This window comes from Helianthus annuus, chromosome 13 (genome assembly GCF_002127325.2).
Source record: "Helianthus annuus cultivar XRQ/B chromosome 13, HanXRQr2.0-SUNRISE, whole genome shotgun sequence".
In the NCBI taxonomy this organism is placed as follows: domain Eukaryota; kingdom Viridiplantae; phylum Streptophyta; class Magnoliopsida; order Asterales; family Asteraceae; genus Helianthus; species Helianthus annuus.
Genome location: NC_035445.2, coordinates 147,612,544 through 147,684,632, shown reverse-complemented (window position 1 = coordinate 147,684,632; position 72,089 = coordinate 147,612,544). Strand labels below are relative to the sequence as shown.

The 72,089-nt window shown below is 38.6% G+C and overlaps 3 protein-coding genes and 1 long non-coding RNA gene across 4 annotated transcripts; 1 reads left to right on the top strand and 3 right to left on the bottom strand.

The window, feature by feature from the left end:
• Window positions 1-26,117: 26,117 nt before the first annotated feature.
• LOC118485481 lies at window positions 26,118-26,440 on the bottom strand. The gene is made up of 3 exons (XR_004876267.1): window positions 26,427-26,440; window positions 26,265-26,326; window positions 26,118-26,175 (listed from the first exon to the last, which is right to left on the bottom strand). It is a non-coding gene; the product is annotated as an uncharacterized LOC118485481 (long non-coding RNA).
• Window positions 26,441-37,060: 10,620 nt separating this feature from the next.
• On the bottom strand, window positions 37,061-38,723 carry LOC110899653 (probable aquaporin TIP-type RB7-5A). Its single transcript, XM_022146543.2, has 3 exons — window positions 38,555-38,723; window positions 37,813-38,063; window positions 37,061-37,655 (listed from the first exon to the last, which is right to left on the bottom strand). The coding sequence occupies exons 1-3, from the start codon at window positions 38,679-38,681 to the stop codon at window positions 37,281-37,283; spliced, it is 753 nt and encodes a 250-aa protein (XP_022002235.1). The 5' UTR covers window positions 38,682-38,723; the 3' UTR covers window positions 37,061-37,280.
• A 13,465-nt stretch (window positions 38,724-52,188) lies between these two features.
• Window positions 52,189-53,722, bottom strand: LOC110899654 (probable aquaporin TIP-type RB7-5A). Its single transcript, XM_022146544.2, has 3 exons — window positions 53,561-53,722; window positions 52,926-53,176; window positions 52,189-52,819 (listed from the first exon to the last, which is right to left on the bottom strand). The coding sequence occupies exons 1-3, from the start codon at window positions 53,685-53,687 to the stop codon at window positions 52,445-52,447; spliced, it is 753 nt and encodes a 250-aa protein (XP_022002236.1). The 5' UTR covers window positions 53,688-53,722; the 3' UTR covers window positions 52,189-52,444.
• Window positions 53,723-63,791: 10,069 nt separating this feature from the next.
• LOC110901912 lies at window positions 63,792-64,415 on the top strand. Its single transcript, XM_022148669.1, has one exon. It carries the CDS (start codon window positions 63,792-63,794, stop codon window positions 64,413-64,415), a length of 624 nt encoding a protein of 207 aa, XP_022004361.1.
• The last annotated feature ends 7,674 nt before the right edge of the window (window positions 64,416-72,089 follow it).

Genomic DNA, 72,089 nt, shown 5'->3' with positions numbered 1-72,089 from the left:
ACACCTCGTACCATAGAGGTAGTGTCTCCAGATTTTTAGAGCAAAAACTACAGCTCCCAACTCAAGATCATGAGTTGTGTAGTTCTTCTCGTGAACCTTCAATTGTCTAGACGCATATGCTATAACTTTGCCTCGTTACATTAGAACACAACCAAGGCCTAAGTTGGATGCGTCGCAGTAGACAACGAAATCATTGTTTCCCTCGGGCAGAGATAGAACAGGAACATCACATAGCTTCTGTTTCAGTGTTTGGAATGCTTCTTCTTGCTTGGGTCCCCACTCAAAAGGCTTATTCTTCTGAGTCAAAGCAGTGAGTGGAACCGCAATCTTTGAGAAGTTCGAAATAAACTGACGATAATAACCAGCAAGACCAAGAAAAGATCGAATCTCTGTGGGTGTCGTCGGTGTGTCCCACTCCTTAATAGCTGCTATTTAGCAAGGATCCACATGGATGCCCTGCTCGTTGACTATATGTCCCAAAAACTGAACTTTTTTAAGCCAAAATTCACACTTGAAGAATTTAGCAAAAAGTTGTTCCTTCTTTAGGAGTTCCAGAGTCAAACGAAGATGTTGCTCGTGATCGGCTCGAGACTTCGAATAAATGAGAATATCGTCGATGAACACGATGATGAACTTGTCTAAATAAGGTTTACAGACCCTATTCATTAAGTCCATAAAGATAGCTAAAGCATTTGTCAAACCAAAAGGCATGACAATGAACTCATAGTGCCCATATCTCGTGCGGAAAGCAGTTTTGGGAATATCTTCTTCGAATACACGAAGTTGATGATACCCAGAACGTAGGTCGATCTTAGAAAAACATGTAGAACCTTGCAGCTGATCAAAGAGATCATCAATTCGAGGTAGGGGATATCGATTCTTGATGGTAAGCTTATTAAGCTCACGATAATCGATAAACATTCGAAAAGATCCATCTTTCTTTTTCACAAAGAGGACAGGAGCTCCCCAAGGTGAATAGCTCGGATGGATGAATCCTTTATCAGATAACTCTTGAAGGTATTTCGATAACTCTTGCATCTCAGAAGGTGCAAGTCGATAAGGTGCTTTCGCAATCGCGTTAGCATTGGGTACAAGATCAATATGAAACTCGACTTGACGAACTGGAGGTAATCCAGGAAGTTCATTAGGAAACACCTCTGGATAATCCCGAACAATCGGAATACCCTGAATACTCTTGCTCTTGCCTTTCTCCTCGGATACGTGTGTTAGAAAAGCAACATATCCTTTTCGTAAATAGCTTTGGGCTTTCGTACATGACATGAGTTTCAATCCACCAGATGGTTTCTCGCCACAAACCTCTCCATCACCAGATGAAAGAGGAATACGAATGATCTTATCGAAACAAACCACCTCAGCATGGTGTTTGGTTAACCAATCCATTCACACGATAATGTCGAAACTCCCAAGTTGCATCTGCGTGAGGTCGATAGGAAAAAGATGGTTATCGAGGTTCAATTGACAATCACGAAGAACAGAATCGAGTACGAGAGGTTTACCAGTAGCAACTTTGACAGATAAGGGTTTCCTCAGTTTAGTTCTAGGTATTGCAAGCAAAGGCTCAAAAGATAAGGAAACAAAACTCCTATCGGCACCAGAATAAAAAAGAACAGATGCAAGTTGATTGTTAACAAGGAACGTACCGTTAACAAGAAAGGTACTAATGACAACGAGGTTGTCAGCTCGAGCCTTGTTTGCATCCAGATTGAATGCTCGTCCACGAGCGGGATCGACAATTGGAAAAACACAAGAGGTATCGAAAACATCGACAAAACACAAGGGATGCGATCATTCGTTTGTTACCTCGAACAAACAAACGACACGCAGTGACTAATCAAAGTAAATGGGACATAATAATGTATCACTGCCGACATGCTCGCCTATAAGTGAACACTCACCCCAAGAGTTCCCAGGTAAGAGTGACCGGTCCGATACTGCGGATTTGTACGAACACTCTAGCCTTAGACAGAAAACTCAGGGTACAGGCATTCACTCTTCCAGTTTGCACGTGTTCACATTATTTAGACCCAAACTTTGACGAGATTTTGAAAAACTAAGAGGGTTCAAAACCTTATAACAAAGGGTTTAAAACCTAATAATCAATCATCCAAGAATAGATGATTAATTTTCGAAGCGGATTCGAAAATTGTGTTCTCGTTGTGGTTATCACCTAAGGATAGGTGATGGTATTGTTTTAAAATCTAAACACAAGTAAACTTGCGTTAGGGTCCTAGAAAGTTATAGTCTAGGTCAAAGCATTACTAATAACCTAATTCCCTATAACCATTGGCTCTGATACCAACTCTTCTGTCACACCCCAACCGCATTAAAACAACGAAACCGCGGCGGAAACGTCGGGGAGTGTTGTAACAGAATCATCGTTTCACAACCATGGATACAAATGTTTCGGTTTATTGAATTATTATGTAATGTACATTGTCTTTAAACCTAAACAAATAAACTACACATTGTTTATAACCGTTTTAAGTCACTAAGGCCTCGTCCAGGTCCTATGTGACACAAGCTTCCTAGCAAGCAACATCAAGCAATACCACCTCAAACCTATGTAAAAATAAAGTCAGCAAAGAAATGCTGGCGAGTACATAGGTTTTATGGGAGTATCGGAACCATGGCTCGTTTATATGTTGCAGTACCTCGTTAGACTACAAGAGTCAAAAGCACAAACCTCGTTTTGAAAAGTGTATTGCAACATAATTTCACCAACTCAAATCAAGATGGTTATAGAATATAAAATCTCATAGCCATGATCCTTAACCGAAAAACATTTCGTAAACATCTCGTAAAAACTCGTTAATAAAACTCGTATGGTTTATATCGTTTCGAAAACCTCGTTGTGTGACATCGTTTCAAAATCGTTTCCCCAGTGAACTAAATAATAACCCGCAATGTAATATGATAGATGCACTTATATATAAGATGTACCAGCGGCATATCTACCATGCCTTTATCATGCTACACCCGTCCCATTATCTAATCACTACCCAAAACCAATCGTTTAACCAAATCGTTCATCTCGTTTAAATCGTCTCAAATCGTTTAACTCGTCTCGAAATCGTATTCGTTTAAAATTGTGAAACTACTTATGGTCGTCTTGCTAATAACATTCAACCCTTCGTGACTCGTCTAACTCGTTTCTCGTATTAACAAACCACCAAAGGGTAAGTTAACAATCATCAGATTTGGTCGTTACCTACATAACCCCCACACATAACCATGGGTGTAGTCTGATAACGGGATTTGTCAGATCCTAGGGTACCATAACCTAATACTGGTCGGTTCGGCCAAAATTAATGAATGTCATTCGTTACGTAACTACAACCAACAAGTTCGTTCACATTATCGAAATCGTTATTAGTTTAATATAAACCATCTTAATCGTTTTTGAAATCATCGTTTAAATATCGAAATCGTTTTATTACATATGAATCACCCCAAAACAATTGAAAACAGTAAAATAGGGGAACTATGTACTCACATTGTGTAGGTCCCTCGGAGGTTGAGGTTAAACCTTATCCTTGTTATGTGTAACACACTAGCAAGTGCGGAATCCAAGCTAGAATGCAAACCGGTAGTTTATATGAGAACACAAGCTACAAAGAGAAAGGTAGACACACGAGATATCAAAGTTTTCTCTTGTATTTCAGTGGACACGGTTACAGCCCTTGACCAAACTGAAAATGCTCTCTACAAGACCAAGTTCACTCACATAATGAAGTGAACACATTACATATATACCCATAACAGATCGTCTGGTCGAAGGATCAGATTGTCTGATCGAAAGATCATCTATCGATCAGAAACCTACCGAAGGATCCACATATACCTCGAAGGATGATATATCCTTCGAGGTCCATCTACATCCATCGAAGGTTATCCTTCGAGCTCATCGAAGGATATAAACAATCCTTCGATGACTCATCCTTCGACACAAAACATGTTACAAACATATTCTAACTGTTTGACCAAGTCAAACCAGGAGGATGGTTGACTTGGTCAAACTTACATCAAAACACACATACAAACCAACAAAAGACGTAAACAAGACTAACAAAAGACATCGTTTTATACCATTACTAAATACAGACAAAGTACAGACACAAGTGCACCAACAAACTCCCCCTTGGCTGTAGCTTTGTCTCGATCTTCGTGTCTTCACGTCTCTGACGTCCTTTCAACCGTTAAGTGATGCGTTGACCATGCACTTCCCGCTTTCACAAGTAGATTGAAACAATACAAAGCCATCTTCTGAAACTTCATTGCTTATTCCCGATCCCTAACCAAGTAGTTGATCTCGTGATCCTTAAGAACAATAATATCCGACCTGGACATGTTAGTAATCCACATCGGATCTATCATTCGAAAGTTCTCCTGACTGTCTTGGAATAAGATCACCGCTTCTCCAGTATCTGCATCATAAACCCAGCAACGAAAGTTACCCAGAAAATCTGTCCTCATTTTCAACAACGGTATTTTCTTCATCAACTTCGGAGGATCATAAACCAATCGATAACGAGCAGTATTTGTATCTGGATCAAGCGTAAACCTGATCTGCTCGTATCGAGGAAACTGCGGCTTGTATAGCGGATCCTTCCAACCTCTTCTTCGTTCCAACCTGATCTTCTTGGCGAACAGATTCACCATCTTGTCTTCGACTCGATTAATAACCCTCAGCTGAGCCAAAACTGCAACATCATAATAAGGAAGTGAAAGAATGCTGAGAAGAGACCTGAAGTACTGAAGGCCGCATTCTCGCTTCACAACCATGCAGTGAAGCTCCTTGATGAACATCCAGCTGATAATACGACCCCGAGCCGGATTCTTTTCCAGATTCATGTAGTTGACCTGATCCAACGGAGGGAGCGGAGGAGGATTCCTAGCTAGGAAATCCGCTCGCCATTCGTTCACGGTCTTCTCACGGTTTTCTTGAGCTGTAGGAGAATCTGAAGAAGGATTAGCAAATTCTGCTGTCTTTGCTGCCACAAACTCATCATCAAGTGCATTAAACTCCGCATTATCTTGACCAACATAAACAGGACGTTCCGGATCCGAACCGATGAAGATTTCTTCAATCGTAGAGAAATCGGTTTCGTCCGGAACTAACGGAGTAGCATCGATCGACTTCAAGTCAACTTCATCCAATTCCTTCAGAGCTAATACACGTTCATCAGACATCTCTGTAACGTGTTCTCCCTCTTCTAATAGTTCACCCGTGACTGGATGATACTGTTGAACAATTGAGGATTCAGGGAGATCGGTAAACGCTTCCGGTTCAAGACTAACATGTTCAAACCCTGCCGAAGCTTCCAACGTTTTAGTCTGTTCAGACGGACCAGTAGTAGCTGTTGGAGGAGCAGTAGGAGCATCTTGAGACGTACCAGACCCACCTGCAGCACCGGATGCAGTTGCACCGGAACCTGAGGCAGCTAGTTGATCAGGATTTGTTGCATCATCGTCTTTGTCATCGCCATGCTTTGAGGGAACGATGCCTAATGCGTTGCACCTTTCATACCAAAGCGTACCTACTTTGTAATCAATTTTCTTGAAGTTTGCGTGGACAGGCTTGAAGGCTTCTATTAATCGATCATCACGATTTTTATAGCGATCCGACAGCTCTTCATGCTTCTGCTTTAACACTTTTGCCTCATGCTCTAACACAGTGCTATGCCCTTTCATTATCTCAACTTCCCTATCACGAGCCCTGTTTGCTTCTTTCAGTCTTTCAATCTCTAGAGCTTGTTCTTTTATCTTAAGATTCTGTGCACTAACAATTGAGACTAGCTTGTTGTGTGCCTCCACATCCTGTGTTCGCTGTACACGATACTCTTCAATCTTTCTAGTATGCCGAATGACTAAGTTACCCAATTCACTGATTTGTTCGATCAGGAAGTGAATTTTCTCAGCTTCAGACAAACCAGACAATGTTTCTGCTAGAGTCGGCCGTGAAGGCTCAGGTCCTGAGAAGCCAGACTGACCAGATGGACCGGAAGTACCTGTTGGACCAGTAATAACAAGAGGAGGACGTGTGTGTGTACCTGAGACAGGAGTTGCAGGCGGCTGTTGATCAACAGTCACCGTGCGTGTCCCAGAAGACGTCTGCGGAGAAGAGACCAGCTCCAGCATCTCTGATGTAGTTAATTGATCACTGACAGGTGGTAGCTGATGCTCTGGAGGCGTTGAATGCTGGATCGAAACAGGTATAGGGGCATCACCAGCAGTTTCACCCATTGACCCTGATCCGTCCTTTGATTTATTTGAAGTACGAGTACCCTGTTTTCTTGCTTTCCTCTTCTTTCTAACGAAACCAGGAGCAGCAGGAATATAGTCATCATCTTTGTCAGATTCTGCGGTACTAACCGGTTTCTCTATACGTTCAAAGCCACGAAAATTCCCGCGCTGATCATAAGCCTTTCGCATCCCTGGTGGAGGAGGATTATCATCCTCAGAAGACGAATCATCATCACCAGAACCTCCTTCATCATCAGAAGACGAACTGCTTTCATCCACCAACTTCCTCGGCTCGTCCACCTTACCTTTACCTTTGTCGGTCGTATCATCGCCTGACCGACTTGCAGGACCACCATCTCCACCTGCACTACCCCGAACATCAGGATCGACAAACACTCCTTGAACTTCTTCCGCAACAACATTCACATCAATTTCAGCATGTGTTGCAGCACTGGAACTGCCAGCAGACTTCTTGCTCGATGCTTTAATTCCGTGCTTAGCCTCGAGTTGAGTGTTAGCCAACGCAATTAACCTGGGCTCTTCATCATCAGAATCACTTGCATCTCGACGCCACTTGTTGTTCTGTGGTGCCTCGTAGGTCGGAACATCGAGGTGACCAATAAGTTTTCTGACTGGATCGGATTCCTTATACTTAGACATAGACTTGAAGATCAGCAATGTACGCTCGTTCATCGGATTCACTGGTAGAACATCTGCTTCAACTTTGGGAAGATCCGGAATCTGATATAACCAAAACTTGGTTGACGACCGTTGATTTGCTGACGAAAGTGGCCTGCGGGCATTCTCTTTCAGATTGTCAAAGATGTAACGTGATATGTTGAACGGCTTGTTCAGAATTAAAGCCGTAAACAATCCCGTCAATTCAATAGGCGACAAATCATATCCAGACCATTTGTTGCTCAGACAGTGAATAAGAATATGCAATAAAAACTTGTATCGTAGCGGCATGAACCCTTTGTTTATTTGATTTGCTAGCACATTCTCGGAGTAACCTAGCCTCATCAATAAACCACGCTGACATTGTAAATCAATAGAAGTCGAATCTTCTGGTTGATCTCCCAATTGCAAACGCGCTCTGATGGTGTTCTCGGTGATCACCACGGGTTTCTCAGTAACGAATCCTCTAATCACTTCTTGGTTATTCACTGTTTCAACCACAGCAGAATTCCAGAATTCCTTGATCTGAGACTGGTAAGCGGTGTGTTGTGTAGTAATTGCATAGTTGATTCGTGCTCGATGAAGATACTCCATTATCCCCTTGTATTCCGGACTAACTTTGTCTTCCGGTTGCAGATACGCGGCCATGTTGTGTCTTGGCTCGGACATAGATTCAACTTCGGACTTTTCTTTCTTAGTTGGTTTTGCCCGTTCCTTCTTCCCTTTCGGTGCCATTTCTGTTCATGAAAAACAAGAACACGTAATGAGAAAACAGTCAAACAGTCAACAAGGATTTCACACTTAGAAAGATTTCAGTTTCTTGAAAAATTTCTAAGTGTTGTTTCCTCGAAGGATTCCATTTAGACATCGAAGGATTTACACTTGGCTCGAACGATGACAATTTGATCGAAAGATGTTATTTTCCTCGAAAGATGAAAGACCTTATCGAAGGATCAACTTTCGAAAGATCATAAATTTTGAAAGATATTTTGGTCAATCGAAAGATCTGACCAATCGAAGGATGATCCTTCGAAAAGTTTAGTATCCTTCGAGTCTCACTTCGAAGGATAATTTGCAGTCCATCTATCGAGGTTAAGAACATCATCTTTCAAGATCGGCGTGTTTTCCGGTGACACTGTTCATCGGCGTGTTTTCCGGTGGTTGTTTTTAAGTGTGTTTTAAACCACGTAAAAACATTAACATCAAACCATTTAAGAACATCAACATTAAAATCAATCCCGGACACTAATCCTAACTCGGATACTAACACAGACACAGTTACCGATTATCCACAAGAACACACTATGGTTAACCCAAACCCAAAACCCTTGACATCAAGAACTACCATCCCATCATTTTCATAAGTATGATCAGATGAGATGTTCATGTTGATGTTTGTTAAAGTATTGGGTTATCCTACCGTGATTGTTGTTGTAATCCTGATACTCTAACTTTTGTTTCGATTTTGGCAGAGTTTTGGTAGGATCAGAGGATTTTTGTGTGATGAAATTTGACTGTTATGTTGAAATGAAGAAGATGACCCACTTTTATACTCTGACCTCGAAACTCGAACCGCCTCGAAGGATCAATGACCTTTCGAAAGATGAAAGGTGTTTCGAAAGATGAGACTTTGGGTCGAAGGATCCAGATTTGGATCGAAGGATACCAGATATTTGTGGATCTGGATCGAAAGATACCAGATATTTGTGGGGACCCTCGAAGGATATCTTTCGACCTGATCCATCTTTCGAAAAGTCTGATCAGCTCGAAGGATCCAATTGGTCAAATCCTTCGACCAATTCATCTTTCGAGCATCAAGATTGACTTTCATTGACTTTCATTGACCATCTGATCTTTCGAGGGCCATTGCTTCCTCGAAGGATCAGATTTTCACCAACACTTTGGATTTTGGGAATTTGCAATTCAAACCCTTCAAATTCTTAAAAATTTTCAGAAACGACCGTTTTGAAAAATTGCCCGTTATGAAGTTCTGCAAAGGTCAGTTTTATGAAGTATTTCGGCTTGCCAGGTATCGAATCGAGCACCAACATCAGTTAATCAAAAATAAGATTAAATTGAAAATCTTTTTGGATTTTGATAAAATAAAAGACAACAATTTTAATATCCTTTGAATGTTATCAAACGACATCACCGCTAATGTCGTGTTGATATGCACCAAACGACAAAACTGTTTAAAATAAGACAATAAAAGTTAAGCAGTAAAGAAATATGTACAAGCACAACAATATTTTTGCGAGTTTCTGGTGAAGAGAATCATATCAGCTAGCGGTCTTTTGTCAAAACATATTTCCTTTTAAAATTCTTTTACAGAAGTGGATAAGTATTCTACCACAATTACCGATATTGTTATCCACTTAAACTCAGTGATCAAGTGTAATCATAATACATTGAGATACATTTAAGGTATGATTTATACTTACCGACCGGTGTTCATCCACTCACGACACATTCCCGTATCAAGGTATGCACGAGAGTTCATCTTACTGGCGAGTATACCGTTTATCATCCGTTTTTAACGTATATAAAATGTGAACAAGTCACTTATTTGAGTTTGAAAACCAAGCCCTATGTGATGAAATCACTTATTGATGAGAAACTTGATTTTCAAATGCATGAGGGCACAGGAGCAAGTCCGTGAACAGGTCAGTACTTCCGTACAGCAGAGAGACGAACTTGACTCCCGGATAAATGTGATATTTTATCACTTATTTGTTTGGACATGTGATTGTTTATCACTTATTGAGGTCGTATGCAGTATGTACACGTATGTATGGTATCATGGAAGAACTAGACTTTGTCTTTTATAGAAACAACCATGATACCCAGATGATAAACAGCATAAACCCCGAATATCTCAGAACCTCGGCAATCTATCAAACGAAATTTCGGTACCAAGACCATATGCCAATGAGCGGTTCCCACGCGGTTTTCAGTTCGTTATGTTTATATCTCCTGCATACTTTAAACTGATCGTGAGTCTACCGGTACATCATTAGTAGAGCTACTTATCATTTTCTTTTCTTTTGATTTCTAGAAACATGTTTCGACCGACCTCTGATGTAATATCATTTTCTCTTATATTACCAAGAAACTCATTTTTGTTTTTCTATTGTTTTTGTGTTTTTCTGAATTTTCTCCCCCTTAAATGCAGAAAGTAAATAAAGTAAAGACATATTTTTGTATTTTTGTGGTTTTTCAATGTTTTTTGTATTTTTCTTGAAGCTTTCTCCCCCTAAAATTCAAAAATAAAATAAAGTAAAAACATATTTTTGGATTTTTGATTTTAGAAAAATATTTACAAAAACGATTTCCCGATGTCGGTTACTCTTGCTTCACCTTTATGCCGTTTACCAAAAGTAAATAATCGAATCTTGATTTATCAAATGCTTTGGTAAAAAGGTCGGCACGTTGGTGATCGGTATGAATGTGAACCACATCGATAAGTCTCTTTTCAAAGCAATCACGTATGAAGTGATATTTAATATCGATGTGTTTCGTTTTTGAGTGCTGTACAGGATTTCTAGTGATCTGTAAAGCAGCTTCATTATCAACATAAATAGGAGTAGTTAGGAATTCAAAACCGTAGTCCCGCATCTGTTGTTGGATCCATAGAACCTGGGAGCAGCAACTAGACGCAGCAATGTATTCCGCTTCACATGTAGACGTAGCCACACATGTCTGCTTCTTGCACTGCCAAGTGACTAGGCGGTTGCCTAAGAACTGACATCCTGCTGTAGTTGATTTTCTATCTTTCTTGCAGCCGCCGAAATCAGAATCACTGTAAGCCTTGAGATCGAAGTTATCATCCTTAGGGTACCATAACCCGGTGTCAGGGCAACCCTTCAGATAACGAAAAATCCTTTTGACAGCAGCATAGTGAGAGACCTTCGGATTTGCTTGGTATCTGGCGAGAAGGCACGTTGGATACATAATGTCGGGTCTTGATGCGGTGAGATACATTAAAGATCCAATCATAGCACGATAAAGTGAAGAGTCCACAGCTTCTCCTTTTTCATCCGGAGTAATCCCGTGATTCTGCGGAAGAGGAGTAGAAATTGGCTTCGAATCGGACATCTGGAACCGGCTCAAGATGTCTCCGACGTACTTGGTTTGATGGATAAAAATTCCAGATTCGGACTGATTAACTTGCAAACCCAAGAAGAACGTCATTTCACCCATCGCACTCATCTCGAATCGATCTTGCATCACCTTCTCAAATTCCTTGCATAACTTATCATCGGTAGAACCAAAGATAATGTCATCGACGTATACCTGTACCAACAGAAGATCTTCACCTTTTTCCTTGATGAAGAGGGTACAATCGATCAAACCCCGTCTAAACCCGTTGTTCAGCAGATAGGTAGACAGTGTCTCATACCAGGCTCGAGGTGCTTGATGAAGACCATATAACGCCTTGTTAAGTAGTAAAACCCTGTCAGGATGTAATGGATCTTCAAACCCTGGTGGTTGCTCGACGTATACTTCCTCTTCGACAACTCCGTGAAGAAAAGCACTTTTAACATCCATCTGGTACACCTTGAATTTCTTGAAGGATGCGTAGGCTAGAAAGATTCTAATAGCCTCCAGACGTGCAACAGGTGCATACACTTCATTGTAGTCAATACCTTCTATCTGACTGAAGCCTTGAACAACTAACCTTGCTTTGTTTCGGACAACAATCCCACGGTCGTCCTTCTTGCACTTAAACACCCAACGAGTTCCGATCTTCTTGTAGTGGTCGGGCCTATCAACCAATTTCCATACGCCCAACTTCTCGAACTGCTGAAGTTCTTCTTGCATGGCTTCCACCCAGGAATCATCTTTCAATGCCTCCTTCCAAGATCTAGGCTCTTCTTGGCTAACATAGCAGGCGAAAGACCAATCATTTTGTTGTCCCGATTCTCGTATCTCAGCATACAAACCAGCATTTTCGTTATTTCTGATTTGATTCCTTGTCCTTACACCACTGAGAACATCACCTATAATATTCTGCTGAGGATAAATGTTATGAATTCGAGTTTCAGGAACTAGAGGAATTTCAACATTGGTCCTCAAGTTATTGATATTTAAATTCCCGATATCATTCTGAAGCTGTTGAGTTGTGGAAGATGATGCATTTTCTTCTTGGACAATTGGCGCAGACACTGGATCCATTGCTTCTGAAGTACCTTGAACCGGACCCCGTGCTTCACCATCATTTGCATCAACATACTCCTCATCTTCCAATGACAAATTGTAGTCAACAGCATCATTAAACACCTCATTTGAAACGAGATTGTTGACAGAAGAAGCTGCTTGAGAGTCAACAATGATTGGGCGAACTAACTGAGAGCCAGTCGCATTCTCGCTTTCAGACAACATTTGAGCAATTGCATTGTCATCATCAAATGTCGGCAGATTAAATGAGTCGAAAAGACCATCATAATCGAACATCCATGGATCTCCAGAAGGCTTCGGTGGATTAGAATATCTTTGAACTTTTACTTCACCCCATTCTTCAATCTTCTTGGTAGTCAGGTTCCATACTCGCAGATTAGGAGTAGCATACCCAAGGAAGTAACCTTCGATAGCTTTGGCACCAAACTTCCCGTCAGGCTCAATCATGGTACATGGTGCACCAAAAGGTTCTAGATATTCCAAGTCAGGAGTCTTCTTGTGTAGGAGTTCGAAGCACGTTTTGCCATGTCTTTTCACTGTGAGAACCCTGTTTAACGTGTAGCAAGCCGAGGCAACAGCTTCAGTCCAGAATCGAACTGGAAGCTGAGACTCAACCAACATGGTTCTTGCAGTCTCAATTAAGGTTCTGTTCTTTCTTTCAGCGACTCCGTTTTGTTGTGTCGTGTACCGAGAGCTGTATTCATGAAGGATTGCTTTTGCAGTGCAAAATTCATCCATAACCCTGTTTTTGAACTCGGTTCCGTTGTCGCTTCGAATTCGCCTCACCTTTAGATTATAAAGATTTTCCAACAAGGTGATCATATTCTTTAGAATTTCTGGAGTCTCGCTCTTGTGGACCATGAAAGCAACCCATGAAAATCTTGAATAGTCATCAGTGACTACCAAGCAGAAAACTTCCCCGTGCACACTCTTGTGTTTGACTGGGCCGAAAAGGTCCATATGCAGACGTTCGAGTGGCATGTTTACAGTGTTAACCTTCTTCAATGGATGTGATTTCTTGATCTGCTTCCCTTTTTGACACGGCACACAGACATCTTGAAGTTGAAAGTTCTTCACATTGACACCTCTCACCAGATTGTTTTTGACAAGGTGATTCATTTTTCTGAGGTGAATATGACCCATCCGTCTGTGCCAAGAGATCGTCTCCTTTTCAGTGGCTTGAAATAAAGCAAGTAACTTGTTTGGACTTAGTTATTGCTTGGCTCATATCGAGGACATACAAATCATTAACTCTTGGTGCTGATAAGAGAATCCATTCTGCGGGAATCTTGAATCCTGGCTTCAGCACATAACAACCGGCATCATCAAAATGCACGGTGAACTTCTTGTCGCATATCTGAGAAACACTCAGGAGATTGTGATCCAACTGTTGCACATAATTGATTTTGTTGAAACTCACAACTCCATTTGAGATCATTCCCTCACCGGTGATATACCCTCCTTTGTCTCCAGCAAACGCAACATATCCTCCTCTTATACTTCGCACATCAAAAAGAAGACGATAGTCGCCCGTCATGTGCCTGGAAGCCCCATTATCAACAATCCAATGACTATTAATAGTTCCTCCTGGAGCCGCCTGCACATGCAACTAACTTATCAGTTTGAGAGGGGGACCCAAGCCTTTGTGGACTTGGGTCGTCCTTGATCATCAAGGAAAGTGATTTCAATCACTTGATGATTAGGAAAAAGAACCTGTGGTGCTCCCCCTGATTGAATTACCTGCTTTTGCTTCCAAGCTGTTTGTCCTTTACCAGTATTTGAATTTATTGTTTTAGCATTTACTGGTTTTACAGTTGCAGGTTTTGCTTGTACAGGTTTTTCTTCTTTGACCTCTGATTTTAAGGCCTTTTCAGTTACCTTTTGATTCTTTTGCTTTAACTTCTTTTCCCTTTCTTTCAAGACACGTAGGTCTTGTTTCGGGGAAACTGGCCGTTTTTGGTAATTGATTTCTTGTGGAGCACTCGTTTTTGACTTCAGCTTTTGCACGTATGGGAAATATCTTACAATATGCCCAATTGTGCCACATTCAAAACATGTTCTCCGCTCTACAAACTTCGGAGAAACATGTTGATGACCAGACGGAGAACCAGACAATGAACTTTGTGATCTAGATGTGCTTGGACCTAAATCACATCCGTTGGTGTGTTGGGTGTAATTATTCTGATCATTTCGTTTTAAAATTCTAACTTGTTTTACAAAATCAACGTTAGATTTATTCTGAAATGTTTCAAGTTTGTCTGAACCCGTGGATCCAACAAAGTTCATTTTCGGTTCTCGTTTCTTAACAGGATCTCTTTTGTTTTGCACCTTTTGTTGTTGAACCTTAGGTTGCTCAACCTTTGATTGTTGAATTTTAGGTTGTGCAGCCTTAGGTTGAGTAGCCTTAGACTGTTCAACTTTTGGTTGTTGAACCTTTGGTTGCTCAGTCTTAGGCTGCTGAACTTTAGGTGCTTGAACATTCTTGTTCTGAGCCTTCTTTCCCTGTACCTGACCCTTACCCTTTCCGGAGTTGACTTGTTGTTTTCGCTCAATTGGTAGTTTTTGATTTCCGTATTGTTTTCTAATTTGTTCACACGGAATTGGATCACATTGAGTGACGGTAAATTTGCCACTTTTGTTCCCCAAAAACTTATCAGTGCATCCTTCAAAAATTTGCTCAATTAAATCTTGATTTACATTTTTAATTGGAAAATCTTTGTTAGAGTAGATTTTGCTATCTCCTTTGAGCGTGTACAACAAATTATTCCCTTCAAGGCTAGATACAGTGGACTCCATTGCTTTTGACATTTCAGTCTTACTCGGTTTCACTGGTGGATCACACAAGATGTAATTCTCGATTGATATCTGTTGTAACCGAGTTAGACTGTTGTTTCACAATTTCTTCAGATTCATCGTCCGAAGAATCAGCATCCTCAATAATGGGAGGACTGTGTTCCTTATCACACGATGAATCTGTCACATTCTCAGATTCTGATTGACCTGAGGATGATGTACCAGTTGTGAACCCGAGGCCTGCTGCAAAGTCATCTAGACCGAGTGGCACAGTAGGTTCAAAACGGGGCATATCCTCGTCATCGGGCAATTTGGAGTAATTGTGATTCATTGGGGGAGGACATGATTTGAATCCAATACATTTGACATCCCCCTTTTCCTTTTGAACTTTAATGATGTGATCCAATACATAGCGGGAATTGGAATAGCTTTCCAGTTTCTGCTTAATTGTCTCACATTCACATCGAGCTGTTGCTAACTCTACCATTTGCTTTTCAATTGTGTCAATAAGATTATTGTTAGCATGTTGTTTTCTCAAAACAGACTTTTGTAATTCTGAAACATCATGTCTTAATGACGCAATTGTTGCTTTAAATTCCTTTTCATTTCTGGTTAAAAACAAGTTAGCTTTGGTTGCTTTAGAAAGATCTACAATCAATTCTTGATTGTGTTTGTGTGTGATTTCAAACTGACTTTCCTTTTCAGCATATTCTAAACACTTTGCACATTCAATAGGAGCAGAAATAGAGTCAGAATTAGTATCACATACCTGAGAAGTCTGACCTTCTACGTGAGCCATAAAGGCTGTATGAAAAGAAAAAGATCCATCTTCAGAGAAGAACTGAGCAAGCTTCTCGGAAGTTCCAGCAGATTTCTGGCAGAGAATAGATCTCCTCTTGCATAATGCTTCAGCTTCAGCCAAAAGCTCATCAACCTCCAAATCTAAAGTATCACTTGATAAATCACCAGCATCAAGTGATTCCCCATCCATGCTCCCACTATAACCCGAACTATCTTCATCTTTAGCATAACATGCTGTTCCACCATTTCCTCCTTCTCCAAGCTGAAGGTTCCAGTTGCAGATTTCATCAGCTTGAACAACCAATCCTCTGTGGGGATTAGTGTTTGTGGATTCAGATGCATTTCCTCCAACGGGAACTATTGATCTGACAGTATTGTTGTTCTGTTGCTGTTGTGGCTGTCCTTGATTCCTGAAGGGATTCTGATTTCCTTGCTTAGGTGGCTTCTGACACTCCCGCTTGAAGTGACCCTTTTCACCACAATTGAAGCAAGTGACAACATTCTTATCAAAACCATACTTGGTGTTCTTGTTGCTTTCCAAGTTGGTTCTCCCCGTCCTTTCCATAAACTCCTTTGCTCTTCGAATTGCACTAGCAAGAGCCCATTTGATATCCATCATTTCAAACTCTTCTTTATCCACTTACTGATAATCTTCATTGGTTAGATTGATATTCCCAATCTGACCTGCGACCAATCCACAATAAGCACTAACCAAGGTGTTCAACATCTCCATATGCTCCTTGGCTATTTCGACACTGACTTTAGAAAAGTTGGAAGTGTCTAATCTGACTGTGTTCGGATTGGAAGTGGCGTGAAAGTTTGAAGAGCTTCCATAAAACCCTTGCTGTTGCGGTTGTTGCTACTGAGCTCTGCTTGGGTCTAAGAAAGGCGGTTGTGTGAATTGCTGAGCTGTCGGTGTCGGTTGCACATACTGTTGTTGAGAAGAAGAATCTGGTCTTGAATACATCGTGTATGCTGAAGGATCAAACTGATTTGTTGTGGAAGGTCTGATGTTTGAGATGAAAGCTGATTGAAGCTTCGCGTGTTGAGAGGCTGGTTTTTCTCCACTTATACCTCCTGCAATCCCATAGTACATCTCTGGATTTTGAGGAGTTAGAGTTCTTTTTGCCTTAAGCTTTTCTTCTACGTCCTTGTTCTCCAATTTTTGAATTAACTCATAAACGGTGATTGTGTCTAGAACACCATTTTCTTTGAGAATTTCAAGAAAACTGCTCCATTTTGATGGTAAGCTATCAGTGAATCTCTTCACCATTTCTTGTGGAGTGGCAGTGACTCTAAAAGCAAACATCTCGCTCAACAAGTGATGGAACCTTGTAGATAACTCTGCCAAAGTCTCATTCTCCATACACGTGAATCCTTCAAACTCTTTCTTCAGTAATTCTTGCTTGATCTTTCTAGATTGAGCATTTCCTTCACATCGTAATGTGAGCATATCCCACAAGCTTTTAGTAGTCGTGCAGTAAACAAACTGGTGGTAGATGTCTCTGTGAAGAGCTTGTGTCAGAATCATGAATGCTTTCTTTTCTAATTTAAATTTCTTCTTATCTTCATCAGACATAGTGCTGTAAGTTTGTGGATTAGATCCTGCAACTTCCAAATCATTGTCAAATGCAGTGAAGAAGCACATCCATAGATCTTGACCTTGCCCCTGAACATAAGTTCTTAGCCTTTCTTTCCACCATCCCCAATCATTGATGTGATTTAGCTTTGGCGGTTTTGTGCTTGTACCAGTTTCATTGTCGTTCTGCATCATTGCTTGAATGCTGCTGCTTTGATTTGTGACCAATGCCCATTGATTTGCAGTTATCATTGCAGCTTGAGGTGGGGCAATAGCCTGCATCCATGCAGTTTTGTTAAAATCTGACGCAAATTGAGTAGCTGATGATTGCGTATCTGATGATTGTGGAGTCAAAGTTGTTTGAGTCCATGCAGTTGGATCCCACTGACCGTTTGTTCCCATTTTATAAAAATTAATATATTAAGTGAAAATTGATTTAAAATTTGAAAAACAAGTTTTCCCCTTTTTAAAATTTAATTTTCACAAACTATGTTAATATCTCGAAGGATAATAACCAGTCGAAGGATAATAACCAGTCGAAGGATCCCTGATCGAAAGACCTGAAAAACACAAGCTTGTTAAACTTAAACAGACTAGGATCGAAGGATCAATACTTGTTCGAAGGATCAACAGTGTTCGAAAGATCACTGTTGAATTTCGAACAATGATTTCGAAAGATTCTCCAATCGAAGGATCCTTATCCTTCGAATAAGAACTGTAGATCGAACAATATATCCTTCGAAAAGATTCCTTGGATCGAAGGATAAGTCACAGACTTCGAAGGATGTTCGAAGGATGATTATCTATCGAACCTCCTTTGATCGAAAGATGATCTTTCGACTTCGAAGGATATCCTTCGATCTGTACGGACACAGCTGACAAAAAGGTGACAGGTTGGTGAAAAGGTGATTGGTTGGTAGAGAACTTTCGGCAGAAAGGTATGTTCAGACCATACTTTCTACCAACTCAGATTTGACCAAAAAAATATTGCCTAAAAAGGAAGGTTCTTATCCAGAAAACCGGTCACCGGAGTAAGCCGGAATTTGGCCGGAAATTACCAAACTTCTTAAAAACAAGTTTTTAAGTTACCCAACCCGTCCTTTAACACACCCGGTTAGTTTAGAACACGTTTTTACGTCTAGGAATGCAAGAAAAACACTAAAAACGGGTGCTAAACCATGTGAGTTTTGTCCAAACACTCCAAAGTCTTGTATAAACTCGGTTTTTAACAAGGAAAAGAGCCACGGCTCTGATACCACTTGTAGGTCCCTCGGAGGTTGAGGTTAAACCTTATCCTTGTTATGTGTAACACACTAGCAAGTGCGGAATCCAAGCTAGAATGCAAACCGGTAGTTTATATGAGAACACAAGCTACAAAGAGAAAGGTAGACACACGAGATATCAAAGTTTTCTCTTATATTTCAGTGGACACGGTTACAGCCCTTGACCAAACTGAAAATGCTCTCTACAAGACTAAGTTCACTCACATAATGAAGTGAACACATTACATGCCTATATATACCCATAACAGATCGTCTGGTCGAAGGATCAGATTGTCTGATCGAAAGATCATCTATCGATCAGAAACCTACTGAAGGATCCACATATACCTCGAAGGATGATATATCCTTCGAGGTCCATCTACATCCATCGAAGGTTATCCTTCGAGCTCATCGAAGGATATAAACAATCCTTCGATGACTCATCCTTCGACACAAAACATGTTACAAACATATTCTAACTGTTTGACCAAGTCAAACCAGGAGGATGGTTGACTTGGTCAAACTTACATCAAAACACAAATACAAACCAACAAAAGACGTAAACAAGACTAACAAAAGACATCGTTTTATACCATTACAAAAATACAGACAAAGTACAGACACAAGTGCACCAACACATTGAATGGAAAGGTATCCTTGATCTAAAGAACTTAGCGAAGCTCAGGCAAACCAAGGAAATTCAAGTAGTACCTAGTAATCGGATCACTAGAAAATAAATCGACACCTAAATCGGAAGATCGGACAAAATGAGGTCTTGTAAACCAAATGAGTGTAGGAACTCATGTGATATTGTTTAACAAAGCCTACATTCTAAATCGGAAACTAACCTAAGTGCTTTCGACCTGTTACGACCCGTTTAGGTAGCTTACGCTACTTTAACGCGTCGTTCGCGTATAACGTGTTCGAGACGTCTAACTAGTCCTATGACAAGTATTATATGCCCTAACATGTTTATTTATGTTTCATAATCAGTTTAGGTGACAAACATTAGGTTACATATTTTTAAAAAGCAATTATGCATGAAAAGGGCATTTTGGTAATTTACCTAAGGCATATAAGCTACCTATCATACAACTACTTAAACTAGGTGATCATAAGGTATAACCTCGGAAGGTTATTCCTTATGCAACTATGGTCACTAAACATGATTGGTCGGATCCTAATGGTCGACCAAACGGATCGATTTCGAAAGTCTTAGCGGTGGTTTAGACCGCTTGACTTACGACTCTAAACAAGCACTAAACTAAAAGTGACGAGCTAAGCATGTTAGAACATGCTTAACTAAGTTAGAAAACAGGTTTTGATATCAAAACAAAGTGTTTTGATACCACAAGTAGTTTGGTTGCAAAATACGCTTAAATGCGCATTTTGACCTAAACTACGACTCGTCACTACGCCTAGTCAACGTGGTAATCAGTAGGTATCGTCACTAAGGACTATAACCGTCGTGATTACGCTCACGTTGCGAAGTTCAAACGAACTTCGTGTTGACCATCTCGTGGTCAAAGCAGAAAGTCAAACACTGTTTGACTTTCACGCTCGAAAAAGCGATAAAAGAACGAAAGAGGACTTACAAAGGATCCAAATAGATTTGATTCCAAGTTTTCTCAGGTAGGTAGTGAATAATCACAACCACTTAGAGAAATCTCAGATCAAATGTCAGGAATTGAATGAGTGGGGCATGGTATATATAGTTTTTCTCAAACCATTAGGATTATTTCTTGGAGAAGAGGGAATGATCTAGGCCTTACAAGTGTTAGAGAATGATTGGGGGACTTGTTCTCCACACAAACCAGCCCATAGCATGAAAAACCATGGATCAAAACCATTGGAACAAGAGGGATTGACCAGATTCAATGTTTCTGCATATCTGATGTGCTGGGCACTGCTTACGGACTGTAAGCACATCCCCATACGGTCCGTAAGGACCTTGCAGGTCAGCAAGTTTCCAAAATGGCAGATTTAGCCCCTGAAGCCCCAAAACTTGGTTTTCGATGCATTTCTAACACGTTTAAACCCCGCTAACCCCATTTCAAAGCTCTAAAATGCAGTTAAAGTATAGTGAACTTAAAATGTGCTCAAAAATATCTCGGATGTCGGCTCGTTTGGTCGTACGGTTGCGTTGTTCGGTTAATTACGACGGAAGTCGTAACGAACGCAAAAACGATCCAAATTAAGCGACAAATAGAATTTTATCATGCCAATCACTAAAATAAAATATTTTAATGATTACATAAATTTTTGGGTGTCCGGATATATTTAGAACTTAAGATATGCGCGAAAATGCAAACTTATGCATTTTTTGACGCTTTTAGTCCCTGAATGACCAATAAGTTTATTTTTGCGCACCAAACACCTCAAAGCCTATTTCTAAGCTTTGTAAAGGATATTTAGGGCATATTTAACTTATGATCAAGTTCTGGAATGTTCGTTACTATAAAAATCGGTATAGTTTCGCAGTTTGACACAAATAGTCCTTGCGATCGAACAAACTTGTTTTTGACACACCAAACCATCCAAAACTTATTTCCAAGTTATGTGAAGGTTATTTAAGGTATGTTAAGCCTATGTAACTATTTCGGAGTGTTTTTCGCGTTAATCTGACTGCGTTTACGCACCCGTTTGCGTATAACCTTCCAGAAAGCGATTTAGAGCTTGAAATCGGAATCGGATCAAATCGTAAAATCATCAAACATAAATGCACACATAATAACACCAAAACACATTGTTTTATTAAAAGGATTGAAAGATACTTTTCAACTTTCTTTCAACTCTTTTACACTCAATGCACTTAAAACCGATAGAATCAAAGTTCATTCAGGTCTTCTACTCATTTCTTAGCGAAGTGTTGGTCTGAGATCTGATTTTTATCAAAGAGACATCCGATTTCTGATTAAACATGAACAACCGTCATGAACAGTTAGCTAAACGGACTGGGGTGATTCCCACTTCGGTCGGACGACTGAGACTTGATGAGTTTCCGTTGTTTAATACGTTGTCATTCCGTCTCGATCAAACCACAAACTTTTCAAAATAATCAAGTTTCAAGGCGCTCAGATTGTGGGACGGATTGCCGTCCGATCGGATTGCCATCCGATTGAACGACAATCCGATCGGGTGACATTTGGGATTTCAACACTTAGTCATTTTCATAATTTTCAAAGATCATCAGTTTCTAACGGGTTGCCATCCGATCGGAAGACCATCTGATCGAATGACCATCCTGCTGTGAACTTATTCTCACTAGAAATGTCTCGCCAATTGGATCGCTATCCGATCGAACGACCGTCCGATCGATCGACCGTTCGATCGATCGACCTGAAGGGTAGAGATACTTCTCTGTTTTTAAAATGATACAACAAAAACTTCTAAACCATCATACACAAACACATCCATCCCAAACGAACGTCAATCCGAATGAATAGCCATCCGATCGGATTACTATTCGTCATTTGGTTCTTCGCACTTCGCTTATGCTATCGTTAACTGTTCAGGCTAACTTCTCAGTGCTCCCTTCAATCCAAGAGAGTGTTTATTTACTAAACACAATCTGTGAGTATACTCAAACCCTTTTTCCTTTACGCACTTTTGGGTGTTACATACGTTACTTATTCAAATCACAATCGACACACAATGCAAACACTATTTATATGCTGACCTTTATTGCATGCTACGTGTTATTCGATGAATGCTTGTATGTTATGTTTACACAGTGATTGTTGTCTAACACCTTAGCAATGATAGTACTATAGTTTGGACTTAACACATGTAGTGGACAGGGGTTGTTAAGGGCTTTACTTCACGTTTCCCAGTGGGGATATGTGTTGCGCATTCTACAACTCGCAGTCACGTCTGTGCATTTTTCATTGTCAATAACCTACTAGCCTTCACTTTGCTACATGTTACATGCTGGTTATGCGTAAACGATTTCGAATACTATTATACTATTAAACTTGTACGCTCACCTTTACACTATGTGTATTGACCTCTATTTTAACGCATCTGAAAGGTGTTTGAATGCTTAGGATGCTGTGCTTTGGTGAATCAAGATAGGGGTCTCGTTATGTCACGCTAAATCTGAGTTGTCGGAACAGTGTTTGTTTTTGAGACAATTATTTGTAATAACTGTTTTATTTGGATATGTTATGGTATGGGACGTAACGTTTAAGTATCTGGTAATTAATAGTTGTTATGGATACTCATGGACAATTTGTTTCGCTCAGTGCCATGCCCCGATGTTTCCGCCATCGGTTGGGGTGTGACACGTTCTCTCTCTGAAAATCCTTCGCATTCTCTCCATGTTCTTCTGCTTCAATCATTATAGAGTTATGGCGGCCAATGAATTCCAGTTTTATACTCATTAAATCCACCGTTAGTTCATCATAATCGTAATAATTCCACTGGTTTGTAATTCCACTAGATTATCATGATATTGTTGTTTTGTTGTGGTTTGATTGGTTGATTAGGGTTAGATTTGTGCTTTTCTTGTTCTGATTAATTGTTGGGCTACTGGCATTAGTTAATTAGAGTTGAGTGTGTGATTTTGAAGTCTAATTGATTGTTGAGCTACTGGCGTTAGTTGATTAGGTTTAGATTTATGATTTTTTTATTCTAATTGATCATTAAGCTACTGGCATTAGTTAATCAGGTTTAGATATGTGTTTTTTTTTTTTGTTCTGATTAATTGTTGAGCTACTAGCATTAGTTGATTAGGTTTAGATTTGTGATTTTGGATTCTGATTGATCATTGAGCTACTGGCATTAGTTAATCAGGTTAAGATTTGTGGTTTTTTTGTTGTGATTGATTGTTGAAGCTACTGGAACTAGTTGATTAGACTTGAGTGTGTAATTTTGAAGTATAATTGATTGTCGAGTTACCGCGTTTTTGTATCATGAAGGTTAGATGATCTGTAGACCCGAGTGTATTGCATTTTTGTGTTCGGAATCTATTTTAGAATGCCAACATGTTTACTTATTAAATTGAGACATTGTGATGTCTGATTCTAGGGTATAGTATTGGTGTAGAGTACTTTTGCCTATTTTAGAATGTCGGTTGTAATTTATTTCCCCTAGTTATTATAGTTGTACAGGTACATGTACATCTCTTAGTGGTTACTGTAAGATTATATTGTGTTTAGGATTTTAAATTTAGCACATTCCAAGGTACTTTATGCTTCCAAATGTGGCCAAAACTCACGATGTGGATGTATAGACTATAGAGTTCTAAAACGTGTAAATTTGTCGTTGAGGCGTATCTTGAAATCCAAAAAGTGTCTGAACTACCTTTGGGTTCAAATTTCTTGCAATTGCCACCAATGTTATCACTAATGCTTGGACAATTTTCTTTAATGAGGTGAACAAAACATGTATTACATAGCTTTATATGAAAACCGTTGATTGAACTGTACTTAGCTTTATATCCAAAACAGTTGCTAATTTTACCAAATTCTAAAGCATGTGGTTTTGAAAAATAAAACAGTTGCTAATTTTACCAAGTCTGAAGAACACGATGAGGCAGTCATGCTTGAGGCTACAATTTTTGGTGGAGTTCCTGAAAGGGCTGGATATCATGTACCATATGTCCGAATCGTTATAGACGGAATGGTGTTGGTAGGAATAATGGGCCCTACATTAGGTTGACCCCTCGTTCTCCATATTCCATACTTACTGCTTAAATATTGATAAGGGAGCAACAGGTAAACCCACCCTAAAGTTACTAATTTACACATCTAAATTTTACAAAACATAACCGCCATCTTTCTGTAGAATGAAGAATATCTTGCTGCATTGCAAGCTGACAGAGAAAAAGAGTTGCTAGAACAGGCAGCCAGAGAAGCTGATATGGAAGAAAAAAAGAGAAAATTGGAACAAGAAAATTGGAAAACTCTATACCAGGAACATTTTATTTTATTTTCTTCTGAATGATTTATCGATCTTGTTATGTCTTTTCTTGACACCAGAGTGGACATAAAAGCCGTTTATCTCCAAGGTATGGAAGTCCATCAATTGGTTTATGATCATTCTCTAAATTCGTCGGTTTATAGGTATTAATTTTCATTTCAATTATTGTACATTTTGGAATTATGCCAAAGCAGTGTAGCATATCAACTGCCAAATCCTTGGACAATGGCTATTCTCGTTTTACTAGTTGAAGTTTATTCAATGCCAAATCTCAAAGCAAATTTCACGTTTGAAATAGAAGTTTGAAAACTTGAAAGAGTAATAGTAATTGCAATGGTAATGGTATCTACTATATATATGTATGCTTATGTTGGCTTGAATTTTCAGGTATTGTTCAAGAATCTAAATGTAGATATAAAGGAAGTCAAGCAAACAACTCTTCTTAAAGATAAGTCTAGGATGACCGAAGGAAACCCTGAGTTTTCTCAACCAAAGATTGTTGAAGAAGTTAAATCTACAGTGAGAAGTGTGGTAAATCAAGTTGTATTACCGGCTGACGTTGCAGGTCCATCTTATCTGGTTGATCTTTCACAAATAGTATGCCAGGCTTGTTAACTTAAGATTTTTTTTACATTTTTTATGCTATTTTACTTTACAAGTATGGTCATTGCATTTGCAGCCGACCGTACCAGCCTCAAATATTCCTAATTTCCAATCGGTTCTAAAGACTAATGTCCTTGGGTTCGACCTTTTCCATTCTCAGTTCAAATAGAAAGCTATAATTAATTTTTGTATAACTTAATGATAGTTCTTATTTTTTTCTCTTGTAGTTTGCTTCCGATGTCTATGAATAAGGCTATTGAAGAACTACTTTCTATCGTTGTAGAGAGGAGTGTTTCTATAGCATCTCAAACAGTAATTGAGCTTGTGTTAAAGGTGTTATTTATGTTTAGTTAGTTCCTTATATGGTAAAGACTTCACATTTTTATAAATATTTATTGAAGTTTTTTTATAGAAATTGACAGGAGTATATTAACGACCCAGATGAGATCTATATCGACAATGTATCAAGTTTGATGGTTGCTTCCCTAGCTGGAAATCTGTCTTCTGTCACCTGCAAGGTTTCGTGTTAAACGTTTAATTATATAATGTTTGGTTATATAATTCTAAAGTTATAAAATAGTAGTTTATTGACTGTGATCCCCCTTTGTTGTAGGAACCACTGCGTGTTTTCATGGCATCTAAGAAACTCCACAAAGGGTATGAATGTTCCAAGTGAATTTCTTGAAGATGGCGTGAAAACACGCAGTGGTTCCTACAACAAAGGGGGATCACAGTAATAAAACTATTTTATAACTTTAGAATTATATAACCATACATTATATAATTAAACATTTAACACCAAGCCTTGCAGGTGACAGACGACAGACTTCCAGCTAGGGAAGCAACCATCAAACTTGATACATTGTCGATATAGATCTCATCCGGGTCATTAATATACTCCTGTCAATTTGTATAAAAATCGTGCAATAAATATTTATAAAAATGTGAATTTTTTACCGTATAAGGAACTAACTAAACATAAATAACACCTTTAACACAAGATCAATTGTTGTTTGAGATGCTATAGAAACACCCCTCTCTACAACGGTAGAAACTAGTTCTTCAATAGCCTTATTCATAGCCATCGGAAGCAAACTGCAAAAGAAAATAATAAGAACTATCATTAAGTTATACAAAAATAAATTATAGCTTTCTATTTGAACTGAGAATGGAGAAGGTCGAACCCAAGGACATGCGTCTTTAGAACCGATTGGAAATCAGGAATATTTCAGGCTGGTACGATCGGCTGCAAATGCAATGACCATACTTGTAAAGTAAAATAGATTAAAAATGTAAAAAAAAGTCTTAAGATAACCAGCCTGGTATACTATTTGTGAAAGATCAACCTGATAAGATGGACCTGCAACGTCAGCTGGTAATACAACTTGATTTACCGCACTTCTCACTGTATATTTAACTTCTTCAACAATCTTTGGTTGAGAAAAATCAGGGTTTCCTTCGGTCATCCTAGACTTATCTTTAAGAAGAGTTGTTTGCTTGACTTCCTTTATATCTACATTTAGATTCTTGAACAATACCTGAAAAGTCAAGCCAACATAAGCATACATATATATAGTAGATACCATTACCATTGCAATTACTATTAATCTTTCAAGTTTTCACACTTCTATTTCAAACGTGAGATTTGCTTTGAGATTTGGCATTGAATAAACTTCAACTAGTAAAACGAGAATAACCATTGTCCAAGGATTTGGCAGTTGATATGCTACACTGCTTTGGCATAATTCCAAAATCTCCAACAATTGAAATGAAAATTAATACCTATAAACTGACGAATTTAGAGAATGAACATAAACCAATTGATGGGGTTCTATACCTTGGAGATAAACGGCTTTTATGCCCACTCTGGTGTCACGAAAAGATATAACAAGATCGATAAATCATACAGATGAAAATAAAACAAAATGTGCCTGGTATAGAGTTATCCAATTTTCTTGTTCCAATTTTGTCTTTTCTTCTTCCATAGCAGCTTCTCTGGCTGCCTGCTCTAACAAATCTTTTTCTCTGTCAGCTTGCAATGAAGCAAGATACTCTTCATTTTTCAGAAAGATGGCGGTTATGTTTTGTGAAATTTAGATGTGTAAATTAGTAACTTTAGGGTGGGTTTACCTGTTGCTCCCTTATGAATCTTTGAGCAGTAAGCGTGGGAGATGGAAAACGAGGGGTCGACCTAGTGTAGGGCCCATTATTCCTACCAACACCATTCCGCCAATAACGATTTCGGGCATATGGTACACGATATCCAGCCCCTTTAGGAACTCCACCAAAAATTGCAGCCTCAAGCATGGCTACCTCAATGTGTTCTTCAGACTTGGTAAAATAAACAACTGTTTTATTTTACAAAACAACATACTTCAGAATTTGGTAAAATTAGCAATTGTATGCGTATAAAGCTAAGTACGGTTCAATCAATTGTTTGCATATAAAGCTAAGTAGTACATGTTTTGTTCACCTCATTAAAGAAAATTGTCCAAGCATTAGTGATAACATTGGTGGTAATTGCAAGAAATTTGAACCCAAAGGTATTTCAGACACTTTCTGCACTTCAAGATACGCCTCAACGACAAATTTACATGTTTTAGAACTCTATAGTCTATACATCCACATCGTGAGTTTTGGCCACATTTGAAAGCATAAAGTGACTTGGAATGTTCTAAATTTAAAATCCTAAACATAATATAATCTTACAGTAACCACTAAGAGATGTATATGTACTTGTACAGCTATAATAACGGGCGGAATATAAAACAGCCGGCATTCTAAAATAGGCGAAAGTACTCTACATCAATACCATACCCTGGAATCAGACTTCACAACGTCTTTATTCAATAAGTAAACATGCTGTCATTCTAAAATAGATACCGAGCACAAAAATGCAATACACTCGGGTCTACAGATCATCTAACCTTCATGATATTGAAATGCGGTAACTCGACGATCAATTATACTTCAAAATCACACACTCAAGTCTAATCAACTAATTCCAGTAGCTTCAACAATCAATCACAGCAAAAAAAAAAAACCACAAGTCTAAACCTGATTAACTAATGTCAGTAGCTCAACGATCAATCAGAATCAAAAATCACAAATCTAAACCTAATCAACTAATGCGAGTAGCTCAACAATCAATCAGAACAAAAAAAACACAAATCTAAACCTGATTAACTAATGCCAGTAGCTCAATGATCAATTAGAATAAAAAAATCACAAATCTAAACCTAATCATTAATTAGAATCAAAAAATCACAAATCTAAACCTAATCAACTAACGCCATTAGCTGAACAATCAATCAGAACAAGAAAAGCACAAATCTAACCCTAATCAACCAATCAAACCACAATAAAACAACAATATCATGATAATCCAGTGGAATTGTTACCAAGTAGTGGAATTATTACGATTATGATGAATTAACGGTGGATTTAATGAGTATAAAGCTCGAATTGGCCTGCAAAGCTCTGTAATGATTGAAGCAGAAGAACATGGAGAGAATGCGAAGGATTTTTAGAGAGAGAAACTATAGAACACGAACACCAAAAGTAAGTGAACGCCTTCGATTCAACAAAAACAAGAAGAAATTGTATAGATAACATACCTTCTTCGTCGCAGTCAAGGACAAAATCGAAACCCTAGTCACCGATGTTGATTTATTTGGAAGGTTTATTGATGGAATTGAAGTCGTATTGTGTACGACGGTGTTGTGATTTAGGGTTGAACGACGCCTGAATCGTTAGATTTTGGGTTTTTACGAGGCGACTGTGTGAACGTGTGAATAGGCATACCGTATATTTGGAGGTGAATGTGATTTTCGGGTAAATTAAGTAGAGTATATTTGCCACCAGTAAAATAAGGTAGCAAATTTGAAGGCATCCCGTGTAAAACTTTTACTTATTTGCTACCTATTTTTTTGGTAACAAAATTTGGTGGCAACTAACTTTTTTGTAGTGGTGGTACATGTACATGTGTATATATATATATATATATATATATATATATATATATATATATATATATAGGAACTGGATCAGGAGAAAACGCTCAAAAGTGTGAGAACGGTGAGAACGCATCCTGGCCCAACACGCGGCGCGGGACATGATCAGGGTCCTAGGGGTTTCTTTGTCTTTTCAATCTTCTTTTATTTTCATAACGCGCTATAACATTTTCTGGCGTCTAAGTTTTTTTGGCGTTAATTGTATTTATTAAACTTTTTGGCGTTAAATTAGTTGTCTTTGTGTCACATAGATAATTTTTTGGCGTTATAGCGTTTTGTGGTCTATTTTTTGCCATTTTGAATAATATTCACTACGAGTCATTAATATTCTCATAACTTAACAATAAGACCAAATGTTTTTATTGTCGTTTAATGAATTCTTTGGCGTTTAATACATTTGACTAGTTGCTTTGCAAACACCCATTCTCACAGTTTTCACACTACTAGCGTTTTGGTGTTTGTAGTTTTTGGCGTTTGTAGTTTTTGGCGTTTTATATAATAATGTATCTTATTTGTAGAGAATTAGATAACAAAACAACAGATAACTTGATAACAAAACAATATAAAATAAAAAAGAAAAAAAATAAAAATGGTAATCTAATTTTTCTTCCGAATCTTCACTGTCATCAGCTCCTTCTTCTTGAATTTGTTTTGGCGTTTTGAACCTTTTGAATACCTTAGCTAGATGCCAACTTTCCTACATAAACCTCGTCTTTTTTAGACGAAACTGCTTAGTGGCATCCTGTTTTTTGGTGTGATATTCTTGTTTGGTGGCATGTCATTAGAGATCAACTCTTGCTTGATGCTACTTGTAATAATGAAGTCCAAAATAGCATTTTACACTTGTGTTGGTCCCTTTATTACATGCTTATATTCATCAAGAACAAAGCTCACATGATGGCATATCACTGTTATCAGTCTCTTTTTCTTGAATATTTGTCCATCTCATTCAGCAAAATATTATTGAGATAACCCTCTCAGAAGAAGAATCCATTCAGTGAAAGCTTTGCCATCCGTGGTTTTTTTAACTAACATTATTTGGCGTTTCAAAGTGAGTGGTTTCTAGAGGATATGGCGTTTGTGTTTTATGGGTGTGATCAATTTCATTATGTATAGACCCCTCTCTTACAGGAGTTTTTTGGCGCGTAGTTTAGGCGGGAATTTTTTATTGTAATAAATGATAGTAATAAAGTAACTTTCTTTTCAGTTATTGTTTTTGTATTTACTGTTTTGATCAGCTTTTATCAGTTTTATAGGTGATAGACGTCCCATCTTCTAAGTTTGACCTTTTTTTAATTGGCGTTATGCAGACCAAGATGACAAAATACAATAACAGAGAAAATAAAATATTAAGCAGGAAAAATATTTTTTGTTATTTTTGCCGTTTTGTAAGGAATAACCTTTTTTAGTATTTTTTTGGCGTTTTGCTAATAAAGAGAGAAATATATCATTTAGTTATCTTAAAAAAAGATTACACATAAGAAAAAAAAAGAAGAAAAAAAATTAAAACCCTTCGTCAAAAGGTACTTTATCCGAAAAGTATGAATCACTTGCGTCATCTTCTTCGTCCTCGGAGTCTTCATCTGGATCTTCATCCATATCATCACCTTCACCTTCATCAGTCTCTTGTTCCTGAAGATTCTGAAGCCTCCACTTGAACATGTCTTGCATTAACTCCAATTTTGAGTCCATTTCTGTGTTGGTACAAGTGGCGTTATGCAATTCTTCCATGAAACCAAGACCCTGCTTTGTCATGATGTTTCTAGCCAATAGACTTCCTGCTCTCTACTATCGTATGTAACGGTCACCATGTCTGTTTCATCATCAAAACGCCATGTTGTCATGACAGTGCCGGCTTCACATCTGCTTTGATTGGTCCAAATTTCCTGGTTAATGCTTTCATAAGCATATGTGTTTCATGGCATTCGTTGTCTAGGGCGATGCCAAGGGATAAAATTCCCCTCTGTATCTCTTCTTCCATCATCAGACACCATCCTTCTGTTGTCAAATCGGATGACGAATCGTCTGATTGCCAGAGTGTATCTCCACGAAATGATTGTTGTCATTTTTGGCGTTTTGGTTAAGTTGGCGTTTTTGGTTAAAGATTTTTTTTTTTTTTTTTTTTTTTTGCAGATGGATAGATTGAAGTGATTATGGAAGCTATGCTTTAACTCGTTCATATAATGAAGTTTTTTGGCGCGTAATTTAGGAGGGAATTTCTTCTAATAAATGTTAATAACTAAAATTCAGTTATTGTGTTGTTTCATCTTCCTGTAATATCCAACGCGTTTTATCACTATTTTTTGGCGTTTTGATTTTTAATGGCATTTTATTTTTTTTTGAATGGTGTGTTATCATTTGATGGCGTTTTGAATATGAGCGGTCAAAGACCATTTTACCCTTAATGAAGCGCGTCCCACATAATAAAATTGATGTTAGTTACGAAAACACCACCGCGCAATCTAGTCCATGGATTGTTTTATCGGACGACCCATAAGCGTTCTCACCGTTCTCACATTTTTCACCGTTTTCTCTAAATCCTGACCCTATATATATATATATATATATATATATATATATATATATGTATATATGGGGAAGGTTCAAATGAAAACCACTAGTTATTGTGAAAACTCGAAAACTAATTAAAAAAAGCCAAAAAAACATACAATTTTTTTTTTTTTTTTTGCAAACCAAAATTCGCAGGTTTTTTAATATAAAAAAAATTGTGTAGTGCACATGTGTATGTGTACTACACATGTGTATTATTACACATGTGCACTACACAAATTTTTTTTTTTTTTGAAAAAAAAGTTTTTTTTATATATAAAAACTAGCGATTTTTATAAAAAAAAATTGTGTCTTTTTTAGGCTTTTTTTAGTTAGTTTTCGAGTTTTCACAATAAAAGTGGTTTTCATTTGAACTATCCCCATATATATATATATATATATATATATATAGGGGTAGGTTAACGTACAAATGCGCTTATCGTACATTACGTACGCTACAATCTCAGCCGTCCGATCATCTTCCCGCATTGAATTCGCATGTTGTTTTTTTGTAACAATTTCGCATGTTGGTTTTTTAACATGTGATTTCATCAAAAATTACACATGCGAAATTGTTACAAAAAACAACATGCTATTTCATCAAAATTATCACATGCGAAATTGAATTAACACATGCGAAATTGTTACAAAAACACAACCTGCTATTTCATCAAAATTATCACATGCGAAATTGAATTACCACATGCGAAATTGTTACAAAAAAACAACCTTCTATTTCATCAAAATATCACATGCGAAATTGAATTAACACATGCGAAATTGTTAAAAAAAACACCTGCTATTTCATCAAATTTATCACATGCGAAATTATTACAAAAAAACAACAACATGCGATTTTCATTGCGAGAAGATGATCGGACGGCTGAGATTGTAGCGTACGTAATGTACGATAAGGGAATTTTTACAGTACCCTTTACCTATATATATATATATATATATATATATATATATAGGGGAAGGTTCTATGCAGAACACTAAATATTGCGAGAACACGCAGAACAAAATGAATCACTCATTTTTTCAATCCTAAAAACCTAAAAAGTAAATGAAAATGTTATAAATGTAAGATTTATTGTTTTTGCACACTAGAATTTAAAACAAAATATGAAAAATCTTCAGTTTTTAAATAACCTACACACATGTAGGTTATGTGTAGGCTAAATTACCTACATGTATGTAGATTAGGTGTAGGGCAAAATATATGATTTTTTATATAAATATAGTACATATATGAAAGTAAGAAACACAAAATTTAAGAAATATGAACCTTAAATCCTAAAATTTAGTGATTTAGAGTTGTTCTTTTTGTTCTCGCAATAATTAGTGTTCTGTAATGATCCTTATCCTATATATATATATATATATATATATATATATATATATATATATATATATATATATATATATATATATATATATATATATATATATATATATACTGTGTAATAATAGGATGTTGGCGAAAAAGGTCGTTTTTCTACATACCCAAACTTGATGTTAATGAACTTATAAACACCTTCTGAATAGAGAGAATTAACACCTTGTTCAGACTCAAGTATTAACGGAGCACATGCAGAGTGAACGGATTATGCGCACTCTGCACAATGATAGAACCACTTTCCAGGATTGTGGTCCTCAATCGGTGCTTAGCTCAGTTGCAGGGGGTGCTTGTCAAACTTATGCATAATTGTTTTAGGCAATTGCAAAGCACATCGGCAGTCCAAATAGAAATTGTAGGGCATTACATTTAAAATAAGTCTCACGTTCACCCAGGGGCGGACCTACCCACAGTCGTGGGTGGGCGGGCGCACCCCTTGGAAATAAAAATTTAGTGTATATTTTAGTCAAAAAACCTGACCGCACCCCTTGAAAATATGGTTGAACGCCTCATCTGCACCCCCAGCAAATAATTCTTGGGTCCGCCATTGCGTTCACCAATAGTTACACGACATGCGCGACAATCCTTGTTAGGTACACCAATATGGCTTGATTCTATTCTTGTAAGTAAGGTGACCCACGTGTGCTTCATGGGTGATTTCTTTAGGCATAAATGCACAACTAACATCAGTGAAATCCTGCATTTGGCTCCAGAACCTGTATACAATAATCGACTATGCCAAAGTGTATGTTCTGGGTGAGCTGAATGGCGTCTTAGCTTTTCGGGTAGCCAGGTGCACCAATCGTGGGGAACAAAGTCATCATCTGTGGGGCATTTGTAAAATGGCGTTTTTGTAACCGGTCTTGAACATGCATTGCATAATAGTTTAATCCTCTTCATTGGATCGGGACGAGAAGTGATTTTATATTTATTTATTTATTTCGTCATGTATTAGGACTAACGAATCGTCAAGTAGAAAACAATATATCTAACTTGCTCACATCTCGTCTTTAAGTTGATGTGATAAGACGTGTGATTCATCATCGATTAGCAAGTGAAGAAGGTCAGAATGATCAATATCTTTAAAACTCTTTTTTGTTTTTCCTAAGCCTGATACATAGAAATTTAATAAACTCTGATCACACTATATAAACTAGATTGCGGATATTGAAAAGGCTCACACTAGCTTGTGTGATTTTTTTACCGACATGAGTAATTAGTTTTGATGAACTAGATTTAGTTTAGATGACTCATTTCTCTTTGCAAATATTTACAATTTACACATGTTTAAGTTTTAGATTGTAAACATTAACTTTTTTATGGAGACGTGAAGAGTCTTAGATTGTGGCATACCCTGTATGAAAAAAAAAACTAAAAAAAAGAACCCCCACATCATCACTATATTTAGAAATTTACCCATTTATATAAAAAAAAGTCATTAACGTAGTGACATGTATACATGCGTATGTTTCGAGATTTATCGGGTAAGAGACAAACATAAGAGCCTCTATCCTTTTCGTTGCACAATTAGGAATGGCAATGGGCAGGGTATTGGTAATCCCAGGCCCGTACCCGGTTGTAATTATTTGTCCCATACCCGGCCCGTTACCCGGGTATTTTTCGGGTAATTACCCGTCGGGGAACCGGGCATACCCGTAGGTAACGGGTATACCCGTTAATTTCTTAAAAATATATACCCATTGGGACAAATGCGCATTTTTTACTTTGATGTTTATATAATTTACTATCTTAACGACTATAACAAATGAGAATATGATTAATAACTTACATATCATATTCTGACCACATATACTAAACTAAATTAAAATGATTACTTAATTCAGTAATTGTATCAGGACCACCTAATTGCATAAAACATCCACATAATAAAGGGTGATAGCTTTCATATCCAATATACATGCGAAAAAATAACTTATATGTTCACTAAACATTTGTCAAATACATAGCCACATATGACTATAGAGAAGATAATAAGTACATGTACTAAGTTTTATATATGGAAATCTATAATATGATACTTTCGGTTACTATTCGGGTAAATGGGCCGGGTATCGGGCGGGTATCACTAAATCCCATACCCGTACCCATACCCGAATTTTTTCTATCTTTAAGCCCGTACCCGGCCCATACCCATTGGGCTTCGGGTATACCCGGCCCGTATGTTTCGGGTTCCGGGTATACCCGTCGGGCTTGGGCTTTTTTGCCATCCCTATGCACAATCTGGGTGAACATAGTACATGCACCTACTGCACTTGTAAATCAAATGTTCATCTTCTAATTCCAGACCACAAATCCTACATTCGCAATCATATAGTTGATCCAAAACCGAATATGAAAGGGTGAGCAAGTGACGGTGGCTAAAGTGTTGAGTTTGAAGTGATAACTTCAGGGGAAGTGAAAGACAATTAGTATTATTATGAAGTTAAAACAAGTGGTGCAATGATAGAAATGCCCTTCGTGTTTCTTCCCACATACAAAACACTTACTCAAAATAGGTTCCACACTAAAAGAGATTAATGGGTGTGGATGGCTAGCGTGATGGATGGTATGTTGCAAGCCCAGTGACAGATCTTGAACTAAATTGGGGAGGGGGGGGGGGGGTGGGGTTCCCCTGGCCCTAACTAAGATCCTCACTTGGTTGAGCGTTCATGAGCCATTTGTTGAAAAGTTTGATTTTGATCTTTTATGTAATAAACGAGGAACGAACAACAACCCATCACCTAAATCTAATTTTAGAACTAAGGCTTTGGTAAAATTGCCAAAAAGAATTGAACAAATGAACAAGACATTCATTTTCTTCATTGACGTCGTTTAATTTATGTTTTTTGAGAAAATAGATGAACGAACATAATGAACACGAGCACAAATACAAAAGCATTCATTTTCTTAACAAACGAACATGAATATGAAAATTCGCCCTTACCAATGTTTATGTATGCTCGCTTGTTCTGTTGAATTTAAACAGACGAACATGAACAAGCTTCGTTCATACTCGTTCGGATCATTTACTAACTACTTATAGAATTTGACCTGTTAGTAACCGTAATTTCTATTATTAATATTCTGTATTTTAAGAACTATCTTTAAAATTTGTATCGTTGTGTTAAAAAAAAAGACATATATGAAAGATGTGGGCTAAATGAGTGAACTGATTATTCAGGTCTAAAAAAATTGTAGGAAGTTATATTGAACTCCTAATTATCAAACATTTTTTCTAGATTATATTAAAAATACATACGCATAGGGCCCGAAAAAAATATTCTTGTAAGAAGAAAACTAAATTAATCTAGGCCCTATATTTTTTTGATCAATTGTTGTGAATCAAGATATTATTGTTGTCTACTTTCAATTAATGTTTTAATTAATAATGGTAATAGACAATTGGATGTATAACACTATTAAATATTAAAAAGGGTTAGTCCAATCTCATTAATGCCACCGTAATTTTCTCCTTCACCATTATTAATGTGTTGGGTCCTACACCAATTTTATAAGGAGTGACTAAATTATTTAAAGTATTGTGTCCTACACATATATTATTATATGTCGGAAAATTATTTAAAAGTGTTGGCAATCTGCACATTTTGTACCGTACACCAAAACATTGTTTTCTTGGTGTAGGAAACGTTGTTATTATGGTGTAGAAAACGTTGAATATTTAGGAGCATGTGCATGATTGTTTTATTGTGTAAGTTGCACAACTATTTTGTATGATAGACTTATTAAATGATTAAGGTTTATTAATTTAAATAGCAAATATAATGGGTAGACTAGTTAAATGATTGGTTTAAATTACCTTATTACCCTTTTATTCTTTTTATTCTTAATTTGTGATTCTTTTCATTTGAACTTTCCACTATACGCATAAGCTCAAAGTTTTTGAAAGCTCAGTATTAAACGTACATATTCTGATATTCATATAACTAAAGCTTGTATACATATTCTGATATTCATATTCTTTTCATTTGAACTCCCTCTCGTTCATGTATCGAAAAAAAAAAAAGCAAGCATGGCATATGTTCAAAAGAAGAAAAACTGACATTTGTTCAAAAGAAAAAAAAAGGTAAACAAAGTACATGTTCAGTATTACACGAGGTTTTGTAAATAATCTATGTTACAAATTATCCACACTCCGTAATTCATGAACCTGTCTGTCTTCAAACAATGAGGATGTTACACCCTCGAAAATCATGAAACACATACCGAAAAGAAAGTTGCTAAGCATAGTCTTCAGAGGCCGGAAGAGTCTGGTATGATCCAATGAAGACATCACCAAAGATTAACCCAGCTAGCCCACCACCAATCAACGGGCCGACCCAGTAAATCCAGTTTTGGGAGAAGTCTCCACTAACCACAGCAGGTCCAAATGATCGAGCTGGATTCATTGATCCACCACTAAAAGGCCCGGCAGCCAAAATGTTGGCTCCAACAATGAACCCAATTGCCATTGGTGCAATGGTTCCGAGTGAGCCCTTTTTAGGGTCAACTGCGGTTGCATAAACTGTATAGACTAGAGCAAAAGTAATGATGATCTCCATCACGACTCCTTGAACACCATTCATGCCATCTGCAACTCCATGTGTTGGGACAGCCTATAATAAAATATCAAATATTATATAAGCATCAATCTATATGTTCGTGTTTGCACATTTAGTTTTTAATAAAATGGCACTCGGGTATGGTTATCTTATACAATTTAAACAACTTATAAACGTCAATGAACCGTGTGTTTGATGATAAAATGCTTACTAAGCCACCGGTGACAAATTGGAGGAGAAAGCAGGCAACAATGGAACCAAGACATTGGGCAATCCAGTAAAATAGGCCGGTTATGATGGTGATATTACCGCCAATAGCCAATCCAAAAGTGACAGCTGGATTCAGATGACCACCTGAGATGTTGGCTGCCATGGAGACCCCAACGAAGAGTGCTAGCGCATGGGCTATTGCTATTGCGACTAGACCAGCCGGATCTAGTGCTGCATCTGTAGTGAGCTTACCTGCATTTTTTATGGTCTCTCTCATATATAAATCATGGATAGATGTAAAGTTGTAAACCAAGTACATTGTACACCAAAAATGAGTAAAATTGCATGGTATATTTCATTAGCTAAAAAAATAATAATAAAACACGCGCGTAGTTAACAAAAGATTTTACCATAAGTATATATTTATAATAAAATTTAGTTTATATCAAATGTAAATCAAGTGTGTAAATAACAATCAAATGATCATCATACTGATAAACCGAGAGGGTATACATGATATACGTCAAGCTCAACTTAGAACCGTTAAGGCTATTACTCAACCAGGATGGCTTATATATGTGATGCTCGATTTAACCCCGTGAAATTAGTTTATATACGCTTTTTTCAATTTTCTTTAAGTGTAATATAGATTTGTGTGTACAAACATATAAAGTAGTTTCATAAAACCCAAAAACTCAACAACAAAACTTAAACATGATCTCGTATAAGCAAAACCAACATACCATATGCAATTGCTGACCCGACACCCGCAAATACAAAGAGAAGGGTGGCAATGAATTCGGCTAAGTAAGACTTGATCGAACCGGCACTTAAAGAGTCACCAATGCTACCAATTGCCAACTTCACCATTTTTGTAATGCTTTAGATAGAACACTAGATGTCAAAAAGGAAATTGTGATTTGTGTATGCTGTTAACAAAGCCTTATATACTACATGATTTCAAATTTAAAAATGGTTATATTATTTACTTTTTTAAGTGGGATGATATAATGTGTGGCTAGGATGGTCCCAATGTCTATAAAATTTGTGCTGGCACCGACCGTGGGTCCAAGATGGCTAATTCCTGACCGTTGATTGGACTATTAGTGCCAAACCACCGGCCTTCGTTTGAATATTTTATTTTTCAAAACCAACTTATAATTAGGAACCGAGTAAAACAAATAAATTATCATGTATATTCATATTAATATAATTATTATTCTTGATGTATATTCATATTAAGAGGTCGATTATTGAACAAATTTCCTTAACGTAAGATACGTACAAGATGCAGTATCAATATGTGATTTTGTTGCATATGCGATTTTGGTTTTTTTCAGCAACATGCGATTTCTTTTCTGGGGTTATAACATGCGAACTTGCAATAGCATACGTTTCGTACATTAAGCCTTTTTGTACGATACACTTTTTCTTAATGTTAATATAATTATTTTTCTTGCCTTTTTTGCTTTATCTACTTTTTTTATTTTTGATCCTTATATTTTATACAAATTTTGTTGTTTTTTAGTAATATTACAATACGATTATTAGTATTAATATCCATTTAATCAATTATCCATTTTTATCAGTATTAATATTAACTTTTTAAGGAATATAATAATGATGTGGGGCTTCAAATAATTGAGTGCACGAATCATGTTCATTTTAAAATCAGCATAAAACGAAAAGCATAATAGGTTTATATAATTTGATAAATCACTCTATGCTGCATGTTTATTTAAAAAAATGGTGCAAGTAATAATGGATTAGTTGTCAAGTTCCAAGTTAAGCATATGTCAACAAAGATGAGTTGTATTTGAACATAATCTTTTAAAAATCAGAGTGGCAATAAATTTTAGAAGTTCATTGGTTCAACCACTTGGTTTGATTTTTAAAATTGGTTAGCCAGCATAGGCGATTGAGGCTTTGACTCAGTGGTAGAGAAAAAACCTTCTATGTGTTTGAATAAGAGGAGGTTAATTTATGTGGAGTGCAACATTTAGCTATTAAAAAAAAAGTTAGCCAGCAAAAGGAAGAAACAAACATCGGTGGTTTCCACTGGATTAGTTTCGCTATCGTTTTCATTTGTATGTTCAAAATGAACTGGTTTATTTTTTTTGGTCCATACTTATGGTTTCGTGTGGGATTTCTTGTCTAGTTTTCGAAGCATTGTTTGGAAGGATTTAGAGATATTGTATGCAATGACGTGAGTGATTGCACGATTTCAATGATCGCGATGAATTAAGTAATCATCGAATTTTATATTCAATAAAGTGGTGAAATAGTATAATATTTACATACTTACTGTTACACCTAGTCTAAATCCATATGTGTCATGAAAATAAGAGATGTTGGACTCATAAGAATTCTGACCTAGAACACAACCAGCTCGTTTTGGGCATATTGATCGTGGATGAGGGGATAAGTTGCACAGTTAAGTGTGCTTGGGTAGTAGAAATCTCAAGACGGGGGGACCAAAAACAAATACGGGATCTCATTGTCGGCTAGATGAGCAATATCAGTTGCCATGAGGTCCATGTAGAGGTCTTGATCTGAAAAATCAAAAACACTTTGGATTTTGGATGTCTTCGTTCGGGAAACCATAACATATATATGAGCTTCTCGTGATGAAAATGAATGTTGATGCAACAAACACGGGACCAAGGATGGTAGCTGGACTGGTCAGGCAAAAGGGCTGAAAGGTTTGATTTTGCCTAACGCAGGTCGCGGGGTCCCTCCACGTTTGCAAAACGTGGAAGGAGGTTCACTAGTATATTTGAGTTATTTGCTTTGAAGTTCTTTCTCCAAGATTGACTCGGATCAAGAAAAGAAAGCAAATAGAATGAATGAGGTGAATCTGATGAAGAGTTATTTGGAAGTGACAAGAACTCTTCAAATGACAAGAGATTAAGGAATCTCTCTGCTTTTCGGAATGTCCTTGAAGTGTTATTGAGCTGTCTTCTTATAGTGGAAGACACTTCTCGAAATGGTATGGACTATACTAGTGAGACCTGTTTGCTTATGGAGGGTTTCCCCTTTTGGGGTTCAAGGCTTTGGACCCCTGGTTAATAGGGTGTGCCTGTACAGACCTGCTCTGACTTTGTGAGTTGGTGAGCGTGAGTTGGTGAGATGAGTTGGTGGACATGACTAGTTACTGTTCCTCGATTCACTCATTATGCAGCTTTTCATCCGATGAACCTTTCAACCTTTTAAGCTCTTTGCATATTAATGGTTTTATTTGTCTTTGGGCTACCCCCGTCGTCAGCCCCCCAAGTCAGAGGTTTTTGGGGTATTAGGCTCAAAGACTTCTGACTTTTATGCATGTCTTTTAAAGGCTTCAAGGGTTCGTTGTTTGGAGGCTTGAAGGGTTTGAGGCGGTTACTTTTTTGAATTTTGAAATTTAATCGATTTGACAGTTGATTGGACATGTGTCAGGCGGCGGATTGGCAGAGATTTTTATTTTTATCTTTAATACCCTTACTTTACTCTTATATTCATTTTTACAATTACAAAACTTCATCATTTTCCCTTCAATCATTCACAGTTTTTCCTCCCTCAGGTTAGTTTTCTTCTCCGTTTTCATTTTTACTTTTTTCGATCATGGGTGCCCTTAAGGATTTAGCGAGGTCATTTTCTCGGTTGACACAAGAGGAGGTAGACCTGTTTTGCCTTGAATATGGTATCGATAAACAGTTTAATCCGACCGCCCCTGCTTGCGATGCTTCCGTTGACAAACCGATTCCTGGTTTTATTGCTTTGTATTGTCGGCATTTTGAGTGGTCTAATCTTCGTTACCCTTTTTCGTTTTTTGTTCTAAATTTGCTTGAATATTATCGAGTGTCTTTTGGGCAAGTACATCCGAAAGGAATGGCTAGGGTTTTGCACTTTGAAGTGCTGTGTCGTGCTTTAGGTTATGATCCTTCATTGTTGCTCTTTCGGAGGTTCTTCCGGTTAGCCAAAAATGGTGACTGGTTTACTTTTGAGAACACAAAGGTTGATACTTGTCTTGTTTCATCCATGGTTACAACCCTTGGATCATGGAAGAATACGTTTTTCTGGGTTTCTGAATCCATTATTCCTTTCAAAATGGTGTGGAGGCATCCGGATGCTGTTCTCAACGATCCGGAGCCTTCCGAGTCTGAATTGAATGATGCCTTTCTTTCAGCCATTCGGGGGTGCCCTTCGAGGGTTCGCCCTTTTCCCGAACATTTGTTAGTGCTTTTAGGGGTTAGTAATATTTGGGCAAAAGTTGATCGGGATCCGGTGTTGATGAGAAATGGCCTTGGTATGCATTTTTTCCCTTATACCTTTTCATCTTACTTTGTTTGTGACTTATTTTCTTTATTTGTTTTTTGGCAGTTATGTCTGCTTTGGACTTCATCAAGAGTGACGATACGTCCGATGTGGTTTTTGAAGATGCTCCGACTGTTCCGGGTGAAAATGTTGTTGTGAGGACCTCTGAGCAGAGGTTTGAGGGTTCAGGTTATGTCAGTGTTGCAAATGCGAAGGGTTTTACCAAGTCCAATGTTCCCAAGCCTTCAACTCGCCGGTTATCTCGTCGTTTACTGAAAGCTGCTCCTCAATCCACTTCCACTGAGCCAGTGGATTTGAGTGATGATATCGAGGCTTCTGAGGATCAGGCTGAAGTGGAGGTTGAGAAGGAGAAGGAATTAGTTGTGCGTGGTAAGAAGGTTCGAGGGAAGAAGGGTGTTGCTACCCCTGTTCAAGAATCGTCGAGCAGAGACGTTGAAGGGTTGAACCCTGAGGGCACTTATGTGCCTACTTGGTTGGTTAAGAATGATGACACTTTTAAGGATGCTGCTGTTTGTGAAGATGCTCTTAGTCATCTTGCTCCTCCTTCCGTTCGTGAAGCTATTGCTGAGATGGATGATGACACTATGTTATCTCGCATGGTTTTAACTACTTGCAACCTTGCAGCCATGCTTCCCCAAGGGATTACACGCTTTCGCCAAAGGATGCGGGAGTATGAGGATTTTTCTAAAAAGAAAGACAAAATGAAATCCTCCCTTGCATCGATGAAGAAGGAAGTGGCTGGGTTTGCAGAGAAGGAGGCAGCTTGGAAGAAGGAGATTGAGGATCTGAAGAAGATGCATGCCATTGAGATGGGTGACCTGAGGAAAAGTTTTGAAGCAAATTTGTTGAAATTGAAGGCTGACCGAGAGGCCTTATCTGTCCAGCAGAAGGCTTTTCGTGAAGAAAAGGAGGGGTTGAAGGCTTCCGTTGGTCAGGTGACTGCGGATAATCAGTGGTTGATCGAGCATGGGTTTCAGCAGATTGTGACTTATCTTTTGCACTCTAAGGAATTTAACTCTGCCCTTGGTGATGTTTACACAAAGCTGCTGAACCTGGGGAAGCATCAAGGCCTTACTGCTGGCTATAAACTTCATGAATCTGGGCAACCTTTGGAGAAATCACCCATGTTTCGCCCTGAGGCTTCTGATGTCTTCAAGGCTTCTGTTGAGCAGATGGAGAGGCTAACCTACCCCTTTATTCATGAGGTATCCTCTTGTTTTGGTAAGCCTTTGTCTGTTTTACAGGGGTTGAAGCCTGAGGGGTTAAATGAGAAGGTTTGTGCTGAGGTTTTGGGTTCCTTGTCAAAGAAGAGGTCTTACTCCGGGGACAGTGATGATACCCTTTCGAGTCTGCCTGAAACCTCGAAAGATGCTAGTTTGGAAACCTCTGCAGTTGGTGGTGAAGAAGTTGTGAAGGTGAAGAAGACAAAGAAAGCTAAAAAGTCTAAGGGTGAAGGTTCCAAGCCCTCTGATAACTGACATTTATTCGTAGCTTTCTTAGCAAACATTTTATGTTTTGTAATGTTTTAAACAATGTTTAGGTTTTGGGGACCCTTAAGGTTCCCATGGTTGGTTGGTTGGGCCTATATGGCTGTTGAACATTAGTTTTATTTGCAAGTCACTAGGGCTTGCTTTAACTGTCTTATGAAGGTCTTTTATGGCCTTTCTAACTTATGACATGATGTTTGTCGTTGATGTTTTTGTTGGTTCCATTTGCTTGGTTTTGTTTTGTGGGGTTTCAACCCTTCAGGCTTTTTGTACAGTTGCTGGTGGGTTGAAGCCTTTAACCTTTCAAGCTCGGTACCTGTTGGTTGATCTTTGGGTAGCTTCTGATTTGGTTTGTATGTTTGGTTGATAGGCTTGTTTGTTTTTATTTTCTTGCCTTGTCTTTGTTTACTTTGTCTTTATGTTTTTACACTTTAAAGGGTTCAGTGCTGCAGTCACTTTGCCTTAGTGTTTATCATCAAGACGTAGTATCTATCCTTTTCTTTTATTTCGTTGTGATTTGTTTGGTTTCGTAAGTCTGATTATTGGGTACATTTTTTAGACTTAAGGAACGATTGGTGTAGGCTGTTCAAACCTGTCTATGAGACACTATGGTTTTTCTTTGATAAGTCTCATGGAGTTGTATTGATTTAGGAACTCACCCCTTATATAGGTCCATTCAACCCTTGAACCTATTGAGCGATATGGCCTGGGAGCTCATCCCCTTACATGGCCCTTGCCATGGAGTTTTTTGCTAGGTTCTCAACCTGATATTAGGATAGAAAGACAAGTTTGATAAAGTAACTTCATTCATTCAAGCAACATTTGCTTTTACAAAAGGTTTTTTGTTTTGCCACAAACCAAACTTTCTAAACATAGAATTTTCTTAAAGTTTTTCCGTTCCAGTGCCTTGGGAGCCTCTTGCCTTCTAGATCTCCCAGCTTGTAGGATCCACCCTTGTGTGCTTCGAGGATGGTGTATGGCCCCTCCCATTTTGGGCCTAATTTTCCTTGGTTTTCCTTTTTGCTGGCCTCATTGTTTCTGAGAACTAGGTCTCCTGGCTTGAATCGTTCGTTCTTGACCTTTTTGTTGTAATATGCTTCCATCTTTTGCTTGTATTTGGCCTCTTGTATTGCTGCTTGATCCCGGGCCTCTTCTAAGAGTTGTAAGTTCAACATGGTCTCTTGTGTGTTTACCTCGGGATCCATGTTGACAATTCGTTGGGTTACAACTCCTATTTCAGCGGGGATTACGGCTTCGGATCCGAATACCAAGCTATAAGGTGTTTTTCTGTGACTTGCTTTTTCTGTTGTTCTGATTGCCCATAAAACGCTAGGCAATTCTTCCAGCCAATTACTTTCATATCTCCCCAATCTTGTCTTGATGCCTTCCACTATGCTTCTGTTGGTCCTTTCAACCTGACCGTTTGATTGCGGGTAAGCCACTGAGCTGAAGATTTGGTTGATCCTGTACTCTTTGCACCAAAGGCTGAAGGGTTTCTCAGCGAATTGTTTCCCATTATCGGTCACAATTACCCCTGGCAGCCCATAGCGGCATATGATGTTCTCCCATACAAAGTCTATGATTTGCTTTCCTGTGATTTTGGCAAGGGGTTTGACCTCTGGCCATTTGCTGAAGTAATCAATTGCTACCAACAGGAATTTTACTCCCCCTTTGCTTGGCGGGAATGGTCCAACTATGTCCATTCCCCATTTATGGAATGGCCATGCTGAAGTTATGGGGACCAAGTCATGTTTTGGACTTTTGGGTATTGGGGAGTGGATTTGGCAGGCATCGCATTTCTTTAATTGCTCGACGGTATCCCGATGCATTGAAGGCCAGAAGTATCCCAAGTTCATGAGTTTTGCAACCACCGACCTAGCTCCGAAATGAGCTCCACATATTCCTTCATGCACTTCTTTAACCAAATACTTGCTTTGTTCAGGGCCCACACACCTTAGCAATGGTGCAAGGTATCCTTTTTTATAGAGGATTTCTCCTTGCAACACATATTGTCTTGCTTTGATCTTTACCCTTTCAGCTTCTATTTGATCACTTGGTAGTTCGTTGTTTTGAAGGAATTTCTTTATGGGAGTCATCCAATTTGGATCTTCCTCGGTGACCACATCTTGTACTTCTAATTCGTCAATTGAACGAGCCTTCAACACTTCAACCAACACCTTTTTTGTGAGGTGGGCGAATGTGAGGGACGCTAACTTGCTTAAGGCGTCAGCCTTTTTGTTTTGGGATCTTGGAATCTGTTTGATGTTGCATGCCTGGAAGGTGTTCATTAATTCCTTTGATTTTTCTTTGTACCTTCTCATGTTGGGCTCCTTGGCGACATAGCTGTCATTGACTTGGCTTGATACTAGTAGCGAATCAGTGAACACTTCAAGCTTTTTGACTTTCATTTCTTTGGCTAGCCGGAGGCCAGCGATCAGTGCTTCGTATTCAGCCTCGTTATTAGTGGTCTGAAAGTTGAAACGAAGAGCATATGTGAATTCTAGCCCCTCAGGGTTGATTAGGATTACACCAGCTCCTGACCCTTCAACGCTTGAAGCCCCGTCGGTGAACAGTTTCCAGGCTTCAGGGTTGGAGGGTTCAGTGGTTGTGGTGTTTACTTCTTCAGTCTTTTGGCTTGGGACTTCTACTAGGAAGTCAGCCAAAACTTGAGCTTTGATTGCTTTTCGTGGGACATAGGTGATGTTATGTTCACCTAGTTCCACTGCCCATTTTGCCAATCTTCCTGAGTTTTCAGGCTTTTCAAGCACGTTCTTGACAGGTTGGTCAGTGACCACTTGTATAGGATGTGCTTGAAAGTATCTTCTAAGCCTTCTGGCTGTTTGGACCAAGGCTAGGGCTAGTTTTTCAAGGGGAGGATATTTGGTTTCAGCTAGTTTTAAAGTTTTGCTGAAAAAATAGACGGGTACCTGAGCCTTGTCCCTTTCAATGGTGAGGACTGCACTGATGGCTTCGTCGGCAACTGAGAGGTACACCGATATGAGCTCCCCGGTTTCAGGTGCTGCTTCATTTGATTGAAAGCTTTCTCAGCCTCCTCGGTCCATCTGAAATCTTTCTTATCTGAACAATTCTTGAGCGTTTTGTAGAACGGTAGGGACCTTTCGGCCAGTTTTGAGGTAAAACGCTTCAAGGCTGCAAGCTTCCCATTCAAGCTTTCAACCTCCTTCTTGGTTCTTGGTGGTTTAGCTTCGAGAACAGCTTTTACTTTGTTGGGGTTGGCCTTGATGCTTTGTTTTCCAACAATATGACCCAGGAATTTTCCTTCATCAAATCCGAACGAACATTTTTCCGGGTTAAGCTTCATGTTGATCTTTCTAAGATTCTTGAAGGTTTCTTGGATGTCATCAAGCATCTGGTACTCCGTTTTGCTTTTGATTACCAGGTCATCGACATACGCTTCCATGTTTCTTCCAATTTGGCTTTCGAAGGCTTTATCGACGAGTCGTTGGTAAGTGGCTCCTGCGTTCTTGAGACCAAAAGGCATTTTTTGGTAACAGAAAATGCCCTTGTCTGTGTGGAAAGCCGTTTTTTCTTCATCCTCTTCTTTCATGAGGATCTGGTGATAGCCTTTGTATGCATCAAGGAAGCATTTGAACGAGTATCCCGTGAGGGAATCAACCTTAAGGTCAATTTCTGGGAGCGGGTAGCAATCTTTAGGACAAGCTTTGTTAAGATCCTTGAAATCTATACACATTCTCCAAGAGTTGTCGGGTTTTCGGACCATGACAGGATTAGCAATCCATGATTGATACTTAACCTCTCGGAGGATGCCAGCTGATACAAGCTTTTCAACCTCTTGGCAAGCTGCCAGGCTTCTTTCAGGTGCCAAACTTCTTTTCTTTTGAACCATTGGCTTGACATTCGGTGGTATTCTTAGCTCATGTTCAGCAATGCTTCGAGGGATCCCGGTCATGTCTTCGGGAGACCAGGCGAACACATCGCTGTGATGTTTTAGCAGCTTTTCAAGGTATGAAAGAGTATCTTGAGAGAGGTTGGGATTGACCCTTATCCGCTGTTCGGGGTACTTAGGGTTGATGACTAACCCCTGCTTGTCTTTCTCGTCATTAGAACTTTCTCCTTCGATCAGGTAAGCTTCCTGAGAGGGTTGAAGGGTTGCAATCCCTCTCTCGGTTGGAAACTTGACAGTGCCATGGCCAACAGACACAGCCATGTAAAATGCACATTGTCCGGGCCTCCCTATGATTACGTCGTAGTTGGAAGGGATGTTGATAACCACGAATGTTAGTGATCGGGTTCTTTCCTTTGATCCCTCTTTAAGACAAACATCAAGGGTTATTTGCCCCAAAGGCTTCAGGGTTATGTCAGCGATACCCTTTATGGAGGTCCCGGAGGGTTGAAGCCTTGAACGCTCCTCATTGCTTAGTTGATTGAAAAACTTCTCGAACATGATTTCAGTGGCTGCTCCCGTGTCTATGTATGCCTTGCATGTTTGTAAGGTACCCACGATGGCTTCAACCACAAGGGGACCAGGGAGCGGGTCCTTCCTTGTTGGGGGGAAGCAAACACACTGAAGTTCCCAATCCTCCAACCGTCGCTTCTTGTAAGGGACCTTTTCGTCAGAACATACCATGTTTACTTCCTTCCCTTTGTTTTCGGCCATCTTGTCTCGAACTCCCTTGACCAAATGGGCAAGTTCCCCTGACTTGACAGCTTCTTCAATTCTCTTTTTCAGCTGGAAGCAATCGTTGGTGTGATGTCCCTTTTCTTCATGGAATTCACAGAACTGAGTGGAGTTCTCGTTTTTCCGACTTTTGGGAAGAGGCCTGGGAGGTCTGAAGTTTTGCTTGACCTCTTCCGTTGCCAGGATTTCTTGAGGGGTTTTGGTGAGAGGAGTGAAACTCATACTCTTATCCCTGCTTGGAGGGTTTCGCCCTTCAACCCTTCGAGGGTCTGAACCCTTTGAGCGTCTGTCGTAAGAATGAAAGTTTCCTCTCTTTCTGGCTGGGCTGCTGCTTCGCCAACCGGAACCCCTTTTCCTTTGTTCCTTGATATCAACAGCTTCTTCTCCTCGGATGTGAGCCTCAGCTCTTTCAAGGGCTTCTTCCAAGGTTTTGGGTAGAGATTTGTTGAAATCTCGTGTGAGATACTTGGAGGTTATGGCGTTCATAAAACCGGCAACCCTCATTTTCTCATCAGCCCCCACGTAGGTTAGCCCTTCTTTCTTGTACCGTTCAATGAATGCTCGTAGGCTTTCATCATCTCGTTGTTTTATTTGGAAGATTACAGTCGCGTCTTTAACGTATCTCCTTTGTTGGGAGAAGTTTGCCAGGAAGCCTCTGCTGAGATCATCAAAGCTTCGAATGCTTTGAGCAGGTAGGTCGTTGAACCAAATTCTAGCGGACCCAATGAGGGTTTGCATGAACATTAGGCAACATTCAGCATTCGACCATTTTTCTATTCGAGCAGCACCAGTAAAGATTTGAAGATGATCTTCGGGGTCTTCGGTCCCATCATACGTTTTGATGTGGGCAGGCATTTTGATTTTTGACTGGAAGTCATAATCAGCTATCTGTCTTGAAAAGCATGAAAGGTTGCTTGGCTTGTAAGGTTTAGCCAAGTCCTCTTCAGGTCTCGTGCCTCCGTTGTTATTATTGCCTTGGTTTCCCTGGGTGGCCAGCACTTGATTGATGAAGTGCTGCCAAGGGAAGTGGGCCATCATCTGAGACATCATATTGGGCACGAAATTGAAACCTTGAAGGCTTCCAGGACCAACCGAGCAATTTACCCCAAGAGGGGTGCTGGCAACAGCACTTCGTGCTAAAGGGAGCACGGACAGGGCTTGCTCCCATGTGGTATTCAGAGAAGTGGGACAACTGGTCACCGGGGATTGTAGGAGTTGGTCGAGTGTTAACTCGTGTCCCAGAGGGGTACCACTAACAGTTGGTTGGGAAGAGAGAATGGGATGAACAGTGGGGTTCGTCACAGTGGACAGATAAGGGTGCAGGTTTGAAGGGTTGCTAGGACCGGCTTCACTTCTTGTAACGAAGGGTGGTAGAGGTGGTCCAGGAGATAACGTTGGCTCAGGCTCGTCGTAATCTAGACGAATCCTTACACCCTTTTCCCTTTCTCTGTTCACATGTTGGTTAAGAAGTGATCTCAGCTCAAGGAAGTTATGAGCGACCCCCTCGGGGGTAAGTTCAACGCGTGTCGGAGTGTCAGACACACCAACGTTGGGAGACGGAGCTCCAGATCTGGATGGGGTTGGTGTGTTAAAGGTGAGGAACTCGGGTGTACTCCCCGGAGTTGAAAAAGGCGTTGTTATTGTTGTGTGAGCTTGACCACTTCCCGGGGTAGAGGTGTTAGGGATCTGGTTGACCTCTCCCGGAGATCCACTTTCTGACATAGTGGTTTGGAACGGAAGGAGCTACACGTACCAGGTCTCTTTTGAGGAGAAACAGCGGCGTAGCCCCACGGTGGGCGCCAACTTGTTGATGCAACAAACACGGGACCAAGGATGGTCAGGCAAAAGGGCTGAAAGGTTTGATTTTGCCTAACGCAGGTCGCGGGGTCCCTCCACGTTTGCAAAACGTGGAAGGAGGTTCACTAGTATATTTGAGTTATTTGCTTTGAAGTTCTTTCTCCAAGATTGACTCGGATCAAGAAAAGAAAGCAAATAGAATGAATGAGGTGAATCTGATGAAGAGTTATTTGGAAGTGACAAGAACTCTTCAAATGACAAGAGATTAAGGAATCTCTCTGCTTTTCGGAATGTCCTTGAAGTGTTATTGAGCTGTCTTCTTATAGTGGAAGACACTTCTCGAAATGGTATGGACTATACTAGTGAGACCTGTTTGCTTATGGAGGGTTTCCCCTTTTGGGGTTCAAGGCTTTGGACCCCTGGTTAATAGGGTGTGCCTGTACAGACCTGCTCTGACTTTGTGAGTTGGTGAGCGTGAGTTGGTGAGATGAGTTGGTGGACATGACTTGTTACTGTTCCTCGATTCACTCATTATGCAGCTTTTCATCCGATGAACCTTTCAACCTTTTAAGCTCTTTGCATATTAATGGTTTTATTTGTCTTTGGGCTACCCCCGTCGTCAATGAACAATATAGATTAATATGAAGGGATGGTAGTTACAAACTTACTTGGAAGACTCCATGCATTAGGATGACTAAAAACAAATAAGTGAGCTAGGGCAAAGCAAACAATTAATGTAATAATTTGGATGTTACAAATAGTACCGGACATATATTCTTGTATTTATTTAATAACACCATCCGTGATGGTTAATGCCCTTAAGGGACATTTTACACCACAACAGCATCATATGCCCCTTTAAAATATGTGTAATAGTTAACGCCCTTAATGTACTTTCAATCATTACTTTCTGTTTTGTTTTCTCTTCATTGGAAAATATACTAGGATTATCTATCCTTTTTATGTTGCTATTTTTAAGTTAATTATAAGAACATGTGTAGTGGTTATGGTGAATAATGTCCCACCCTTGGGCGTTGTCTGCCACGTTGTTGATACATATAGTGTGGACACGACTCGTTACGGTTCGTTATGTGGATACGACGGATCGTTCCGGTTCCGGTTCGATTCAGCTACGAAGTGAAGGCCGAAGTCAAGATATCCTCCTATCTTGACTCGGTATACTATTTACTTTGTATCGTATGATGTAAATGCAATTGTGTGTGTGGAGTATGCATATTAGTAATCTTTGTGTTAAACTTTCATGTTTTGTTTGTTGTCTTGGCACATCTCGACGAAGAATCAATCTTCGTGGGATGTCCTTGTGGCGAAGTCCCTCTTGGCGAAGCTTCAATTGTTCGTCAAGATAAGGCTATGACGAAGATTCAACTCTTCGTCATATTTGATTGTTCGTAGACCTGGACTATATATAGTCCAGGAGACAGAAGCAAAAGTGAGTCTAAGTAGACACCAGAGAACACACAGTGAGACTAGAGAAAACACACACACCCACTGAGAATTTACAGAGAATTTACAGAGAGTTTACAGAGAGTCTTTGTAAACATTGTTTTATAATGGATACGTATTCATACATCGAGTGTTAATCGTTGAATCGTGTTTGTGTATTTCGTGTTCTAACTTGGTTTAACTTGCCCGTTTGGATTCCGTACTCTCGGGTTTGTCAGAAAACAGGGAATAGGTTATACTCGATCCTCCGGGTGGACCTACACACATGTCGTTCTAGTCAGAAAATAGACGTTTTTCTAAAATAGGTGTAGTGGAGATGTGGGCATTATTTTAAAAGAGGTGTAAAGAATTGAATAAATTAAAAAACCATGAAAAAAATTGATTGGCCAAAGGAAAAGGAGATAACTGTACACTGGCAAACCCATTTCTTCTCCAGCGTGAAAAATAAAACGCCCCAACTATCATTTTGACAAAAAAACGCCCACGGGGGCGGAGGTGGTGGCGTGTTTGGGCGTGCTTTTATAAATAAACGCCCCAAATTTCATCCACTACGGATGGTCTAAACATATCGTTAATAACCCATCCATGGGATTTTAAAGTGAAAAAAAGGTTAAAATCATGAAATCCTGTAATTATAGACAATTAATTGCAATTACATTTTGAAGTTGATTACTTTAATATATTGACACATCATTGTTCATTGCATTCACATTCTGAATTTACAAGGCACTGCAGCAGCAGGATGAAATTTGTTGGAAAAAAAACAAAAACAAAGTACAAAGTATAGGGTTGCTAAATATAACCAACCCTACGTGATTCTTGAACTGGTCCTCAAACAATAAGGATGTTACATCCTTGACCCTTTATCGAAAATCATGAAAGAAAATACAAAGTGAAAAAAAGGGAGGTTCTTAAGCATAGTCTCCAGAGTCTGGAAGTGTCTCATAGGATCCAATGAAAACATCACCAAATATGACTCCAGCCAACCCACCACCAATCAACGGGCCGACCCAATAAATCCAGTTTTGAGAGAAGTCACCACTAACCACGGCTGGGCCAAATGATCGAGCAGGATTCATTGATCCACCGCTAAAAGGACCAGCTGCCAAAATGTTGGCTCCAACAATGAACCCAATTGCCATGGGTGCAATGGTTCCAAGTGAACCCTTTTTAGGGTCAACGGCGGTGGCATAAACTGTGTAGACTAGAGCAAAGGTAATGATGATCTCCATCACAACTCCTTGAACACCATTCATGCCATCTGCAACTCCATGTGTTGGTACGGCCTGTCATATACCAAATATATAAGTAACGATCCAATAATTTAAACCAACGATATTGTTAATTTATAGAAAACTTTATTTGTAATCTTTAAAGTTATAAAAAGCATACCAAGCCACCGGTAACAAACTGAAGGAGAAAGCATGCAACAATGGAACCAAGACATTGGGCAATCCAGTAAAACAGACCGGTTATGATGGTGATGTTACCGCCAATAGCTAATCCAAAGGTGACTGCCGGATTCAAATGGCCACCCGATAGGTTTGCTGCCATTGAGACCCCAACGAATAGTGCAAATGCATGGGCTATCGCTATTGCGACTAGTCCAGCAGGGTCTAGTGCCGCATCTGTAGTAAGCTTACCTGTAAATATATTAAAAACAATTATTTATATAAATATATATATACACACACAATACTATGAAAATTGAAACAAAATGTAAATATATATTTTATATCTAAAGCTAAACATATGGTAAAACTTTTGTGTACCATATAGTGAAAGTTCTCAAAAAAAAAAGCATATATTGTGTGTCATTAATCATATAAATACACCAAGCTCGATCAAGAACCATCCATATATACGAGTAATAAATGGAGAGGGTATACAATACGCCAAACTCAATATAGAACCATCGAGACTAGTACTCGGTCGAGTGGGTTTACAAATAAGAATGAATGCAAGCCCACGAAAGTAGTTTATATGTTTTTTTAGGAACACTAATTTGAGTAAGAAAATCAACATACCATACGCAATAGCTGACCCAACACCCGCAAATACGAAGAGAAGTGTGGCAATGAATTCGGCTAAGTAAGACTTGATTGAACCGGCACTCAAAGAGTCACCAATGCTACCAATTGCCAACTTCACCATTTTTGGGATCCTTTTTTTGTAGAGAGAATAGTAAGGTAAAATCTAATTGGTTGACTTGCTAAATTTGTGATTTGCCTAGGCTTTCAACAAAGCCTTATATAGAGTACATGATTTCAAAATAATTATATTGTTTACATTTTAATTGTATATAGAATTTGTGCTGGCACCGACCGTGTGTCCAAGATGGCTAATTCCTGACCACTAATTGGAGCCGACCCACCGGCCTTTATTCGAAATTATAATTTATCATGTCCTAATATCGTTAAGTTATCACTCTTGCTATTTTTTACTTAACCTAATTTTATTGTTGACCCTTGTATTTATATAAGTTATACTTCGGTTCAATTTAGTTTCAAGACAATGGTAATAAAAACCTTGTTATAGTTTAACAATTATTACTTAACCTTGTGTTTTATAATACAACTCTACAATGATGTGTAGTTGCAGGTTAAGATGTGTGTTTAATCTTAAGAAGCACACAATACAGTTATATATAAAAACATGGAAGACCGGATCCGACTAAACAGGATGCATGCATACCTGGTTTAGGTCATCGGTTTCTCACCGGAGTTTTCGTTAGAATCCTAAAACTTCCAGCTTTTTATTTAAGCTATTGTTTAAAAACCTGCATAGTAAAGTAAAACCATATCTATTATCTATTATATATAATAAATGAAAGTGATTTGGACCACGTGTCAGTAGATGTAGATGGCAAATAACAAGGTTAAAATACCTAAGTTTATAGAAAAATAAAACTTAGGGGTTTAAGTTGTCAATTACGAAACCTCAAAGACTAAAATAGCTAATTAACACCAAACACACTCACTTAGTGTGTGTCTGGTCGATCTCAAACACAGGGGGGGCGACCCAGACTTCTCCATCAAACCCTAGTTTATATAAAACTCAAGAATTGAAGCCTCTAATCTACTCTAAATCAAGTTCCAATCACGAATTAGTGATCACCTCGTTGCAAGGATCAAAAGGTATGTAAAATTTTGGTGTTTTGATTCAAGTTCAGTTTTAGGTTAAATGAGAAAATCAAGAATTGAGCTTGAATATATGTTGTATAGTTGAAATAGGAAGTAGTGTGATGTCTAGGGATAAACCCTAGATGAATTCTTGTTAAAAACCCTTGCATGATATTTGTGAAATTGAAATCACCATTGTAGGTGATTAATGAAATTGTAGAAACTAGGTAGACACTAGGATTGTGATTACTATTCTAGTGAAAAAGCTGAATATAGGTATTAAATTCAGTTTTATTAATGTCAAAAATTGTGAAAATTTGCTTAATTAAAGTGAAAGTGGATGGAAATAACATGTCAAGAACATAGTAATGATTATGTAAAAAATCTGACCCGCTAGGTGTTTGTTGAAACACCTAAGTGAGGATCGAAATATTAATAATCGGACAAAAACGCAGATTCGGATACCATAATGAATTATGATAAATAATTGTAAAAAGGGTTCTAAAATAGTCGTGAATGGAACTCTTTAGGTAAAGAATCCGGATCATCAAGTGGGCAAGCCGGAGGTGATTCACGTTTGAAGGGTGCGCTTTGAAGGTACGCAGCCTATGGTTTCGTTATCTTATGTTATTTATTTATTTTAGATCGTTGTGTTGAAAATTAGCTAAACAAGAAAACCCGTTAAGTCACGTAAGTGACGAAGTGCTTTAGATGATTAAAAACAGGTCAAAACATGTGTTTGAAATATAGTTTGGATGTGTCTTGAAATGGTTGTCCCCATTCGGCATCGAAACGGGTCAAAACCAGTTAAGTTGCAAATGTCGAAGTCAATGACCATCACTTGTGATTGGTTATGGATAAAGCGTAAGCCGTAGAGCGGACACGCTAATTCGTTGCGGAAACATGAGCCCTTGATATGGGAATTAAAGTTCGGACATTTATGCTTGTTGAATAGCGTATAAAATTAAGTTTGAATCCTTGAAATCAAGCATGAAGGTTATTGTGTAAGCAACCCTTAAGAGCAAAGCGAAACGTCATAGTAAATAATTTTTGGATATGTGTGAATGGCCTAAAACATGTGAAGTCTATAATACAAGTTATAGAACTTGTAAACAAGTGGGTCAAATAAACAAGGAGATGAGTTATAGGCCAACTGCTTTTGAAATGATATTTTATGCAAATCATGTCGATAAACACGTCCGTAATTAAATTACGGTCGCGTAGGAAAAAGAATGACGTAAAACGGACGCCCGAGTCAAAAGTTATGGTCAATTGAAGTTGAAAATCTGAATTTCCAGAGCTGGCAGGAAATGCAGGTCAAAAACCTGCATCTGCTGGAAAAGCGCTCCCCCCGCGCCACGCGACAGGATCACATGGATCTGGCGCGACACGCGAGAGCTGTCGCGCCACGCGAAGACCCGTCGCGCCACGCGACAGGGCAAAATTTTGTTTTATTTTATTTTTTGCATGATTTAATGATCGGAACTTGTTTATACACTTCATATAAATGTCAAAATTAACATCTGAAGTGGTTTTGACCTTAGGTGAAAAAGGGGACCTTCCAGATGGCGATCAAGCAACAATTGTCAAGAACCGAACGCACTAATCTAAGCTTCCGCACTTGATCTATTTTGTCTTAGTAATATGTAAATATTTGAAGTATGTCTTGAAAGTTTAGTTAGTAGGTTGATAACTTGAATATTATGAACATGTATGGTCTTAAAACCATGAAAGCTTTCATAAACTCGAAATTTTTGTAAGAAATGCATGTGATATATTATTAAATTCAGTCCTTTTAAGAAGGGTCTTACAAGTTGGTAATCAGAGCGCCAGGTTATCAATAAGTGTGTTCGGTTCAAGCTTGATCAAGCATCCGGTAAGAGTTAATTGTTTTAAGTAGATTTAGTGAATATAGGAATGAAACATGAATTGATATGCATGAAAAGAGTGTGTAAACTCACTCAAACACGAGAAGTGCATTAAACAAGAACGGTTGAAGCAAGTCATGAACTTGATTAAACCAAAACAAGTAAACCCTATGTTATAAATGAAATGTTTAACGGTTGATGTAAACATTTCAGTATTAAAGATGGCGGATGGAGGTAGCGATGATGCGGTGCCAAGAGTCACCGAACAAATGAGAGAAGTGATTGCCGAGGAGGTTGGAAAGGCAATCGAAAATAGTTTGTCGGGTTTTATCGATAAGATTCAAAACATGGTTCTATCGATAGTAGACGAGAGAATCAAGAAATTGGAAGATAGCGCTAATCTAGCAAAGGAAAAGTCCGAAGGACGAAAGCCTTGTTCATACAAGGAATTCATGGCGTGCAAACCGCCAGTATATATAATGGGGAGGTTGACCCAATAGTATGCCAGCGATGGCTAAGCGATATCGAGGGGGTATTCGAGAGGACCCATTGTGATGAAGATGACTATGTAGCCTATGGTACGGGTCAATTAAGGGGTCAAGCGAAAGACTGGTGGGATAACAAAAAAAAAAAGAAATTGGAAGTGAAGCGGCTAAGGCCATGACATGGGATGAATTTAAGACGCCGTTTCTTAAACATCATAGTCCCAAGGCAGTCATTAAACGAATCAAGGAAGAGTTCATGCAACTTAGGCACAAGGGCGAGTCCATAGACAAGATCACAGGAATGTTCATGGATAAGATGAAGTTTTGCGATGAATTGGTGACAAATGAAGAACAGAAGATATATTATTACTATAACATGTTGAGCGCCGAGTATAGGGAGTTTATGACTCCTTCAAAATACGAGACCCTTACCGAGATCGTAAACGTTGCTCGGGAACGGGAGATTGAATTGAAAAAGCAGGTTGAACGGGGCGAAAGAAAGGCATATATTGCTAATCCAATCCCTACCAAGAAGTCACGAACGAATGAAACAGGGAAGAAATCGGATGTAAAAGGCGGATCGCCAAGTTGCAAGATTTGCGGAAAAGGTCATAAGGGCGAGTGTCGCTTCAAGGATAAACCTTGTCCCATATGTCGGAAAACAGGATATATGGCTACATCATGCCCGGAAAAAGTGACGGTTTGCTACAATTGCTATCGACCGGGTCACAAAAAGTCGGAATGCCCGGAGCTAGTGGGAAAGAAAGACGGGCAAGACACGAAGGGTGAAGCCCCAAAGGCAAAGGCTAGATCTTTCCACTTGACTGCCGCAGAAGCAAAAGTTGAACCCGAAGTGGTCTCAGGTATATTTGCTGTAAACTCGATTCCTGCACGTGTATTATTTGATACGGGTGCGAATAAATCCTTTATTTCGTATGAGTTTATTCGATACCCTTCATTTGTTCTAACAAAATTACCTATGCCTTTAGAAGTAGAGATAGGTAATAACAAGAGTTGTATCGTTTGTGATGTATGTGAAAATTGCAATTTGAGCATTGATGACGAAGAATACACAATAGACATGATCCCGATGTCGATGGGAGAGTTTTAACTGATCGTGGGTATGGACTGATTGTCCCGATACCACGCAAAAGTGGCATGCTTCCGAAAGGAAATAAAACTGACGTCTCCTAGCGGAAAGCACGTTACGATACATGGTGAAAAAGGCGGTAGCCCGGTGGTATGCACTATGCTAGAAGCTCACAGACTTATGAAACGTGGATGCAAGGCTTATGTGGTGTACGCAAGTTAGTCGGAGAGTGAATCCCTAAAAATTGGAGATGTGCCGGTAGTACGTGATTATGACGATGTGTTCCTGGAATATTTACCGGGAATACCACCAGAATGAGAGGTAGAGTTCGGAATCGAATTGATTCCGGGCGCAAAACCTGTGGCCAAGGTGCCGTATCGGCTCGCGCCGTCGGAGCTGCAAGAACTGATGTCTCAGATCCAAGAACTACTCGATAAGGGGTTTATCCGACCGAGTGTATCCCCGTGGGGCGCACCGATATTATTCCTGAAAAAGAAAGATGGTAGTATGTGCATGTGTATCGACTACCGAGAGTTAAACAAACTCACGGTGAAAAATCGATACCCACTTCCAAGAATTGATGACTTGTTTGACCAGCTACAAGGAGCGAGTTGGTTCTCAAAGATTGACCTCAGATTGGGTTATCACCAATTGAAAGTCAAGGAAGAGGATGTTGATGCAGATTTTGTGTCCGATGCTTGTCGAATAGATTAGTTATTATTTTACGCTGAATTTGTAATAGTTAGTGAAACGGTCTATCGAACGTGTATAGACCCGCTCGTTTGAAGTGGTCAAACGAGAGGGTTGTTCGGTTGACCGTGTGTGTGTATTTACTTGACAAATTATGGTTGTATTTGTTGGTGTCGAAGGATAAGGCATCGAAGGATTATGAATATCCTTCGATGAGCTCGAAAGATATCCATCGAAGGATGGACCTCGAAGGATATGTGATCCTTCGAGGTATATGTGTCTTTCGAAAGCTTGATGGTCGAAAGATGATCTATCGACCAGTCAGCTTGATCCTTCGACCATACAACCTGTGTTTGGTATAAATACCAACACCTTGTCTTGTAAAACACAAGAGTGAGAGCACAAGTGTGTGCAAGAGAGTGATAGGAGGTTTGAGACCTCACCGGGAGAAATCACCACTTGATTTCTCCTTGGATGTATACTTCTTTGGTATTAGTTCGGTTATCATGTAATCGGGCTGACTTGTAATGTTTTACTACCGGATTAATGCAAAGTTGTTTGTTTATCATCTCTATCTTCTTCCATCTATGAACATTATCATGAAAATCACGGATTGGATCCCGAATCCCGGACCTACAATTGGTATCAGAGCCATGGTGCCCGATTTAGTAAAACTAACCGTTTACTAAGTCACATGTGCTCTAGATCTGTGATTTTTGTGGGTTTTTGTTCAAGATGTAAAAATGGTGAAAATGAGAAAAACTCAGATCTGGACCCGAATATCCAGATCTGTGATAAAACGAGTGTTGGGTTTTATGTTTTTCTCCTAAATCTTCAAGTTTCCATCATCAAAAATCGTGTACAAATGTTTTCATCGAATCTGCAAATTTACCCAGATGTCTGTGTTCTTGATGTTCTTCACATCTTCATGTGTTGAAAGATGTGAAGAACTTCGAAAGATCAGGTTTCTGTTTCGAAAGGTCAGCCATTCAATTCGAAAGGTCAACTTCCACCCACAACAACTTCGAAAGGTCAAAACACTTTCTCGAAAGGTCATTTTTCATTTTCGAAGGGTCAGATCAAAAACTTCGAAAGGTCAAAGTAGCTTCTCGAAGGGTCAACCCAACGATTTTCGAAAGATCATCTTGATATTCGTGAAAGATTACCCCTGTTCATTGCTTTGGCTTCGAAGGGTCATGTCAACTTTCTGTTCGAAGGGTCATGTCAACTTTCTGATATGATAGCAACTGATGTTTGTCAGAACCAGATCTGACATGTGCCCGAAAAGTCAACTAAACATCTTCGAAAGATCATTTTGTTTCTCGAAAGCGAAGGATTATCACAATCCCCAACAACCTCGAAAGATCAAATCTGTTCGAAAGATAGAAACTGATCTGTGAATCATCTTTCGAGACCGAAAGATCTGTGCTCGAAACCCCCCAACAACTTCGAAGGATAATCATTTCAACAACTTCGAAGGATACATCTTTCGGTTGTGGAAACATCTGTCACAGGAGGTTGTTTTTGTTGTTTTGTTCATCGCAGACAAAGATGTCGGCTGTGATGTTTAAATAAATAAAAAAAAAGGGCGGTTGTTGACTTTTGATGAGAAAGTGACTGTGAATGCTTGTATTGTATCAAGAAAAGTGAAGCAATGGATAAGAGTGGAATTGTCGGCTGTATCTTGGAGTTAGGGTGTTGACTATTGGGCCTTTTGTTTAAAGAATTCAATTGGGCCGCATGGAATGGAATTTGGGTGGTGGACAGTTTGTTTATTTAATTGATTTGCATTTTAATGTTTAATGGTTTTAGGCAAACTGCTCATTGATTGGGCCTACAAGAACTAAGAGTGGGGTCGGGTATTTGCGGAGTTGATCTGAATCGCGCTCCTAATATCAAGGTCAAAATTTGGATGGATTTTGGGAGCGCGCGGAATGATTCGGAACGATGAAAACAGAAGATGATGAAAACTTGATGTTTGAAAATTGTGGGGTAGTCACGGTTACCGATGCAATGACAAAAATGGTAACGCGACTATTATGGGCCAAAAACAACACGGTATGTTCGCTTCCGCTCGTCATTCAATGAAGATTGACGACAGTTCCGCTCAGTGGAGGGAATTGGTGAACATTTGACGACAGTTTCTTTGAAGTGGAAAGATTCTGTTAAGGTTTAGAGAATTTACCAAAGAAATGGGGGGATAAAAATTTTCAAATGTTGAATTTCTTCGGTAAATTTCTAAACGCAATCATAGGTATGCTTAAAGATCAAGACTTGATGCTGTTGTTATAAAATGGAACCCTTATCAAATGCCGGTTGGAGTATTGGAATATCAGCGGAAGATCGGTCAATTGAGCCTTTTGAGGAAATTGCACAACACTCGACTTGGATACGCGTACTTTGAGGGGGAAGCTTTATACAATGAACATCAAGATACTACTTACCTGGATCATTGGTCAAGGGGGAATTTGTTTTCACAGAGAAGATGATTACTTGACTGAAGATCGATGATTGCAGTTGCATTTTCAGCATTCGACAGCAACGGACAAGGGGGAATTTGTTGATGCAGATTTTGTGTCCGATGCTTGTCGAATAGATTAGTTATTATTTTACGCTGAATTTGTAATAGTTAGTGAAACGGTCTATCGAACGTGTATAGACCCGCTCGTTTGAAGTGGTCAAACGAGAGGGTTGTTCGGTTGACCGTGTGTGTGTATTTACTTGACAAATTATGGTTGTATTTGTTGGTGTCGAAGGATAAGGCATCGAAGGATTATGAATATCCTTCGATGAGCTCGAAAGATATCCATCGAAGGATGGACCTCGAAGGATATGTGATCCTTCGAGGTATATGTGTCTTTCGAAAGCTTGATGGTCGAAAGATGATCTATCGACCAGTCAGCTTGATCCTTCGACCATACAACCTGTGTTTGGTATAAATACCAACACCTTGTCTTGTAAAACACAAGAGTGAGAGCACAAGTGTGTGCAAGAGAGTGATAGGAGGTTTGAGACCTCACCGGGAGAAATCACCACTTGATTTCTCCCTGGATGTATACTTCTTTGGTATTAGTTCGGTTATCATGTAATCGGGCTGACTTGTAATGTTTTACTACCGGATTAATGCAAAGTTGTTTGTTTATCATCTCTATCTTCTTCCATCTATGAACATTATCATGAAAATCACGGATTGGATCCCGAATCCCGGACCTACAGAGGACGTACCAAAGACGGCCTTTCGTACGCGGTACGGGCATTATGAGTTCCTCGTAATGCCCTTTGGGTTGACTAATGCACCCGCGACTTTCATGGACCTCATGAACCGGGTTTGCAAACCTATGCTGGATAAGTCGGTAATCGTATTTATCGATGACATTTTAGTATATTCAAATAATGAAGCTGAGCATGTTTACCATTTGCAAGAAGTGTTAGAGACACTCAGACGAGAAAAGCTGTATGCAAAATTCTCAAAGTGCGCATTCTGGTTACGAGAAGTGCAGTTTCTCGGGCATATCATTAGTGCTGACGGGGTACTAGTGGATCCGTCAAAAGTAGAAGCCGTGTCAAAATGGAACACTCCAAAGAATCCCTCAGAAATCCGAAGCTTTCTAGGGCTCGCGGGATATTATCGGAGATTTATACAAGACTTCTCCAAAATTGCCTTACCGTTGACCAAATTGACTTGCAAGGAGGAAAAATTTGTGTGCGGCGTTGAACAAGATAAGGCCTTCCAAACACTTAAAGAAAAGTTAACTCACGCTCCGGTGTTAACTTTACCAGAAGGGGTTGACGACATGGTGGTTTATTCGGATGCGTCGCATTCGGGACTTGGATGTGTTTTAATGCAACGAGGCAAGGTCATAGCCTATGCCTCGAGGCAACTAAAGATCCATGAGAAGAAATACCCGACTCATGACTTGGAGCTGGCAGCAGTGGTATTTGCTTTAAAATTGTGGAGACATTACTTGTATGGGGTAAAATGTACCATCTTTACCGACCATAAAAGTTTGAAATATTTCTTCGATCAGAAGGAATTAAACATGAGGCAGAGGAGATGGTTGGAAACGGTCAAGGACTACGATTGTGAAATACACTATCACCCCGGGAAAGCCAATGTAGTGGCTGATGCGTTGAGCCGAAAGGCAGATTACGCCCCGATATGAGTACAATCAATGCAGCTTATTGTGACCTGGGGCTTACTAGAACAAATCCGAGAAGCACAAGTTGAAGCAGTGAAGGTGGGAAACTGGAAAAAGGAAAGAATTGTTGGCCAAATTAAGGATCTCGAAGAAGGCAACCACGGTTTGAAAACATGTTTCAATAGAATTTGTGTTCCTAACACGTGTGGAGTTAAAAAGCTTCTACTCGATGAAGCTCACAAATCCCGTTATTCCATTCATCCGGGAGCGACCAAGATGTATAACGATTTGAAACAAAACTATTGGTGGCCCGGAATGAAAAGAGATGTAGTGAAATACGTGGAGAAATGCCTGACATGTCTGCAAGTCAAGGAGGAACACCAAAAACCATATGGTAAGCTCCAACCGTTGGAAATTCCGGTTTGGAAATGGGAACATATTACAATGGATCTGTTAACCAAACTACCAAGGACGAACCGTGAATTTGATGCAGTATGGGTAGTTGTTGATAGACTGACAAAGAGTGCTCACTTTATTCCGATACGTGAGACTTATACGCCAGAAAAGATGTCGGAGGTTTACACTAATGAGATAGTGGCACGCCACGGAGTACCGGTATCCATCGTGTCCGATAGGGATACCCGATTTACTTTAAATTTTTGGCGAAATTTCCAAGAGCAAATGGGAACAAAATTGTTCATTAGCACGGCATACCATCCTCAGACGGATGGACAGAGCGAAAGAACAATACAAACATTGGAAGACATGCTACGGGCATGTATAATCGACTTTGGAGGTAGTTGGGATGTCTATCTACCATTGGTCGAATTTTCGTATAATAACAGCTACCATGCTAGTATCGGGATGGCACCGTATGAAATGCTTTATGGTAGGAAGTGCCGGACCCCGGTGTGTTGGGGTGAGGTGGGTCCACGTGAACTCGCCCCCCAAGATATAGTTCGAGCCACTAATGAAAAGATTGATATGGTTTGGGCACACTTGAAAGCGGCTCAAGATAGACAAAAGTCGTATGTAGACAAAAGGAGGAGACCGATCGAGTTTCAGGTAGGCGATAAGGTCATGCTTAAGGTATCCCCATGGAAGGGGGTTATCCGGTTTAGAAAGAGAGGAAAATTAAGCCTGAGATTTATTGGGTCGTTTACGATTGTCGAACGAGTAGGAAAGGTAGCATACCGCCTTGAACTAGCGGAGGAATTAAGCGGAATTCATAGCACATTCCATGTGTCACATCTTCGGAAATGTCTAGCGGACGAAACAGCTTATATCCACTACAATGATATCGAGGTGAATGATAGCCTTAATTATGTGGTGAAGCCAATGGCGATTTTGGACCGTAAGGTGAAAATCCTAAGGAACAAAGAGATCAAGCAAGTAAAAGTCAAATGTGAACACAGGAAGGGTTTGGATACCACGTGGGAATCCGAAGAGGAAATGCAACGACTCTACCCTACATTATTCGGTACGTAATTCGGTTTCGGGGACGAAACCCTTTTTATGGGGGGTGGACTTGTAACACCTCGAAATTTATAAAATTTAAAATCAGGATAATAAAGTATTAAATAAACAGGAACAAACTAACTAGGAATTCATAACCCAGCTAGTTACTAGTCATAAGATGGCAAATAACAAGGTTAAAATACCTAAGTTTATAGAAAAATAAAACTTAGGGGTTTAAGTTGTCAATTACGAAACCTCAAAGACTAAAATAGCTAATTAACACCAAACACACACACTTAGTGTGTGTCTGGTCGATCTCAAACACAGGGGGGTGACCCAGACTTCTCCATCAAACCCTAGTTTGTATAAAACTCAAGAATTGAAGCCTATAATCTACTCTAAATCAAGTTCCAAACACGAACTAGTGATCACCTCGTTGCAGGGATAAAAAGATATGTAAAATTTTGGTGTTTTGATTCAAGTTCAGTTTTAGTTAAATGAGAAAATCAAGAATTGAGCTTGAATATATGTTGTATAGTTGAAATAGGAAGTAGTGTGATGTCTAGGGATAAACCCTAGATGAATTCTTGTTAAAAACCCTTGCATGATATTTGTGAAATTGAAATCACCATTGTAGGTGATTAATGAAATTGTAGAAACTAGGTAGACACTAGGATTGTGATTACTATTCTAGTGAAAAAGCTGAATTTAGGTATTAAATTCAGTTTTATTTGTTGGTGCATACGTCTGTCGACTTCGTCTTGTATCGAGTCTTGTATTAGAATTGTTAGATCAGGGCACGTAGTTCGAGAAATCTAGGGTTTGTGTGTAAAGGGGTGATTTCGCACGAAATAGCAAAGGGCTATTTCGTACGAAATAGCATTTGGTAATTTTGCACGAAATTCCATCTGCCTATTTCGTGTGAAATACTCACCATTATAAATACCCATGATGCAAAATCATTTGGAACGATCATGTTTCCGGTACCGAAGTGCTGCCGACGTGTCTGCTGATCTGTATTGTTGTCAAATCAATAAAACAAGACAATTAATTGTGAATCAAGCTGTTTCCAAGTCAATTCATTAGTTTCCGCCTCTTGAATTGATTAAGAACTCTTCTGAACGACTCTTTTGGTAGTGAAAACGATCCTACAAGTAGTATCAGAGCTCAGGAGAAAGAGTTCTTGCCAAAACAGCCATAATTTCTGACTTCTATACCTTCTTTTCAAAATTAAACAAGATTTAACCGTCAAAATGGTTTGAATTTCACATATAACAAGCGAAACATTGTTTTAACAAATCCTTGAAAGAATTGGACCAAAACTCGATCTAAAATTGATAAAATTGGTAATTTCGTTTGAAATCATTCGCAGATCATGATGACGTCAGCAGTATTTCGCTCGAAATAGGATATTTCGTTTGAATTTGACATCTCATTTCGCACGAAATAGACCTTACAATTTGTATTTCGTACGAAATCACCTTCGTATTTCGCACGAAATCACCTTCGTATTTCGCACGAAATCACTTCATAGTTGTTATTTCGCATGAAATCACCTTGTAATTTCGTACGAAATCAGATATTTCATACGAAATCAGTTATTTCGCACCAAAAGGAATTTATTTCGTACGAAATCAGGGTATTTCGTTTGAATTGGTGCTATTTTGTTTGAAAAGACTATTTCGCACCAAACTGATTTCGTTACAGTGTGATATTTCGTTTGATCTCTTATTTCATGTGAATCTTCATTGTTGTTTGAACTTTGTTGACTTTGTGATATAGATTACTGAATCATGGAAGAAGAATTTTACAATGCGTTTGCTACACCAGTTGCTCCTGTTACAGCTGTAGAAACTCTTTACAGTGAGAATGAAACGGGAACGTATCAAAAACCGTCGAAGCTTATGTACATTGACGATTTTAGAGGATGGCAAAATCGATTTGAAAACTGGGTGCAAGCTTACAAGTTCGATGCATGGTGTTCATTAGAGAAAGATTACGAGAAACCGAAAAATGAACGTGGGCTTGAAAAAGCTTTCAGTGACTATTCAGAGGTTGAAAAATTGAAATATACAAGTGAAAAAATGATGATCAGTATTCTTCAACAGCAGTTAAAGAAGATATCTTTGTGTTGCTTCAACATGAGGGTACTGCTAGGTCAATTTGGACTACATTGATTCAAAAATTCAAAGGAAGTGCAGATATGATCAAGAACAAAAAGGCGTTATTAAAGAAATCATTTGATATGTTTGTAGCATTTGAAAATGAAACAACAAAAATGACCATTGATAGATATTGTCATCTAGTTTTGGAAATGGGAAGATTGGACATAAAGAAAGACAATGATGAATGGGTTGATAAACTAGCCGATGCATTACCACAACAGAAATGGGGAACTTATTTGTTGATCTTAAAACACATGAGAAAATCTGAGAGTATGAATTTGGAAAAGTTTATTCAGAAGATTGAAGAACATGAGTTGGATATTCAGAAAATGGCAATCATGAGTAATCTGAATGCTCAACAAGATGTCAGTTTATACTACAGAGGAAACAAATTTGAAGTTACTCCAAGCCCAAAGATTTATACTGGTTTCAGTGCTGATAGTTCTTCCGGAACAAAGGGTAGTACTGTGACTCAAAGTGGTGGAAATTCGACTTCATATTCAAGCTTTGATCCGGATTTTACAACACCAAGTCCTCAAAGACAGAATTCAACGAATCTGCAATGAAATGTTACTTTAAACATTCAAAATGGTCAAAATCTTTCTCCGGAAATAGCTAAGCAACACATGGCATCACTCGTTGCTATGTTGGAATCATATGAAAGTTTGATTGCTGGCAGAACTGGAAATCCGATGCTTACCAAAGAGGATTATGACCAAATTGATGCGGAGGAACTTGAGTTGATGGATGTCAAATGGTGTTTAGCCAGTGCTGTTAGAAGAGCAGAAAAAGTTTCAACAAATCACTGGTAGAGATGAGTTTAGTGAATTGTCTAAATCTCCGATAGGGTTTGACAAATCAAAGGTTACATGTTTCCGTTGTCGAGAAAAAGGTCATTTTAAACGTGAGTGCAAAAACAAAGAAGTAAACGAAAGACAAGATCAGTCTGGAAAGAACAATTATTATCAAAAATCAATTTTTTCATCAAATTGAACAACAACCGTCATCTTCTCGTGCTATTGAAGACCGAAAGAAGAAAGCTTATCTTGTTAATCAAGATGATGAAAAAGTGGCCGAGGGTTTTAGTTGGGACAAATACATTCCTCCTAATTCGGGACTTGTTGCTCAAATCTTGGAAGAACAAGAAGTCAAATCTAAACCAAAAAGAATGAAGATTTTTAGATCATCAGAAAGTGATGATGATACCGATGATGAAGAAGAATATATCAATACAGCCCGAAAAAATTTAGACTCATTCAGTTTTAATTTGTTTTTTGCAGATAAAATTGAAATGTTGAAAGAGAAGAGAGCTGCTCGAATGAAGAAAGAATTGGAAGAATCAGAAGCAAGAAGGATTGCTGAAGAAAAGGCGAAATTGGAAGCTAAAACAGCAGAAGTTGAAGAAAATTCAACAGAAAAGGTTGCAGAGGAGGAATGCAAAGAAAAAGTAATTTTTGATGAAGAACCAGTGTTTGAAAAGGTAGTGGAAAAAGTGATAGAAAAAATTGTTGAAGTAGAAAAAATCATTGAAGTTGAGAAAATTGTCGAAGTGGAAAAGATTGTCGAGATCACTAAACCTTGTCAGAAATGTTTAGAATCTTGCAAAGATTGTGATGAGAAGGATAAGAAAATCGCCGAATTAGAAAAATGAAAGAAAAGTTATTGTCTGATGTGAAGTATGTGAAGGAATCTTATGACGTATTAAACAAAACAGTTGCTGGTCTGAAAAAGACAAATTCAGAAGTTGATACTGCTATGACAATGATGAGCTCAACATTAATGACAAAACAGAAGGTCATCAATGAATATATTGAAGATTGTGCTAAGCTGAAGCAGGATCTGGAATTGATAAGATAGAAAGTGAAAGAATCAAACGTTTGTTGTTGAGTTATACAACGTGTGATTATTTGATTGATCGAGTTTATCCTACTGTTGCAGGTCTTGAAGCTTTTCAAGAACAAAAGAAAGAAGAAACGGATATTGGTCAGAAACAAAGTGTCAAGTATAACAAGTGTCCGCCCCCGATCTATAAAAGTTATTCTCCCAGAAAGCCAAATGAGGAACGCTTAAATAAGGCTCTCAACATCAAGTTAAAGTCTGAAACCATTGATGAGTTGCCAGATAACATTGATGTTACATTCACAGCGTCTGACACTGATCATGAGTCTGAGTTGTTAAAGAAAGTTGTCGATCAGGTGTTGGCTATAGATGAAGAGTCAAATTCGGAGTCTAAATCTGAAAGTTCGAGTTCCTCAGAAAAGAGTCCGAGTTCACCAGTCAAACGGGTTTACAATAAAGAATTTCTGTTATCAAAATCTAATTTGAATGACGGACCAATCAAAGTGGCATATACTGTGAATGATTCAGACAAATTATATTCTGATGAGGAATTCCCAATAAGAAGTGTCAAAACTGAACAAATTAAACAGGTTTTCAAATTGACAAAAATTAATATTTCTGAAATAAAAGATCTAAATCTTTCTGAAAAACCTAAAAGATACACTTCAAGAGTTCAACAAAGAGTAAACAAGAAAATGGGTTACAATTCTGGTTATAGGTTTCAAAAGAAACCAAACCATAATGGTAATTACAAAAAGAATGGTTTAGGGTTCATTTCCCCAGAAAATTATAAAAATGAGAAAACTTATAAACCAAAAACTAATTTTGTTTTAGGCACAAGCTCTGAAGAAGAGGAGAAGAAACCATTCTGGAGACAGTCAAATCAAGAGTTTCTTGCTGAAAAGAGAAGGAGTATGATGAGAAAGTCTGAGCAGAGAGTTGAGAGAAGAACGTGTTTCAAATGTCACAAAATTGGACATATTGCTTGGAATTGCCAACAGTCTAACAACACAAAACAGGGAGTTTCTTTTAACTCAAAATTGAAAGAAATGCATATTGATGAAAAGAAATAACCAATTGAGAAATCTAAAGAGTTTGAAAATTCAACTTTCGAAACTGGTAATGTTTCAAAACGTTTTTACAAAAGAAAAGTCGATTTAAACAAACAAAAAATGGGTTGTCAAGAGTTCAGATGAAAGTTCTAGCGATGAATCTGATTCCATAAAATCAGAGGAGCTATCTGTTGAGAAGAATGTTGAAAATTTTGTTTCGCCATTGGATGATGTTAACTTTCCACCATTGCGGGCAAAAAATCTGAAATCAAAAGGAAGGTTTGAGATTTCAGATCAATTCTTTGTTGGTAAGAAGAATTTGATGATGAAAAGGTGTTTAATGGAAATGTTAAACATATTTTGGAAAGATGGTTGATGGGAAAGTTAAAGGTGTCAAAGAATTTTATCAATCGAAAAGATGGTGGGATAGATGTGAGTCAAAATCACCCAAGGCTGGTCAGGCTTGGGTGACAGCATTTACAACTTAAATTCCTGACTTGCCGGAGCTTCCAGGTTGGTAAAGAAATCATTTGATATGTTTGTAGCATTTGAAAATGAAACAACAAAAATGACCATTGATAGATATTGTCATCTAGTTTTGGAAATGGGAAGATTGGACATAAAGAAAGACAATGATGAATGGGTTGATAAACTAGCCGATGCATTACCACAACAGAAATGGGGAACTTATTTGTTGATCTTAAAACACATGAGAAAATCTGAGAGTATGAATTTGGAAAAGTTTATTCAGAAGATTGAAGAACATGAGTTGGATATTCAGAAAATGGCAATCATGAGTAATCTGAATGCTCAACAAGATGTCAGTTTATACTACAGAGGAAACAAATTTGAAGTTACTCCAAGCCCAAAGATTTATACTGGTTTCAGTGCTGATAGTTCTTCCGGAACAAAGGGTAGTACTGTGACTCAAAGTGGTGGAAATTCGACTTCATATTCAAGCTTTGATCCGGATTTTACAACACCAAGTCCTCAAAGACAGAATTCAACGAATCTGCAATGAAATGTTACTTTAAACATTCAAAATGGTCAAAATCTTTCTCCGGAAATAGCTAAGCAACACATGGCATCACTCGTTGCTATGTTGGAATCATATGAAAGTTTGATTGCTGGCAGAACTGGAAATCCGATGCTTACCAAAGAGGATTATGACCAAATTGATGCGGAGGAACTTGAGTTGATGGATGTCAAATGGTGTTTAGCCAGTGCTGTTAGAAGAGCAGAAAAAGTTTCAACAAATCACTGGTAGAGATGAGTTTAGTGAATTGTCTAAATCTCCGATAGGGTTTGACAAATCAAAGGTTACATGTTTCCGTTGTCGAGAAAAAGGTCATTTTAAACGTGAGTGCAAAAACAAAGAAGTAAACGAAAGACAAGATCAGTCTGGAAAGAACAATTATTATCAAAAATCAATTTTTTCATCAAATTGAACAACAACCGTCATCTTCTCGTGCTATTGAAGACCGAAAGAAGAAAGCTTATCTTGTTAATCAAGATGATGAAAAAGTGGCCGAGGGTTTTAGTTGGGACAAATACATTCCTCCTAATTCGGGACTTGTTGCTCAAATCTTGGAAGAACAAGAAGTCAAATCTAAACCAAAAAGAACGAAGATTTTTAGATCATCAGAAAGTGATGATGATACCGATGATGAAGAAGAATATATCAATACAGCCCGAAAAAATTTAGACTCATTCAGTTTTAATTTGTTTTTCGCAGATAAAATTGAAATGTTGAAAGAGAAGAGAGCTGCTCGAATGAAGAAAGAATTGGAAGAATCAGAAGCAAGAAGGATTGCTGAAGAAAAGGCGAAATTGGAAGCTAAAACAGCAGAAGTTGAAGAAAATTCAACAGAAAAGGTTGCAGAGGAGGAATGCAAAGAAAAAGTAATTTTTGATGAAGAACCAGTGTTTGAAAAGGTAGTGGAAAAAGTGATAGAAAAAATTGTTGAAGTAGAAAAAATCATTGAAGTTGAGAAAATTGTCGAAGTGGAAAAGATTGTCGAGATCACTAAACCTTGTCAGAAATGTTTAGAATCTTGCAAAGATTGTGATGAGAAGGATAAGAAAATCGCCGAATTAGAAAAATGAAAGAAAAGTTATTGTCTGATGTGAAGTATGTGAAGGAATCTTATGACGTATTAAACAAAACAGTTGCTGGTCTGAAAAAGACAAATTCAGAAGTTGATACTGCTATGACAATGATGAGCTCAACATTAATGACAAAACAGAAGGTCATCAATGAATATATTGAAGATTGTGCTAAGCTGAAGCAGGATCTAGAATTGATAAGATAGAAAGTGAAAGAATCAAACGTTTGTTGTTGAGTTATACAACGTGTGATTATTTGATTGATCGAGTTTATCCTACTGTTGCAGGTCTTGAAGCTTTTCAAGAACAAAAGAAAGAAGAAACGGATATTGGTCAGAAACAAAGTGTCAAGTATAACAAGTGTCCGCCCCCGATCTATAAAAGTTATTCTCCCAGAAAGCCAAATGAGGAACGCTTAAATAAGGCTCTCAACATCAAGTTAAAGTCTGAAACCATTGATGAGTTGCCAGATAACATTGATGTTACATTCACAGCGTCTGACACTGATCATGAGTCTGAGTTGTTAAAGAAAGTTGTCGATC

What these genes read in the sequence shown, in the direction of transcription:
- LOC110899654 (XM_022146544.2), bottom strand. Translation starts at nt 53,687, where the DNA reads ATGGTGAAGTTGGCAATTGGTAGCATTGGTGACTCTTTGAGTGCCGGT. An exon ending in TGGGTCAGCTATTGCGTATG is followed by an intron (nt 53,177 to 53,560) that starts GTATGTTGATTT and finishes ATATATTTACAG; the next exon opens with GTAAGCTTACTACAGATGCG. An exon ending in AGTTTGTTACCGGTGGCTTG is followed by an intron (nt 52,820 to 52,925) that starts GTATGCTTTTTA and finishes GGTATATGACAG; the next exon opens with GCCGTACCAACACATGGAGT.
- LOC110901912 (XM_022148669.1), top strand. Translation starts at nt 63,792, where the DNA reads ATGGCACCGTATGAAATGCTTTATGGTAGGAAGTGCCGGACCCCGGTG.
- LOC110899653 (XM_022146543.2), bottom strand. Translation starts at nt 38,681, where the DNA reads ATGGTGAAGTTGGCAATTGGTAGCATTGGTGACTCTTTAAGTGCCGGT. An exon ending in CGGGTCAGCAATTGCATATG is followed by an intron (nt 38,064 to 38,554) that starts GTATGTTGGTTT and finishes TAAAAAATGCAG; the next exon opens with GTAAGCTCACTACAGATGCA. An exon ending in AATTTGTCACCGGTGGCTTA is followed by an intron (nt 37,656 to 37,812) that starts GTAAGCATTTTA and finishes ATTTTATTATAG; the next exon opens with GCTGTCCCAACACATGGAGT.